This window comes from Aegilops tauschii, chromosome 1 (genome assembly GCF_002575655.3).
Source record: "Aegilops tauschii subsp. strangulata cultivar AL8/78 chromosome 1, Aet v6.0, whole genome shotgun sequence".
Lineage (NCBI taxonomy): Eukaryota > Viridiplantae > Streptophyta > Magnoliopsida > Poales > Poaceae > Aegilops > Aegilops tauschii.
This window is the reverse complement of record NC_053035.3, coordinates 487,294,943-487,365,119: the sequence shown is the minus strand read 5'-3', so window position 1 is coordinate 487,365,119 and position 70,177 is coordinate 487,294,943. Positions and strand designations below refer to the sequence as shown.

The 70,177-nt window shown below is 48.2% G+C and overlaps 4 protein-coding genes and 2 pseudogenes across 5 annotated transcripts; 5 read left to right on the top strand and 1 right to left on the bottom strand.

Moving 5' to 3' along the window:
- Positions 1 to 23,107: 23,107 nt before the first annotated feature.
- On the top strand, positions 23,108 to 26,462 carry LOC109772271 (protease Do-like 1, chloroplastic). Its single transcript, XM_020330959.4, has 8 exons — positions 23,108 to 23,608; positions 23,720 to 23,842; positions 24,410 to 24,581; positions 25,043 to 25,080; positions 25,190 to 25,388; positions 25,490 to 25,642; positions 26,027 to 26,161; positions 26,244 to 26,462. The coding sequence occupies exons 1-8, from the start codon at positions 23,217 to 23,219 to the stop codon at positions 26,319 to 26,321; spliced, it is 1,290 nt and encodes a 429-aa protein (XP_020186548.1). The 5' UTR covers positions 23,108 to 23,216; the 3' UTR covers positions 26,322 to 26,462.
- An 828-nt stretch (positions 26,463 to 27,290) lies between these two features.
- Positions 27,291 to 30,019, bottom strand: LOC109772280 (short-chain dehydrogenase/reductase 2b). 2 transcript variants are annotated; one of them, XM_040391780.3, is made up of 6 exons: positions 29,745 to 30,019; positions 28,907 to 28,958; positions 28,561 to 28,804; positions 28,382 to 28,447; positions 28,055 to 28,249; positions 27,291 to 27,983 (listed from the first exon to the last, which is right to left on the bottom strand). In XM_040391780.3, exons 2-6 carry the CDS (start codon positions 28,939 to 28,941, stop codon positions 27,651 to 27,653), a joined length of 873 nt encoding a protein of 290 aa, XP_040247714.1. In that variant the 5' UTR covers positions 28,942 to 28,958; positions 29,745 to 30,019; the 3' UTR covers positions 27,291 to 27,650. The 2 variants fall into 2 exon arrangements, with proteins under 2 accessions (XP_040247714.1, XP_020186556.1); XM_020330967.4 differs by having other exon boundaries at positions 27,291 to 27,921.
- A 2,316-nt stretch (positions 30,020 to 32,335) lies between these two features.
- LOC109772290 (uncharacterized) lies at positions 32,336 to 37,589 on the top strand. The gene is made up of 4 exons (XM_020330979.4): positions 32,336 to 32,555; positions 32,674 to 33,787; positions 36,059 to 36,183; positions 36,323 to 37,589. The coding sequence occupies exons 1-4, from the start codon at positions 32,436 to 32,438 to the stop codon at positions 37,475 to 37,477; spliced, it is 2,514 nt and encodes an 837-aa protein (XP_020186568.2). The 5' UTR covers positions 32,336 to 32,435; the 3' UTR covers positions 37,478 to 37,589.
- Positions 37,590 to 52,401: 14,812 nt separating this feature from the next.
- Positions 52,402 to 54,096, top strand: LOC109772300 (F-box protein At5g49610-like; annotated as a pseudogene).
- A 4,602-nt stretch (positions 54,097 to 58,698) lies between these two features.
- Positions 58,699 to 60,462, top strand: LOC109772261 (F-box protein At5g49610-like). Its single transcript, XM_020330950.4, has 2 exons — positions 58,699 to 58,897; positions 59,013 to 60,462. The coding sequence occupies exons 1-2, from the start codon at positions 58,766 to 58,768 to the stop codon at positions 60,120 to 60,122; spliced, it is 1,242 nt and encodes a 413-aa protein (XP_020186539.1). The 5' UTR covers positions 58,699 to 58,765; the 3' UTR covers positions 60,123 to 60,462.
- A 2,377-nt stretch (positions 60,463 to 62,839) lies between these two features.
- On the top strand, positions 62,840 to 64,170 carry LOC120972865 (F-box protein At5g49610-like; annotated as a pseudogene).
- The last annotated feature ends 6,007 nt before the right edge of the window (positions 64,171 to 70,177 follow it).

The following is a 70,177-nucleotide window of genomic DNA, read 5'->3' as shown; positions in this document are numbered from 1 at the left end:
ATTCTGGGTTTATGGAGGTGGTGGCCGCTTCCTGGTCCAAGGCATGCCATGCACCGAACGCTGCCGCCCGCATTTGTAAAAAACTGAAAACTCTGAGGTATGATCTCAAGAGATGGAGCAGGGATATCTCAAAGCTGAAAATCCTCATTCAAAACTGTAATGAAGCTTTAGCTATGATGGATAATCTCGAGGACAAAAGACCTCTATTTATCCAGGAATCAAACTTCCGGAAAATTTTGAAATCTCACTTGCAGACATTGTTACAGTTTCAGAATGAATACTGGAGGAAACGATGCACGATCAGATTCTTCAGATTTGCGGATGAAAATACCAAACTTTTTCAATCTCTGGCCACGGAGAGATACAGACATAACTCCATCGCCATGCTTCGTGATGGCGATGTGGAAATGCATGACCATGTTGGCAAGGAAGGGGTGTTGTTCAGAACCTATAAGGAACGGTTGGGTTCCTCTAAACCCACCCACATGCGCTTTGATCTTTCCAGAATCATCCGTCGGATTGAGGGACTGGAAAACTTGTCGGCACCTTTTTCCAATGAAGAGATTGACACTGTTATTAAGGAAATGCCAAGTGATCGGGCTCCAGGTCCTGATGGTTTTAATGGTTGCTTCCTTAAGAGCTGCTGGCCGATCATCAAATCGGACTTCTATGAGTTGTGTCATGCCTTTCATGCCGGAGGGCTAGATATAACCAGTATTAGTGAAGGGTATATCACATTGATCCCAAAGAACTCTTCTCCAGAAACTGCAAATGATTATAGACCAATTACTTTACTGAATTGTTGTCTGAAAATCATCACTAAGATCCTGGCAAATCGGCTACAGAAAGTCATCCTCAAGATCATACACAGAAATCAGTACGGTTTTCTCAAAGGGAGGACTATTCAGGATTGCCTAGCATGGTCATTTGAATACATCCATCAATGCCATACCTCAGCGAGGGAGAACATCCTCCTTAAGCTAGATTTTGCCAAGGCATTTGACACTATTGAGCATGCCCCCATGATGGAAATTATGAAACACATGGGTTTTGATGACAAGTGGCTTGGATGGATGAACACGATCTTTGGCTCGGGGGTTTCTTCTGTACTCCTTAATGGAGTCCCTGGTCGAAAATTCAACTGTAAATGTGGAGTGCGCCAGGGGGACCCTCTCTCACCGTTGATCTTTGTCCTTGCGGCTGATCTCCTCCAAGCAGCAGTTAACGATGCTTTTACTCGAGGGCTGCTTGATCTTCCTCTCCCTCGTGACAGGGCGGGTGATTTCCCAGTTGTCCAATACGCTGACGACACGATTTTAGTTATGCAGGCATGTCCCGTGCAGGCTGCCCGTATGAAAGCTATCCTAGAAGATTATGCTACTTCCATTGGACTGAAGATCAATTTTCAGAAATCAACTCTCATACCCATTAACATTGATCACCGACGTGCTTGTGAACTGGCTGGGGTTTTTGGTTGCTCTGTTGGTTCCATGCCCTTCACATACCTCGGCCTGCCAATGGGCACAACGAGGCCCAGTGTCCTTGATCTTATGCCACTGGTTCATGCAGTTGAACGGAAGACATCCACTGCCCTGTCACTGATGTCATCCGGAGCTAAACTAACCTTGGTCAATTCAGTTGTGACTTCGATGCTGATATATGCAATGTGCACGATCAAGATGCACCCAAAGGTGATTGAACATCTGGACAAGTTGCGTAGGCATTGCCTCTGGGCTAAAAACTCTGACGACGGGGTCAAAAATGACTCTCTTGCGGCCTGGGAGCTTGTCTGCCGCCCAAAACGCTGCGGAGGCCTTGGTGTTATTGATCTTAAAACTCAGAATGCAGCCCTCCTCCTAAAGTATCTTTTCAAATTCTATAATCATGAAGATGTTCCCTGGGTGGAGCTTGTTTGGGATGCCTACTACAGAAACAAGATACCGCATGCATCTGAGGCGGCGGGTTCCTTCTGGTGGAGAGATGTGATGCAACTCAGTGGGATATTCCGAGGGATCACTAAAGTCACCCCGGGGGATGGCTCTAGTGCTCTGTTCTGGAAAGATGCTTGGTTTGATAATGCTCAAGACTCCCCATTAATGGATATATACCCACGAGCCTTTTCATTTTGTCTGAATGAGGACGATTCCATTGCTAAGGTTCTTACTGCAACTGATCCGTCCACGGTTTTTATTCTACCTCTCTCGACCCAGGCGAGAGAAGAAATCAAAGAGATCCAGGAGGGGTTGCCGCAAAATCGACTGACCGCCGACAACAGTGATGTCTGGGAATGCTTGCTCGGGCGTTTTTCGTCCAAGAAGTTCTATAATCATTGCTACAAACAGGTTGTGGCGGATGAGGCGTTTGGATGGCTTTGGAAAGCTAAAAGCCCGATCAAATTCAAGATGTTTGGATGGCTACTCCTAGTTGATCGCCTGAATACCAGGAATATGCTCAAACGCAGACATTTTGATGTCGTGGGGGGCAACTATGCATGCATGCTCTGTCAAAACCCTCCAGAGGAAACGGTGGAACATCTGTTCTTCAATTGCCCCTTTAGTCAACACTGCTGGGATGTAGCTGGAGTGACATGGCCGACAGCTGACAACAGACTGGCTCTTCTGCATGGAGGTAGGGGTAATTGGAGACAACCTCTCTTCATGGATATCTTTCTCCTGGCTGCTTGGAGTCTTTGGATGGAGAGAAACAACCAACACTTTAGAGGGATCCAGCACTCCCATGGAGCATGGCTAGCTAGATTCAAGCATCTCTTGGAGCTGCTTACACATAACTGCCGGGAGGATCTTCATCCTTTCCTGTCTGATTACATTGTAAACTTGGGCCACTAAGACCGTGGATAGCTAGCATGGCCGGGGGGCCACAAAACCCTTTGTAACACATATGTAATTGTTCCTTTGTGAGTAATACAAAGTCAGTGGGAGCCTCTCCCACTGTCGTTCTCCCTCAAAAAAAAACTTTGGGGTCCCCTTGTAGTTCCTTGTGTGGATTGAGTTTTATGAATATGAATTTGCTTTGGTGACATTCTAGTACGAACTCTAGGATAGATCGAACGGAAAAAATAGCTTTGTGTTATTTTAGTACGAACTCTTGAATAGATCGAATGGAAAGAACAGCTTTGAGGTGGTTTCGTACCCTACAAAAAATTCCTATCTTTTGTTCTCCGCTAATAGGAACTCGGGAGAGATTCTTCATTACACTTTGAGGGATAATCATATGATCCAACTATGTTAGCATTGTAGGGAGGTTGCACTAGTGAAAGTACAGACCCTAGGTGTCGTGATATTCTCACGGGGGGGTGCAGGACGACATATGCCACAAGGTGGCTTCGTGTGAGGGCAAGACTACTGCTGATAGGCCCGGGAGTGAGTATGCGAATAGCACACGGTAGTTTACCCAGGTTCGGGGCTCTCCGGAGAGATAATACCCTTACTCCTGCATGTCTGAGTATATCTCGTATATCTGGTACAGAGTGCTCCTGGAGCTGTATCTGAAAGCAGTGCCACAGGCATCTGGTTTCATATATGCATGTATGTGGCATGCTCTAGTGGTCGGCCATGCTCATGGCTGTGAGCATGTGTATGCTCATGCGTGTGTGTGTTGTGTCCTGGATGGATAGATGGATGGATGGATGTGTGCCCTTATATAGGCATGGGGGTAGCTTAGAGAGTAAGCTAGGTAGTGGCATGGGCAAGGCATGGTGGGTGTCATCCTTGTCCCCTGGGTCACTTCATAAATAGTGCCCAGGGACAAGGGACAATGTACATGATGGCTGGGGTGACATGTGAACAGTGCCGGGTACGGCCGCCACGTCGGGGTCGCGTCAGGCTGCAGTTGACTTCGGGCAGCCGGCTGGTTGGAGCAGTCGGCAGCCAGCAGCCGGCCGGGGCGGCCCGGCAGTCAGCAGCCAGCAGCCGGCCTGGTGGAGCAGCCAGCAGCCCGCAGCCGGCAGCCAGCAGCCGGCCTGGTGGAGCAGTCAGCAGCCAGCAGCCGGCCGGGTGGAGCAGTCGGACTGAGGGGCTTTGCTAGGCCCGATGTCTTGAAATATCGTCTTGCCGTCTTCGGGATACCCGTCGCCAATAACTCCGACAGTAGCCCCCGAGCCTCCGAACAACTTGGCAAAGTTGGGCGGAGGTTCCTTGGCAGGTGTTAATGTCGTCTCCAAGCCTCCGAGCGAGGAGGGGGGTTCCCCACGGAAATGATCATGCAAAAGGATGAAGTTAGTCCACGCAGATATATCAACTGTTTGCTTTTAGCATTGCAAGTTTTATGCGGAGGGTGCCGACTCGATTTAGTCCGAGCCCCCTTAATCTTTTTCGTGTTCCCTCCGCTTTTTGGCTTGTGCTCTTGCTTGCCGGACAGCCACTCTGCGGTCTGTGGCTGAGAGTGGGCCGCAAAGTGGAGTGTACAGTACTCAGAGTCCGGGAGCAAATTCGGCCGAGCAGATACTTGTAAAGGAAGCGGCCGGGTCGCCCGAACCATTTTTCTTCCCGAACGTTTTTCGCATGGGTGGCCTCCAGCGTTCACTCTTGCTAGCCGGACAGCCGCTCTGCGGTCTGTGACTAAGAGTGGGCCTTTGGTACCGCGCACGCTACTAAGCCGTCTGCGGGAACTAACGTCTCAGGCCAAGCGGCCAGCCCCCGGGCCAACTCTGGCTGGCGCCGGGGCGAACAGTGATGCAACTGTAATAAAATGCGGAGATAGCCCCCGAGCATCGCTCGAGGTTATCCGTGCTTTCGCAGTGCAAAAATATGCGGGTGAGGAGCTCACATTGATTTTCGTGTAGTCGAGGCGGAGGTTGCCGAAGACAGCCGGCGCGGCGTGGCCCTCGCGGAGCGCGCCCGCACACCCGCTGGGTGAAGCCTTCGAGCCTCCGGGTGCTCGAAGGGGTCCCGGCCGGTCAGGCTCGACCGGCCAGGCGTCGAGGCGTCTGGCAGCGCCTTTTTTCTTCTTTCTTCTCTTCTGCCGGCTGCTGGCAGCCGGACAGAACTCTTCTCTTGTCTCTTGTTTTTGTTTTTTGCAATCTTCCGTGGGGGCGCGCCAGCGCACCCACTGGGTGTAGCCCCCGAGATTCGGGCCGACTGCTGAGCAGTCGGGTTGGATCTCCCGGCAACTACTTTGTCTTCTTTCTCGCGGAGGCGCGTCAGCGCACCCGCTGGGTGTAGCCCCTGAGATTCGGGCCGACTGCAGAGCAGTCGGGCCGGATCTCCCGGCAACTACTTGGTCTTCTTCTTCGCAGGGGCGCGTTAGCGCACCCGCTGGGTGTAGCCCCCGAGATTCGGGCCGACTGCTGAGTAGTCGGGCCGGATCTCCCGGCAACTACTTTGTTTTCTTTCTCGCGGGGGCGCGTCAGCGCACCCGCTGGGTGTAGCCCCCGAGATTCGGGCCGACTGCAGAGCAGTCGGGCCGGATCTCCCTGCAGCTACTTTGTCTTCTTCTTCGCAGGGGCGCGTCAGCGCACCCGCTGGGTGTAGCCCCCGAGATTTGGGCGGACTGCTGAGCAGTCGGGCCGGATCTCCTGGCGACTACTTTGTTTTCTTTCTCGCAGGGGCGCGTTAGCGCACCCGCTGGGTGTAGCCCCCGAGATTCGGGCCAACTGCAGAGCGTCGGGCCGGATCTCCCGGCAACTACTTTGTCTTCTTCTTCGCAGGGGCGCGTCAGCGCACGTGCTGGGTGTAGCCCCCAAGATTCTGGCCGACTGCTGAGCAGTCGGGCCAGATCTCCCGGCGACTACTTTGTTTTCTTCTTTTTCTTATTCAGCCGGCTGGGCAGGCGGACTCCGACACAGTAGTCGGGCTCTTTGCAGCCGACCAGGCAGCCAGCGGTCAGACGCACATCTGGCAGTCGGACGCACAGCTGGCAGTCGGACCCACATTTCTTTCTTTTTCTCTGCCGGTTGGTTGTGGGCACCCGGCCTTTTCTTCAGCCGGCTCTGGGGAACCGGACGCACACCTCTTTCTTTTTTTCTTTCTTTTTTTTCTACCAGTCGGCTGTGGGCAGTCGGCTTCCCACCTTCTTTTCTAGCCGGCCCGCACGTGAGCAGCCGGCCTCCACTTCTTTCTTTCTTTTCTTTTATTCCAGCCGACTCTCGGGCAGCCGGCCATCTCACCCGGTCACCCTCTTTTTTTCAGCCGTGGCAGTCGGCCCTTTGACTGTTCTACACGGCCCCGTTTCTTCTTTCGTTCTTTTCTGCCCGCAAAAGGCGGCAGCAGTGAGCAGTGGGGGCCGGCTGGCGCAAGCCGGGTGCTGGCGGAGGCGGGGCGGCGAGCCGGGCACCCGGAGCCGGCGGAGGCGGAGGGCGCGGCAGAGGCCGGCCGGGTGCCCGCGCGGGTGGAGGGGAGCAGACGGCGCGGGTGGATCAGCCGGAGCAGGCGGCCGGGGCGACAGCGGGAGCGACGCGAGGCGGCCGGAGGCGCGTGCGAGAAGCCGGACGAGCGCGGGGATGGCCGGGGCCGGGAACTGCGCAGACAGAGTCCGGGGCCGCAGGAGGCCCGCGCACAGCGGGGGCGGAGCGACCAGGAACCGGGCGCTGCGCGAGGCCGGCGCGTGCGGGAAGGAGGTCTGGCTTGGGTGGAGATGCCGGCGAGGCGGGCACTCGGGTCGGAGCCGGCGGCCTGAGGCGGTGGAGTCGGCGGAGGCCAGGCGAGGCCGGATGCGGCGCTCGGGGGCACCTGGAGTAGAGGACGGCGGAGGGACGCAGCGCCGGGCGTGGTTGTGCAGCGGCCATGGCCTCGGCTGCCAGGCGCGCGTGCTGGGGAGGCGAGGCAGGGGAGCAGGCGGGTTGCGGCGACCCCGCGCGCGCGGAGGAGCCGGCTACTGGGCGGGAGCCGGCCGCGGAGGCGCGAAGGCTGGCCGGAGCAGCCAGCCGGCCCGGGCGCGTGGGCGAACACGAGGTGCTCGGAGCAGGGCGCCGGGTTGGCGGAAGCGGCCCGGAGCGGGGGCGCGCGGCCACGGAGGTGTGGGCGCGAGGCGGAGATGACCCGCAGCACCGCTGCCCTGCTCCGCTGGAGTAGCTGGTCCAGCGGGTCAACGATGACGGCCGGCAGCCGGATGCATAGGTAGCTGGGAGCAGCGGCGACATGCGCGAGCAGGAGAGCGGCTAGAAGGAGCAGCGCGGCGTAGATGCAAGAAATACACTGCGTCATTGTCTGGGAAGCCTACGGGATACGTCCGACTTGTGTGTTTGGTTAATGGTTTGACCATGGTTGACTGATGCATGATTAGCTTAGGAGTGGTGTATGAGCATTGTACGACTTGCATCTAGGAAACGTATGAGTGGGGTGGTAGGCAGCAACGGAAACAACGCAGCGCAGCGACGGAGTCGCCGGCCGGAGCGACGACGAGGCTCACTCATCCGGCAGGTCACATGCGCGCACACGAACTGAGCTAGCTAGCGAAGCTAGTACGCATGCTGCTGTAGCCGAATCCATCGGGTTCGCTAGCTAGCCGTGCATGAACGCGTGTATGCACAGAAGCCGGAGGTGCTCGGGACAGCCGCCGAGCAAAGCGGAGCTGCAAGCCCGCAGATCGAGGGCAGACGACGACGACACGCCGTCCAGCACGGTCGCGTCGGGGGCATGCTGATGTCGAGCCCCAACCAGTGCCGGAGAGACGGCGGCGACGTCGCGGTGATGATGAAGATGGCGAGGCCGATGGCAAGGACACGCCGCCCTCGCGGCCACTCCGGGGGCATGTCGATGTCGAGCCCCCGACCGCTATCGGAGAGACGGCGCGGCGCCGCGGCGGTGAATACGAAGATGGTCCCGCCCGGACTGCGAAACCAGCAGCAGCGCGGTAGCATAGTACTGCCCCACGGTGGGCGCCAAACGTCGTGGTATTCTCACGGGGGGTGCAGGACGACATATGCCACAAGGTGGCTTTGTGTGAGGGCAAGACTGCTGCTGATAGGCCCGGGAGCGGGTATGCGAATAGCACGCGGTAGTTTACCCAAGTTCGGGGCTCTCCGGAGAGATAATACCCTTACTCCTGCATGTCTGGGTATATCTAGTACAGAGTGCTCCTGGAGCTTTATCTGAAAGCAGTGCCACAGGCATCTGGTTTCATATATGCATGTATGTGGCATGCTCTAGTGGCTGGCCATGCTCATGGCCGTGAGCATGTGTATGCTCATGCGTGTGTGTGTGTTGTGTCCTGGATGGATGGATGGATGCGTGCCCTTATATAGGCATGGGGTAGCTTAGAGAGTAAGCTAGGTAGTGACATGGGCAAGGCATGGTGGGTGTCATCCTTGTCCCCTGGGTCACTTCATAAATAGTGCCCAGGGACAAGGGACACTGTACATGATGGCTGGGGTGACACGTGAACAGTGCCGGGTACGGCCGCCACGTCGGGGTCGCGTCAGGCTGCAGTTGACTTCGGGCAGCCCGCTGGTTGGAGCAGTCGGCAGCCAGCAGCCGGCCTGGTGGAGCAGTCAGCAGCCAGCAGCCCGCGGCCGGCCTGGTGGAGCAGTCAGCAGCCAGCAGCCGGCCGGGTTGAGCAGTCGGACTGAGGGGCTTTGCTAGCCCCGATGTCTTGAAATATCGTCTTGCCGTCTTCGGAATACCCGTCGCCAATAACTCCGACACTAGGCCTTGTTTTCAAGCATTGCAACACCGTTTTTGTGCCCGTTTACTATTATTTACCTTGCTGTTTTTATAATTTCAGATTACAAAAACCAATATCTACTATCCATATTACACTTTTATCACCATCTCTTCGCCGAACTAGTGCACCTATACAATTTGCCATTGTATTGGGTGTGTTGGGGACACAAGAGATTTCTTGTATTTGGTGGGTCGTTTGAGAGAGACCATCTTCATCCTACACCTCTCACGGATTGATAAACCTTAGGTCATCCACTTAAGGGAAAATTGCTACTGTCCTACAAAAATCTGCGCTTGGAGGCCCAACACGTGTCTACAAGAATAAAGTTGCGTAGTAGACATCTGAGGGGTATAAATAGGCAGCACCAAAAATCCAACCATTACCAGTCTTTTTTCCCCACTCAGTGACATTGATAAGAAAATGTCGGTGAGACCGACTAGTGCAAAAGACTTTACCGTTAGGCTTTTCGGTGAGACCAATCATACCAGCTTAGTGGGACCGAAGTGCAATGGCTAGGGTAAGACCTCGTTTTAGAAATTCCGATTTGTTCATATTGGTGACTCCTGAATGAAGCAACTTCAGCACAGAAACTTGGCCAGGCCATCTCGGTGAGACCGAGATCCATTTCGGTTACACCAAAGTATTAGGGTTTGGCATATGGCAGTGCATATGGTAATCTCGATGGGTCCGGATGAGAGCTTTTTGGGGGGGGGGGACTGAGATCAACTTTAGGGTATTGGATAGGATGGAAGTGGATAAATATTTGAGGGTTTTGGAGCAATATCACTAAGCACTTGAGCAATTGAGTCATGATCAAAACCTCATCCCCTTTTAATAGTATTGGCTTTCCTATGGACTCAATGTGATCTTGGATCACTTAACCAAAAAATTAGAGTCTTGAAGTTGTGCCAATCTTTATCCTTTGTATTTTGAAGGGGTCCACATCCTCATGTCCTTGTCATGCCACTGTTGAACCTGTTTGAAACATACTAGATAAAAGTATTAGTCCAACAATATGTGTGTTGTCATTGATTACCAAAACTACCAAGGGAGCAAATGCGCTTTCAAATCGGAATCGGACATTCAGTTGTGCCATGCTTAGTACCCACCCTGCTTCATGAAATCATGGGCTGAGTAATTAAGATCGATTCCACGACATGTCACACTCTGATGGGAAACTCCCACGTTTTTAGGCCCTGTTGAAACAACTAACTAAACTCTGATCCTGGCATACAAATCATACCCATACAAATAATATAGCTGGAGCGGAGGCTTTTCAAATTGGTAAATAATGAGGAGGAATGTAACATATGCTGGTGGCTTGAAGAACATGATCGGAGGGCGCCTGCTCCTTTGGCCTTTGGGCGAATTTAAGCAAGAAAATGTAAGGGGATGTGACGATGTGGTAATTTGGTGAGATCGGGAGTGGAGTTCTACCGTGATGGGGAGGATGAGTTTGGGTATATTAGAAGGGGGAATGGAAACTGAAAGGAAGGTGGAAGTTGAAGACACGCTTTTGTCATTTCATATGCATTCATGATTTTTGGCCAAGAAAGCACACCGGTTGTGGAGGCAGAAGAGAGATAGAGAGAGGGAGAGAGAGAGAGTTGCGGCTAGCAGAAGACAAAGAGAGAGAGAGAGAGAGCAAGGGTCGGAGCGGAGAAGATAACCAAGCCATACAGGGCTGCGTTAGTCAGATGGGCTTCCACAAATGACCGACAATCTCTATGGACGACAATCTCTATGGACTAATGGTTGCCTTGAGTTATATTTGAAGGTTTTGTCCATAGGCTTTTCTTGGAGTACATGTGTTGGTTTCAAGGAGAGTTTGTGTTGACCAAGGTTCTATTAAGGAATTATCCAAAGATTGGTCATGTGAGAGTTGAGCTTATTGCAAGCATGTCTTGAAGAAGAAGAAGATTGTGTGATCATTCATGTTTACCTTCAAGACATCATCCGAGAGTTGGAAAGATTCTAGGTTGATCAAGACTAAGTCAAGAGTGAATCAAGTTGATCAACTCACAAAGCGTAGACGATGTACCGAGAGGGATCAAGTGATCCCATGGTATGTTAAGCATTGTCCATTGTGCTTTGTGTACTAACCCATGGTCTATGTGAGAGTTCTATGTGGGGTTAGGTACGTGTTCATGGGCTTGCGTCAAGGGGAAGATATCACTCAACCCATGGAGAGGATGACATCAAGTGGTGATCGTCATCAAGATTGCCGTGTGCAAGTTCAAGTGGAGCATCACGAAGAGATCAAGTGCTTGAAGCTTGCCGTCCATTGTGGTGACAATGGACTTGTGAAGATGTGCTGAAGAGTGGCTCACCCATAGTGGACTATGGGGGGGGTAATCATCTAGTCTTCATCGAGCCAACGCAATCAAGAAAGGTGGTCCAACTTGAGGGTGTCAAGATCGTCATCATCTAGCTCAAGTGGACCATGTGCAAGGCAAAGGTTTTCCCTTGATAGGTTTTCTATTTTACCGGTCTCATGGTGGTAGTTGGGAGACCGGGTTATAGGATCGATAGCCGTACTATCAAGGGGGGCTCTCAAGTGAGTAGCTTGATCGTATCGTTCGTCGAGAGCTCAAACCATTGCATCCTTGCATCATGTTTCTTGGTTCTTGTTTGGTTCTCTTTGTGAGTCTTAGATCTTATGGTCATCTTGATGACAAGCTTGAGTTCATCGAAAACGGAGTTTGCATGCGTCTTCTATGATGTTTTCGATGTTGGAGGTTTTACCGGTCTTATCCGAGGAAGGGTTCTCACCATTTTCTTTTGGGCCTTTTCTCATTTGCTTCGTATTGGTATTTCTATCAAGATTGTGTTAGCCCTTGTCGCTAGCTTTCCAACAAACTTGGTTTCGTCGAATTCGGAGGCCGTTTGCAGAAGTTGTGTCAGTTTTGGTGTCCTTTAAAGGGGCTGCTGCGGATGTAATTTTTTAGTACCGCTCTTGGGAGCGGTACTACCGCGGCTCCTGAGCGGCAGTACCGCTCCAGAGCTGTACTACCGCGGCTCCTGAGCGGTAGTACCGCTCCGAACCAAAATCTCGTGTTTTGCTCAGCGGAAGTAGGCACGGAAGTATTTTTTTTCTACCGCTCGCAAGCAGTATTACCGCTACCACTTGCGGTAGTACCACTATCCCTAGCGGTAGTACCGTGAGGTCGAGCGGTAGTACCGTGGGGATGAGCGGTAGTACCGCTCCGGCGGTTCTACTGGCCTTTTGCCTCCTCGCTGTTGTTTTTCAAAGGGGTACTACCGCCTTAGCGGTAGTACCGCTCCTTGGAGCGGTAGTACCGCTCTGTGCGGGCTGTGAGCATAACGGTTGGATTTTTCCCCACCTATAAAAGGGGGTCTTCTTCCCCATTGAACCTTATCCTTTGAGCTCGTGTTCTTCCCCCATTGTTGACCTTCTTCGAGCTTGCTAACTCTCAATCCCTCCATGGATTCTTGCTAGTTTTTGAGGGAAAAGAGAGAGGAGATCTAGATCCACATTTCCACCAATCACTTTCTCCTCTATGTGAGGGGAACCCCTTCGATCTAGATCTTGGAGTTCTTGGTGTTCTCCTTCTTGTTCTTCCTCTCATTTTCCTCCCTAGCATTAGTTGCTTCGGTGGGATTTGAGAGAGAAGGACTTGGGCACTCCGTGTGCCCTTACCATTGCATTTGGTGCATCGGTTTGAGTTCTCCACGGTGATACGTGGAAGTTACAAGTTGAGAAGCTTATTACTCTTGGGTGCTTGGTACCCTTGAGCTTGTTCCTCTTGGGTGCTTGGGCGCCCTAGACGGTTGGTGGTGTTCGGAGCTCAATCATTGTGGTGTAAAGCTCCGGGCAAGCGTCGGGGTCTCCAATTAGGTTGTGGAGATCGCCCCGAGCAATTTGACGGGTTCCGGTGACCGCCCCCAAGGGTTGCCAAAGTGTACGGGTTCGGTGACCACCCCCAAGGGTTGCCATTTGTACAGGTTCGGTGACCACCCTCAAGGGTCCCTTAGTGGAATCACGGCATCTTGCATTGTGCGAGGGCGTGAGGAGATTACGGTGGCCCTAGTGGCTTCTTGGGGAGCATTGTGCCTCCACACCGCTCCAAACGGAGATTAGCATCCGCAAGGGTGTGAACTTCGGGATACATCGTCGTCTCCGCGTGCCTCGGTTATCTCTTACCCGAGCCCTTTACTTATGCACTTTACTTTGTGATAGCCATATTGTTTCTTATCATATTTCTTGCTATCACCTAAGTAGGTTTTCTTGCTTAGCATAAGTTGTTGGTGCACATAGGTGAGCCTAGTTGTTGTAGGTTTTGTGCTTGACAAATTGACCGCTAGGTTTATTCCGCATTTGTTCAAGCCTCAACCGTAATTATTTTAAAGCGCCTATTCACCCCCCCCCCCTCTAGGCGACATCGACGATCTTTCAGCATCGTACAACACAGGACCCATGTGGAAGAAACTCAGCTCGGAAAACACATCGACTACACCCCGCGAGGCGGCAGCAGCATGCTGACATGGAAATTGGTGATGTGAATAGCTTGCATGTTAAGAAATCAGGTAGGGGGTGTCCTATTTAGATCTAGTAGATTAGTAACAATATCGAAGTGATTCTCTTGGAATATCCGATTTAAACAACAATGGAACTGGGTGTAAAAATACATTCATCAATGGTGTACCTCAATGTGCTTATTTTTAACGTATGGCCTGTTGGTATGCGAGGTCATCTCGAGACCAAGAGGTATGTCGCGGTTGGCTTCATGTCGGAAGGCCACCAGAGGTATCCATCTGCCAATGTCCATTGGGTGTGATCAGGGGTTGTCTATGATGGTACCCGAGGCTAGAGGGTGGGGTGTCGGCAAATGCCTTGCCAGAGCATGGTCTAGCCACCGCCATCGCCGACTGCAGACACCGTTCTCCTCCTTGGAGGCATCTTTTATCCTGCCCCTCCACTACTAGGGAAAACCCTAGTAGTAGCACGGGTTTTGAGGCTATCAGCAGCGCGAGCAGCCGCGCTACCAATAAGGCGCTACAGCTAACTGTTAGTAGTAGTGCAGTCTGTACCCACGCTACTACTATTGACTATATCAGCAGCGATTTTCCGGAACGCGCTACTATTAATTAGCTGTATCGATTTCCTAGCCCCGCGCTACTGCTATATCTTTCATCATTTCCCCCCGGCTTCCTACCCCGTTTCAGCTTCAATAAACTGCAATTTCTAGATACTAGGTACTACTAGATATCAATTTCATAAAGCATTATAGGTACTAGGTAGTACTCCCTCGGTTCCAAATTACTCGTCGTGGTTTTAGTTCAAATTTGAACTAAAACCACGACGAGTAATTTGGAACGGAGTGAGTACTAGATAACAATTTCATATATACTCAACATGCATCCTCAAGCAGTACTAGGTGATATCGACGACGATCATCATATGTAGTTCTAGATGATATCGACGACGATCATCATATGTAGTTCTACATGATATCGACGACAATCATCATATGTAGTTCTAGATGATATAGCCACACATACATATGTAGTTCTAGATGATATCGACGACGATCATCATCCTCAAGCCTGGGCGGTGGGTGTTCCTGATAGTAATTAGGATGGCCTGTCCAACACGAAGATTCTTGCCAACGAGGAATCTCTTCTACCGAACCGAGTTTAAGTGTGTGCGACCGACTGTGTCCATGCGGTAAGTACAGGTGGTGACGGAGCCCCTTGCGGTAAGGTGTAGTCCAGCTGAGCCTTCTTCATGAGGCTCGATACCAGAACTCACAGATAGGTTCTTTGGCAATTTCTGAATAAGAAAAACATATCAATTAATAAATAGCCTCGCACATACGCTTGCAAATATATTTCCGTTAAGTCTAGATTTCTACACTATCAAAAGACACAGTACTATGCATTTGTACTAATTAATCATGAATTCTACTAATAAGTATATATGGATTATCTACACTATTAATAGTTCCTTGGATTCTACACTAATAAGCATGTGATCAGACTCTACACTAAAGCATATCATCGACTAGATTCCCCAAAGCATATCATTGGACTCTACACTAAGCATATCATCGGATTCACTAAGCATATCATCAGATAATTTGCATTTGTAAGTATAACAATAAAGCATATATATATCATCAAATTACTACAGTCGGTATAACATACCATTTCATGCCGATCGACCATGGTACTTGTTAGGCGGGTCACGAATGGCACCCCGACAAAGTCATCACGTGGCAGAATTATGTCCCATAGGTTGCACACCTCCTCCTCGCTCAGCCTCATTCTTTGATCTACGATGGCTTCATGAAGTGGGTTCTCATCATCTTCATCGAGTGGGTCCTCATTATCTTCATCTTCTTCATCTTCATCATCTTCGTCATCTTCATCATCTTCCACCAGGTTGAGCTAAATGATAGCTAGCTTGGGTCTTTCTGCTCTGAAGAAGCTGATCAACTCACCACCAGTAAGACGCATGCGGGCGAGGAAACGGGCCCATCCATCTCCTCCAATCTGTGACATATTGCGTCCTTTCTCGACCATCATAGTGTACGGCCCCCCAGGAGCCTCAAATGTCACAGTGTCTCCTGTCAGCTCGTTGAATTTCAATCTCACATTGCATGGGACGATCTGTGTAAAAAAAGCAAAATGAGACAATGCAGTAATGCCAACACTAAAAATAAAATAGTTGTTACATTTCATCTAATTTCTTACCGCCGCATGACGAAAACTCGGCTGGAAGTAGATGCCGAACAGCTTGCCAGTTGCAAGGCTGCTAGCGCACCTTGACTTGCACAGTCGACATAGTGGTGGTGGTGGTGGCGCCATTTTCCTAAAGCAATATGAGCAAAGGATTAACGATCCACTTCACAGGAAAGAAAAATAGTAGCATGTGATATTTTTGGTTCTTCCGCGAGAAGCAATTTGATGGACAATTATAATCCTAAGATCTAGTAACATATTAGATGACAAGGTACCACCTACATTTTGCCAAAAAATAACTTATTACAAAAAAACAAAAGCATCTACTTATCCATGTACAGAAAAAATAACAATAAAATGGTGCATACTAAATCAACTAAATCAACTAGCCTACTAAATCAACTAAATCAAAATGTTGCATATGAACTAGCCTACTAAATCAAAATGTAGCAGGGAGGAGGGAGAAGGAGGGGCGACTCGAAGAGGAGGAAGGCGGAGCGAGGAGGGGCCGGCCGGCGGCGAGTGGAGGGAGGACGGAGGAGGAAGGCGGAGCGAGGAGGGGCCGGCCAGCGGCGAGTGGAGGGAGGACGGAGGAGGAGGCCGATACCGAGTCCAGCGAGGAGGAGGAGGTGACAGCGGCGAGTGGAGGGAGGACGGAGGAGGAGGCCGATACCGAGTCCAGCGAGGAGGAGGAGGTGACGGCGGCGCAGAGGGAGGAGGGGCGGGACGGGGGAGGACCGGCGCGGGGGGTTGAGGGGGAGATCCAGTGAGTGTGTGAGTGTGAGTGGATCGGATAGAGGAGAGTGGGGGTGGGAGATGGAATGGCTTAGCAGTAGCGCGCTATAGAGAAAGGCGCTACTGCTAAACTACCTAGCAGTAGCGCCTTTCACAAAGAACGCGCTACTGCTATGTGTCAGCATGTAAAAATAGACATCAAAAATACATTGATCATCAACGATCTTTTTGTGTACAATCTGATTTGTCAATATGAGTCCTCACATTGCGGCCACAAATTCTACACATAAAGTTCAATGAAGACCAAGTGCTTGTCAAAGTTTGAGAAGTAACATATTTAAGGTGGTAGAAACTCTCTTCACGGAGTGAGGTGGGACTAAATTTTTGTAAAACTTAGCAGTAACGCTTATTGGTGAAATGTGCTGCTGCTATGATCCGTAGCAGTAGCGCTCTTCGTGACAATGCGTTGCTGCTAGAACTAGCCTCGCGGCGGCGTCGTGGGAATTATAGTAGTAGCGCGTCTTAGAGCGGGCGCGCTACTGCTATATTTATTTCAGCAGCGAGTTTTGTTTGCGCACGCTACTGCTACGTAGCAGCAGCATCTTATTTTAAAGCGCGCTGCTGGTAAGATTCTGTGTATAGGCTTTTCCCTGGTAGTGCTCTCCTCCTTCAAACTATTGCTATCTAGTTCCGCATGGCCTGTCGCTAGGTGTGTACCTTGTGAGCGGTGGCCTGCTTGGGGAGATGCCTCGAGGCACTCCGGGAAGACTTGTGCTGATTGCCAGGACTAAGCGAACTCCTTTAGTTCCCGTGCTTGCTTAGCTTTGCTTAGTCCCTGTGTTTTTGGGTCCCCCGCTTAGCTGTTTCAAGCTTCTCTTCTATAACTGGTATCCTAGTAGGGCCGGTGTGTACATTATATTTGTATATATTGCTTGATTGTTGCTTTATATAAACAATGGGGCGAAAACCTTTTCGATACGAAGGTCCAACGCTAGTCTGGCGGCGTCTCGCGGATTGCATACACTTCCATTGCTAGTGTGCTCGCAAAGTAGTCATGCCAGAGAGATTGTGAGGGATGAAGGGGATCGTGCTCTCTGAAGTAGTAGCTAATGCAATTCGATTACAGTGGGAGCGGTGCTCTCGAATGGGGAAGAACAGAGTAGTGCTAGGGTTCGTAAGGAAAGTGGTAGCCGCCGTCGTCCTTGATCCACTGGATACCAGTCCTCTCCTAGCCAGTTGGTACTTGTAGCGAGGAGTTGGGCTTCGGTGTGTCCATTCCGGCCCGCTGGTATGCGAGTTGGGCTTCTTGGTTCTAACGGGCCGCTGGGTAGCACATTGGCTGGAGTGGACGCTGCCCTGCGGGTCCTGCTTGTCAGGAGCGTTGACATCCCCCTCTCCTTGAGATGAGGCTTGCCCCCAAGCCTCTGCATGAGGAAACCTGGCCTTCAAGCTCTCCTTGTCTTCCCAGGTGGTGCCCAACGTTGTAGAGTTGGACCACTGAATTTTTACTTGTTCGCGCACACCGTCTTTCTGTTTGCGCCACCAGGTCTGAAGGATTGCCACTGGTACAGCAAGATCATCAGATGAGTGTGGCAACTGTGGTTCGACGGACATACCAGGGGCAAGTGCTCGGCGTAGGAGGGATACGTGGAACACCGGGTGGACCGTGGCGTGTGGTGGAAGTTGCAACTTATATGCCACGTCGTTGATCTTGGCGATGATCGGGAACGGGCCATAGAACTTGTATGATAGCTTGTGATTTGCCCGCGGAGCCACCGATGATTGGATATATGGTTGAAGCTTCAGGAACACCTGATCACCGACTTCAAAGACCCTGAAGGAACGCTTTTTGTCTGCCTGTTCCTTCATCAGTTGCCGCGCCCTGTTAAGATGTTGTTGCAGCAAGTCTTGGACAGTGGCTCGTTCATCTAGCCAAGACTGGAGCGCGGGCACCGAGCAGGTGTTGTCAGCAGTGATGCCCCAGTGGCGCGGTTCGTACCCGAACATGGCTTTGAACGGTGTCATACCAATAGCCGAGTGGTGAGCATTGTTGTACCAGAATTGGGCGAGTGGAATCCAGTAACTCCATTAGCGCGGGCAAGCTTGAGTAAAGCAGCGAAGAAAGGTCTCGACACACTGATTAACGCGCTCCGTCTGGCCATCAGTTTGCGGGTGATTTGCTATGCTTAGTCTGAGTTCTGTCCCTGCTCCCCGGAACAGCTCCTGCCAGAAGTGGCTTGTGAAGACTGGATCTCTATCTGAAACAATTGAGCCGGGCAGACCGTGAATCTTGTAAACTTGATGGAGATACAGTTGGGCTACTGACGCAGCAGTGTAGGGGTGTGCCAGCGGTAGGAAATACGCAAACTTGGGGCGCTTGTCGACGATGACCAGCAGACAATTAAATTTGCTTGACTGAGGGAGACCATCTACAAAGTCCATGGAAATCATGTCCCACGGCTGTTTAGGAATTGGCAGCGGCATGAGTAATCCTGGAGATGCAGCACGGTCGGGCTTGGCTTGTTGACACACTGTGCAGCATCTAACATATTGCAAAATATGTGCTTTCATCTTGGGCTAGGCGAATAGGCGTCGAATGCGCCTGTAGGTCACTGGAAATCCCGAGTGGCCACCCAAGGCACTGTCATGAAAGGCTATGATAATTTTTTGCTGAATGTTTGTGCTCCCTCTCAGCCAGATTCTCCCATGAAACCGAATGATACCTTGCTGTAGAGAGAATCGCTTCTTCGGGTCCTCTTTGATAGCCAAGTGTTCCAACAGCCGTACGGCTTGTGGGTTGTTGTTATAGCTACTGATCACATCCTCCAACCAAGCGGGCAGGCAAGAGGTAACTGTAGCTAAGGTGTCAGTAGGACTGGCTCGCGATAGTGCATCTGCACCCACGTTCTCGATGCCTTTCTTGTAACGGATGCGGTAGCACAGGCCGAGAAGTTTTGTGAATGCCTTTTGCTGCCAAGGTGTTGTGAGCCGTTGCTCTTCCAGGTGCACCAAGCTCTTCTGATCGGTCAGGATCTCAAATTCTGCATGCTGAAGGTACGGACGCCACTGGTCAACAACCACGATAATAGCCAAGTACTCTTTCTCGTAAGTGGACAAACCCTGGTAGCGCGTGCTGAGGGCCTTGCTCATGAACGCGATCGGATGCCCTTGCTGCTGTAAGATGGCCCCAATGCCGCGGTCGCTTGCGTCAGTCTCGATTGTGAACGGCTGCTGAAAGTTGGGCAGCGCGAGAACTGGTGCGCAGACTAACTGTTGCTTGAGCACTTGGAAAGCAGTCTCTGTGGTAGAAGTCCACATGAATGGGACCCCCTTTTTGAGCAGATTGAACAGTGGGCGGGCTATGACCCCGAAGTTCCTGACGAATCGACGGTAATAACCTACAAGTCCCAAGAAACTGCGCACCCCTTTGACGTCAGTGGGTGTCGCCCAATTCGTTACCGCTGTAATCTTGGACGGATCCGTGGAGACACCGTGCACACTGATGGTGTGGCCAAGGTACGATATCTGTTGCTGTCCAAAGGCGCACTTGCTGAACTTAACTTTCCAGTTGTCTCTGCGAAGGAGCGTGAGTACTTGGCGCAAGTGCTCGACATGTTCTTGGAGTGATTTGCTGAAGATGAGGATGTCATCGAAGAATGACAGCACACAGACACGGTTGAGCGGCTTGAGCGTTGTCGTGATAGCTCCAATGAAAGTGGCCGGGGCTCCTGCAAGCCCGAATGAGACAACTTTGAATTCGAAGTGGCCTTGGTGGGTTTGAAAGGCAGTCTTGTACTCTTCGCCAGGAGCCAACCGAATTTGGTGATAGCCTGCACGGAGATCCAACTTAGAAAACCAGGCTGCGCCGTGGAGTTCGTCGAGAAGCTCTTCGATGATGGGGACAGGGTACTTGGCGATCATGGTGAGGGCATTGATATGCCTGTAATCGACGCACAAGCGCCATGTCCCGTCCTTCTTCTTAACAAGGATGACTGGCGACGAGAACGGGCTGGTGCTTCTCTGAATGATCCCAGAACGGAGCAGTTCTTCCACTTGTGTTTCAATTTCGAACTTGAGCTCCGGTTTGTGAACTTGTATGTTCACGGGCTGTGCGCCGGGTATGAGGGGAATCCTGTGATCACAGTCGCGCCGAGGTGGCAGACCCGTGGGCTCGGCGAAGACGTCAGTGAAGTCGTCGAGAACTTGCTGAATACATGCCGGGGTTGGTGCAGACGGCTCTGTTGCTGGCGCGACAACACAGAGATGGACGATGTGCGATATTGCCCCTTTGCTGCATAGGCCTTGCAGTTGGATATTGTTGATAGTCGCGCACGCTGTTGATGCGGCATCATGCCTGACAAGGCGGAGAGGCCCGGCCGGTGTGGGAATTTCGATGAACCGTGCACGCCAGTCCACTGTCATGGGACTGTGCTCTTCGAGCCAGTCCATCCCCAGGATGGCGTCATAAGTACCCAGCGTGAGCAGCTTCATATCGGTGAAGAATTCTTGGCCTTGAGAGTACCAGGCGCAACTGGGTACAAATGATGTACACACCAGTTCGCTGCCGTCGGCGACTCGGACGCGCCCAGGTTGCGACAAGGGTTGGACCCCATGGAGGGACTCGGTGAATTTGGAGTCGAGGAAGGAGTTGGAACTGCCTGAGTCCACCAACATGAGCACCTCGCGGCCTTGACTCCACACGCGTAATTGGAATGCTTTTGCTGAAACTCCTCCTGTCACGGCCGATATGGAGATCGCCATAACGGTGTCGTCGGTGTTGCTCGTCGCTGGAATTTGAGTGTCGATGAAGTTGTCGATGCCAAATAGATCAAGCAATTCTTCGACGACGTGTAGTTGTACAGAGGTAGGGCACACATGATCGTGCCCCCACTTTTCGCCACACTTGAAACAGAGGCCGCGGGCTTGTCTGTAGTCGCGGAGTGTCTTGAGCTTGGACGCCTCGGCTCGTGCGGCGTCCGTGCCGCGGCGGTCGGTGGCGACCGCGGGCGCGGTGTGACGCGCCGGTGGTGGTGGTTGAGGCAGCGGTAGCGGTACCCCTGGCCGCAGTGCTGCTTCTGGCGGTCGTGGAAGCGTACCAAATGCGCCGTCAGCCACCTCCTCCTGAAGCAGAGCCAGGGCGCAGGCCGTGTCCAGGTCGGGTGGTCGCTACACCATAACCACCGCTCGGATGTCGTGCCTCAGTCCCTCAACAAAACGAGTGAGAAAATAGTAAGGATGCATCGAATCAGAATAAGAATTCAGATGATTGGTGATCAACTCGAATTTCTCTATATAATCAGCTACAGATGTGGTTTGGCGAATGGTGTAGAACTGGCGTATGAGCATCTGATGACGGTCACGGCCAAAACGAGTGCTCAAGAGGGTAGTGAAGGAATCCCAATTGAATTCGCCTAGACGCTTTTGGATCGATTGCAACCACACGGCCGCTGATCCAGTGAAATTGAGTGCTGCCATAGGCACCCAGAAGGTTGGTGTGATTCCGAACATGGTAAAGTACTGCTCGCATAAGGTTTACCACAAGTTCGGGTTCTCGCCCGAAAATTGGGGAAAAACTATGGATGGATGTGCCTGACCGAGACCGGTGAGCATCTGGCTGGCGTGGCCGAACGGTGACAGCAGAACTGGAGTGACGGGATCGGTGGGCGTACCGTTAGCCGGGAGCGGCGGCGGCGTCGCTGGGAGCGCCGCCGATGGCCCCCGTTTGATCTGGAAATCGCCGTGGCCATCGGGCCCTCGTGGATTGATCACCGCATCAGCGCCTTCAGGCATCGGATCCGCCTCGGGTCGGGTTGGTGGAGGCGCTTTTGCTCGTTGCAGAGCGGTGACGGCATCGCCCAGATCCGCCACTCGGCGCTCAAGATCGGGGCGCCACGCGAGTAGGTCGTCGATCTTCGTCGACGTAGATTGCTGGGTCTTGGTCAGGCCATCGATGGCGGCTTCGATCTTGGTCTCGAAACGGGTGAGGAAGGCCGAAACGCTCGGATCCATGGCCTCGCGTGCTTGTCGCAGGCCTCTCGTCTCGATGAGGTGAGCCAGAGTGGATGGAGTAGTGGTAGGATTTGGTCTCTGATACCAGATGTGAGGGACGAAGGGGATCGATCTATATTGCTCTCTGAAGTAGTAGCTAATACAATTCGATTACAGTGGGAGCGGTGCTCTCGAATGGGGAAGAACAGAGTAGTGCTAGGGTTCGTAAGGAAAGTGGTAGCCGCCGTCGTCCTTGATCCACTGGATACCGGTCCTCTCCTAGCCGGCTGGTACTTGTAGCGAGGAGTTGGGCTTCAGTGCGTCCATTCCGGCCTGTTGGTACGCAAGTTGGGCTTCTTGGTTCTAACGGGCCGCTGGGCAGCGCGTTGGCTAGAGTGGCCGCTGCCCTGCGGGTCCTGCTTGTCAGGAGCGTTGACAGAGATTGTGCACAAATCAGTTCCCGATCGTGACCGGGTTGAATCTAGCAAAGTACTCCCTCCGTCCCACAATATAATTCTTTTTCTCATGCTATTTTTAGCTTGTAAAAATGTCTTATATTGTGGGATGGAGGAATATTTTTTTTCTTTAGAAAAATCTAGCAAAAGTATTACTCCCTCCGTTCCTAAATACTTGTCTTTTTAGGCATTTCAACAAGTGACTACATACGGAGTAAAATGAGTGAATCTACACTCTAAAATATGTCTATATACATCCGTATGTGATAGTCATTTGAAATGCCTAGAAAGACAAGTACTCCCTCCGTAAACTAATATAAGAGCGTTTAGAATACTAAAGTAGTGATCTAAACGCTTTTATATTAGTTTACAGAGGGAGTATTTAGGAACGGAAGGAGTAGAATGAGAGAACCTTGCATGGTTCTATGCAGATACATGAACCGTCGAGAGCCATCCCCTGTGGGCCTGGGCCACAATCGAAGCGAAACAAAACAAAACACGGAGGAGGGGGAGAGAACGGATCGGAAGCAACCCGAACCAAAACGAAGACGCCAGTGGCAGTACACACACTCGCTAGTCAACAAAAAAAAAAAAAGGTTTGACAATAAGCGCAGCACACGACCAACGAGAGCGCAGCGCGTCCACCCATCCCGATTCCACGGGAGCTCCAGCCCGCGGCTGCTGCTGCTCTCCCCGCTCTCCCCCCACTCCCAAATGGCCGCCGCGGCCACCGCCTGCTTCCTCTCCGGCCCCTCCCCGCTCGCCCGCCCGCTGTCGCGCCCGCGCCATTCCCTCAGGCGCCTCGCGCGCGCCGCGGCCGCCAGGCCCCCGGCCGGCCCCCTCGCGCTCCCGGCCTCGCCACGGAGGCTGCTGCGCGACCTGGTGCCGGGCCCCGTCGCCGAGGCCGCGCGGCGGGCGCTGGCGGCCGCCGCGGGGCCCCTGGTCGTGGCGCTCGCCTCCGCCGCGCTGGTCCTCGGGGACGCCGGGGCCGCGTCCGCGTTCGTCGTCGCCACGCCGCGGAAGCTGCAGGCCGACGAGCTCGCCACCGTGCGCCTCTTCAAGGACAACACCCCCTCCGTCGTCTACATCACCAACCTCGCCGTCAGGTACGCTTGGGCCGATCTCTCCCGATCCCTTCCCTTCCGTGGCTGTTTCCATTGCTCTGGCCTTGGCGCCTGACGCGAAGCTTGGGGCCTCTGTTTCGGTTCGGTGTGTAGGCAGGACGCCTTCACGCTGGACGTGCTCGAGGTGCCGCAGGGCTCCGGCTCCGGCTTCGTCTGGGACAAGCTCGGCCACATTGTCACCAACTTCCATGTCATCCGTGGCGCCTCGGACCTCAGGTTGGTTAACACTTGACAGAGCCGCTCGCTGCCGACATATTCTTCGGCAAAATTCAAATCACAGCATGCCCATTCTGCTAGAATCAATGGTTATCCACAGGTTCATTGAATGTTGTAATTGATGTGTTGCTGTAAGAACTCGTACGAGAGAACGAACGAATGAACACTAAACTGGGGAAATGAGAGTTGCAGAACTGCAAGTGGATATTGATAAGCATGGGCAATGTGGACGTGGTTGCCTAGTTTTAATAGCACAGTGAGCCGTTGACGCTCGCTGCTAACGACTCGTTATCATTTGGATTCATTGTGCGTAGCAAATTTGTCCAGATGTTTAGCCTGACACACAGACACAGTGACACATCTTTGAAGCTTTAGAGTGACCATATTTTGCATTCCCTCTTTCATAATTTCATCCAGTACTTGATGCTAGATCCGAGACTTCGATGCAGATGATGTCAATTTACTCAGATCTGCAGATAGTATGCTACCATCTTGTTGAATATTTATGATAGTGTTGCCTTGAATTGTATCATGGCGAAGTGAAATTACCGTTTTAGTTTTACGTAGGGTCACGCTTGCTGATCAGTCGGTGTATGAAGCGCAAGTTGTCGGATTTGACCAGGACAAGGATGTTGCAGTTTTGAGTATCGAAGCACCAAAGGATAAACTAAGACCTTTACCAGTTGGTGTGTCAGCAGACCTACTGGTTGGTCAGAAAGTGTATGCCATTGGAAACCCGGTGAGTGCTTCCTGCACCAATTTTTGTATGATTTATCTATACATGTCGGCTGATGTACAAGCTTGACACCAATCGTTGTTACTTGCATTTTGCATTCCTTGGTAATTTGTTTTCATTCCAATTCCCAAACCTGAGTTCAAATTTCAATAGGGCCAATTTGTTTCGGATCCTGATTATGTTGAGATGGCAATAGCATTGGAAATGATAATACACTACACAGCATCACAAACAAATAATAGCACAATTAACCATGACCAAGTGTCCAACCACGGGTATGCCAAACAGATTCTATGCTAAGCAATTATCTATGGCATATATATTTTGTAAATTTTCAGTATAGTTGATGGATGTAAGAGTTGATTTAAACACTTTAGTTAGTTGGCGCCCTCTTTCGATTATGTGCATATTTCTTTAAGCAACTATTGATTACTGTCTAACATTTGTAATTTATATATTTGCAGTTTGGCCTTGACCACACTCTTACGACAGGTGTTATCAGGTGTAGTATTAATGATTGGTTAAATTGACTCCATGTTGGGTGATTCTTTTTGCTCGATTGTTTGGTAAACTGAGACACTTTTCTGTTGCTCTCTGCTGACTTCTCCCAGTGGACTGCGAAGAGAAATTAGTTCAGCTGCAACTGGACGTCCTATACAGGATGTAATACAGACTGATGCTGCTATCAACCCTGGTAACAGCGGAGGCCCACTTCTTGATAGTTCTGGAAACCTGATAGGTGTAAATACTGCTATATACTCACCTTCAGGAGCATCATCTGGGGTCGGCTTCTCCATTCCAGTTGATACAGTATGTCACTCAGCTTAATTCATAATTTTGGATTTGTTCTGGGTCTTCTTTTCTTATAAATTTCTTGCTTATAACAAAGCATGTATTTCGACCATATTCAGGTTGGTGGTATTGTGGATCAGCTTATACAATTTGGGAAAGTGACGAGACCTATTTTGGGGATAAAATTTGCCCCTGACCAATCTGTGGAGCAGCTTGGATTGAGTGGAGTGCTTGTCTTGGATGCTCCCCCAAACGGGCCAGCTGGCAAAGCGGTACTGTCCGTCTATATTATACACATGTTTGATGCAAATTTAATGGAACTTTATTGGAAATGACGAAATATTTTTACAGTAGTCAAATTCTTATTTTGTTTCAGTTTCAGTTAACAATCTTTTTACACCTAGCATGAGAAAACCTTGTACTGTCACTCCAGTACATTATAGCATCTGCATGTTCTCATGTGCCTTCTCTGATTGTCGAAGCTAAGAATAGCTTAAGAAACAGAGCAGTAATTCATTTGATAAGAACCAACTTATGTGTAGAATAAACTTGTCTTTCCTGCTCCTTCCATATAATTGTAAAATGCATTTGTTAGACACGTTTCTGCGTACAGGACTTGTGCAGCTAAATATTTCTGCTTGCTATGTCGTATGCAGGGTCTGCAATCAACGAAACGGGATGCCTACGGACGACTTATCCTTGGGGACATAATTACTTCTGTTAATGGTACTAAGGTTGCGAATGGAAGCGACCTGTACCGTATCTTGGATCAGTGTAAAGTCGGAGAGACGGTAAGCTTTCACCCGTGTTCAACAGCAACTTTTTTTTTTGCCCTAGATGGCTGCTAAGGTGCTCGCTTCTGTTCTTTTAAAGGTGACCGTGGAAGTATTGCGCGGAGATAAGAAGGAGAAGATCGCTGTGGTCCTTGAACCAAAGCTCGACGAAACATAGTGAGTGGTGTCCTTCTCGGGTGTATTCTCACGTAGGTACAAGGTATTAGCATGTTCGCCTACCACGGAGCTCCTTGTACATAATTGATGTTTGTAAATTTTCTGGTGTAAAAAGAAAGGAAAGAAAAATATCATTTTGGTACATGATGTATCTGCTTACAGCTTACATATGCTACTCTTCTATACCACTATATAGTGTGACAATAACTTCACATGTCAGCCGTTAGATATGCTCCATCTATACCTGGCCATGGGAAACCCAGCCCGGCCCGGTCTTGCCCATGGGCTGGGCCTGGGCCTAGGTTTTGAGCCCAAATGACATGGCAGACCGGGCCTAGGCTTGACATATGTGCATTTTAGGGAAGAGGCCCAGCAGGCTTTTCCACTTAAGGCCCGGGCTTGGGTCTGAAATCTAGGGTAGACCGAGCAGGCCCGGGCCTAGGTTTTCTGCTACGGGCTTTTTTAGGCCCGGCCCGGCCTGAGTTATGGCCTCCATCCAATGGTTGAGAGTTGACAAGTCCAAACAGTATCGTCCATTGGAGAAAGTTTTCATGTCAGAGGATTCTGACACGTGATCTTTTAATTGAACCCACATTCCATCGTCCATAGTATTCTAGAAGCATCCTTTTCCTATCTCAAGAATTTGATTCTAAAGTTAGAAGAATCTGGATTTTAGAGAGTTGGGCCTTATATTCTTTGCATGGAAGGAAATAAAATGTCGAGAATGCATTTCCCCTCTGCTGTTAAAGGAAGGAAATAAAATGTTCAGAATGCATTTCCCCTCGGCTGTTAAAGGAAGAAAATAAAATGTTCAGAATCCATTTCCCCCCTGCTGTTATATACTCCCTCCGTCCCAAAATTCTTGTCTTAGATTTATCTAGATACGGATGTGAATTTTGGGACGGAGGGAGTATTTGATGATGTGCTTTGCACGTACAATTTGCGTGCTAGTAGTTTCAAGAGATTTAACTTGACAATGGAAATATTCTACTCGTTCCATTCACTATTATAAAATGTTCTGAATATTTTGATATAAACTACATACAGACTGAAATACTAAAACGTGTCTACACACATCCAATATAGAAAAAGTTAAACATCTTATAATAGCGAACAGAGCCAGTAGTTCTGAGAGAGAGAAAAATGAACAACACATAATTCTAGATATCTGGACCAACTATGACAACTGCTCCACGGAGAAGTCACACAAAGGACGCTCCCAGTTCAGTGCGGTCGAAGTAGGCGCCGGTGACGCCCCCCTTCTCCGCCAGTGCAACTGCAACCGCGGCGGCGGCGCCCTCCGCGGCCGTGAGGACGCCGGTGTAGTCGTTCATCCCGGTGAGGACGTAGCCGGGGTGCACGCAGTTGACCCGCAGCGCGGCGCCCTCCTCCCTGGCGAGGACCCTGGTGTAGGCGCACACCAGCGCCTTGGACGCCATGTAGGCGGCGTACACCTGGTCGGCCGGCCACCCGCGGCGCTCCAGCGCGCCATTGCCCTTGCCCAGGTCCTCGAGGAACAGCCTCGACATCTCGTCGAGCCGCTGCCTCGTGAGGTTGTCGACGTCGTCCAGCTCCCGCCGGAGCTCGTCGCCGCTGAAATACTGCATTTTTGCAAAATGCACAGCAGATGAGCCTCTGTTTTGTGTGATGGGACTGTCCTACTCTGCAATTGATTTTTGTGCAGCAAATTTAACCGGTTGTGAAATATATGGATTAAAATGAGATGGGACGTACCCTGAGCAGCCCCCAAGCTGAGGTTACGTTGACGATCCTGCCGTCGGAGGAGGACCGGAGGAGCGGGAGGAGGGCTTCCGTGACGATCTTGCTGCCGTGGTAGTTGATCCTCAGGCAGTCCTCTGCATCCTGGGTGGTCTGCGTCGTCCGCTGCCTCAGCCATTCGGCTCTCTCCATCCCATCCTTGCCTGCAAGCTGTTATTAAGTGATGGACATGGATGGAACCAAACAGCTTCAGTAACTAATGTAGTATCTAAATGTGATCTTAATGTACTCCACAAGTGAATTTTAAGGGAATGCGACACATATATCAGGAGACAAATTTACCGTCTCCTGGAGGGTTGCCGGGTCGCCGACGTCCGTGGTCACCCCGAGCACTCCGGCATTGTTGACCTGCGGTGCGGTGCGCCGTGAGTGCGATGATCATCAGTTTTGTTGAAATTGCCTTCCGTATCACAAATCCATTGCAAATTCAAAACTTCATTTGAAAATTTAAGCAGCTGTACCAGTATGTCAAGCTTGCCAAACTTGTCCTTTATGAAAGCAGCCAGATGAGCGGCACTGGCGGGCTCGCTGATCTCCAACTGATGAAACACGACATCCGATAGCCCCTCCTCCCGGAGCTTTTCGGCTGCCTCTGCGCCCCTCTTCTCGTCCCTCGCCGTCAAGACGACGGTGAGCCCGTGCGCAGCAAGCTGCCGGCATATCTCCAGGCCCATCCCCCGGTTCCCTCCGGTCACCACGGCAACCCTAAGAGAAAAATGTAACGATGAGAGCGCAACTAATCATAGACAGGTGGCTGTCTCTGAATGAGGCATCACTCTGCTATTACTCAGACAGAAAACTGCTTGCCTTTTCTTTGATGGGCCGTTGATGCTTCCTTCCATTGTGGCTTCTTCTAGTCCTGTAGGTTCTGCTTATGAGTACTACAATAGAAGGAACTTGCATAATGGCTTTTGAGCCGTTTGAAAGAAAAAGACTTTCAGTCTTATGCTCTGTTATACACTTATGATGCAAATGATTATATGGCAGAAATTATTTACTACTCCCTCCGTTGTTTTTCATAAGACGTTTTAGACAGCTGACCCTGAACTGTTTTAGGCACTGTCTGAACTGTATAAAACTTCTTATAAAAGTGAACAGAGAGAGTGGTTCCATATATAATCTGCAATAGCAACTACAGTTTAGAGTTTATCAGATCCATATCTCTTGGAAGCCCCAAGTCCGAACCTCGTGACACTAGATGTTTTCAGTCCATGATCTTCACAATTTTCATTTTCTATCAAGTTTTTTTCTGTCAAATCACTTGAGGGACTGCTCTACCAAAATATTTCTAATGGCTATACCATACAATGATACACCACAATAATTTCAGTACAGATTGCAACACTAGGATAGGATAAGAAGCAGAGCAGCAACCAGAACAAGAAGCAGAGCAACAAACAGCGGCAGCAACCAGAACAAGAAGCAGAGCAGAGCAGCAAGCAGCGTCCCAGCTCTCTCGCTCGACCGGCGCCTCCCCCCATCGGCCGGCCCTACCTCACCGGCGTCGGCGAGGGTGCGCCATCTCAGAGAGGACACGCCGTCGAGCTCCTCCTCGCTCCTCACCCACCACCTCCTCCCACTCCCCTACTAACCAACCCGCCGTCGAGCTAGGGCCTAGGACTGGAGGGAGGAAGAAGGGATCAACCTGGCACGGACGGAGGACTCCGGGACGGCGTGGGGAGAGAAGATGCGCCGGCGCCGCTGCGCTGCAGTTGGTCGAGTCGATGCCGCACGCCCTCGTCGTGAACAACTTTGCCTCTGCGCTTGGAAAAGATGCCCGATCTTGCTTACTTTCTCCACTATTTTTATTATCACTGGGCCATGCTGAGACAAGAACTCAACTTATACTCGGTCAATGTCGGAGGCTGCAAGGAACGCGATGTGCCCTGAGGCTTACTTAAGTGCTGACGTGGACAAGAAATGGTCGCGCGGTGGCATCAATCTTGCGACAGCTGAACTCAGAATAAAAATCCGGATGTCCGCGGACGTGTCGACGGCGCCGACCCGCTCCTCTTTGTTCGCCCGAACAACCACACCCTTCATATTCAAACTCTCATTTTCATGCAAACTCATGCACGTAGATTATATAGCATATACATAACCAAATGTCCAAATGTCCAAATCATCACCAATTCAATTACCAGCACAACCAAAATTAAAAGCACGGTTTAACAATTCAACACAACCCAAAATAAAATTCAACAATTCATTTATAAGCCTCTTTCACATCCTCGCGGCCGAGCTGCCGAGCAATTAGTTAGGGTTGCCTGCAACATCTGGAACTTCCCTTTGTTCATACGATCATCCAGGGTTGGTAAACCGAGACAATTCCGTTTCAAATTCAGAATTTTGAACTTGCAGCTCCCGCTTAACCACAATCTATGTCTCCATAAGGCAGTTGTACCAAAACTGTATATAACATTTTTGTGGGTTTATTAGCTGGTCTATTGCTCTTCTATATCAATGAATGACACCCTTAACATACTATGCCTAGGCTAAATTAGCTCTGGAAAAAAAAGATATTGTCATCAACAAATAGTAGTTGTGATACTCCTGACGCCTCACTACATATTTTTACATGTTGAACATCATGTATCCACTCCTTGTTGAAGCAGCGCAGAGAGCTCCTCGGCAACAAAACAAAAACAAATCAGGGATATGGGTTCACCTTGTCGAAGCCCACACGACGGTGCAAATGAATTCAAGATTGCCATTGAATTTAACATAATTTCTTACCGAGATAACACATGTCATTATCCATCGTACTCACTAGTGAGCGAAGCCTAAATTTGTCATCGTCTACTTCAAGAAACCCCAGTCCACCTTGTCATAAGCCTTTGAAAAGTCAAGCTTATAGGCGCAAAAGCTATTCTCCAAATTCTTCTCATGTTGAATAAAAGTGATCAAAGTCATTCAATTGTGAGCAAAGCAAAAGAAGAACCAAGTCATACTACCTTTTTTTCTGCCTCTATCCTACCCTTCAAGCATCATGACTAGAACTATCTATCTAGCTATTCGACTCCCACAAGCACAAAAAAGCATGAATAGTCTTGAGGAGCTTCCGCTGAAGAAGGAGGCACATTCAGAGCTGGTTGAGGGCCATCCACAACTTCCAGAGCACAATTTCTTAAGCACTTGCTCTAACCTTTATCAGTGATTAAGTGCCATGGGACAAAGACACTTTGATATGGTGCCATTGCCATGATCTCATCAAGCAGTGCTCAAAGTATGTTCACCAAACATTTTGCAACTACCTTGTAAATAACATTGCACATACTTATAGTCCTAAAGTCAGTGAGCCGCATCGGGTCAAGTATTTTTACAATAAGGACAATTACTGTTTCATTAACACCGCCAGGGAGGTGTCCCGTTCTAAAAAATTCCTGAACCGCCTTGATAATTTCTTCTTTTATGACAGGCCAATTCTTAAATATGGTGGGAAACTATCCTTCGCCGGTGCTTTCCAAGGCCCCTCTGAAACAGGCTATTAGAAATCTCTTTCTCGCTGAAATATGCACATAACCGTATAGAAGGATTGTTCCTTAACTTGTACAGTTGTACTCCCTCCGTCCGGAAATACTTGTCAGAAATACATAGTACTAGATGATACCCCGCACGTCGTTGCAGGAATATTTTGCAATACATTTCCAAGATATTTGATTGTACTATGTGACATGAATATTTGAAATAATAATATGAGAACTAAACTGAAAATATGTATGGTTTATTGTGTTTGACAATTGTATAGTTGTAAACAAATTAGTAAATATAAATACTATAATAGAATGAAAAATGGCATTCATACTTGCATATTGAGGTGGGGCTTTTTCTATGCATGGTTTCATGTTGAAGTGAGCATTTGTTTCATGATGAGGTGGCATGCTTTCATGTTGAGATAAATAGGCTAGTGGGGCTTTTTCTACAAGTGTTGTTGATTACTCCAGCATGGATCATTGTTACCATATTGCTTTCAAAGACGGACATAACAGGCGCCAACAAGTAGGAGTAATTCAGAATATACAAAACCGCTATGCACATTCTGCTGATGCGAAGACAAGCTAATTCTGTCACCGGCTCGTAAATAAATTAACAAACCAACCAAGGAGATTATTCGATTGTTATTCAGTGGAGTGGGCCAACGAATTATCAGGGTCCATTGGGCCGCCTTTAGAACCACAGTGGAGTGGGCCGTCTATTGTGAGCAGAGTGACACACACTGGGCGCACGGGATCCCAGCCTCCACTCCACTCGCAGTCACGCACGCTCCCCATTCCCCCTCACAAACCCTAGCGCCGGAGAGCAGCAGCACCCGGCGCCGCCAGCCGGGGAGGAGCCGATGCCGCCAGGAGGAGGAGGAGGTGGAGGCGAGCATGGCTCTACCGTCCGCCGCGGCGACGACGACGCTCCGTCTGATTCTACGCCGCCGCTCCCCGCCATTGTCCCGGTGGCTTCCGAGGTTTGCTCCAAGCTTCTTTCTTTTCTTTTAGAACAAGATCTTCGATTGGCCCCGTCGTCGATCCAAGAAAGAAAGGGGATCGGGAACCTGAACCAGCCTTCGTTTCTGTCATTTGCAGGATGCGAAGAAGAAGCAGCGGGTGGAGGAGCAGCGGACCGCGCCGAGCCTCCCCGAGGGCGCCATCGTTGAGATCCTTTCACGAGTGCCCTACAGGTCCCTCTGCCGCTTCAAGTGCGTGTCCAAGCCATGGCTCGCCCTCTGCTCCGCCCCGGACATCCGCAAGAGGTCGCCACAGACCCTCTCCGGCTTCTTCTACCATGATGAAGGCGATGCTCTCAGATTCTGCAACTTGAATGGGAGAGGTCCGCCTCTGGTCGACCCATCTCTCCCTTTCTTGCGCAAAACGTACCGCCACATTTCTGTCCGACAGGTCTGCGCCGGCCTTCTCCTCTGCAGCTGCTCCAATTCTTCGCGAGACCAAAGCTTCTGGAACTGGAATTCTTCGCTAGACGAAAGCTGTTATGTTGTCTGCAATCCTGCCACAGAGGAGTGGACTGTGCTGCCTCCTGTTGGATATCCAGAAGGCGATCCAATCCCTTTCCTAGGTTTCGATGCTGCTGTTCCATCCCGCTTTGTGGTGTTTGCGCCCCGGCCCAATACGTTTAGTGTCGACGGTTCTGCACAAGTGGCAATCTACTCGTCAGAAACTGGACGGTGGACTCATCTGCAAAGTGGGTGGTCAACGGATCCTCTCATTAGTCATGGTAGGTACACACAGGTCTTCCTGAATGGCACAATCCATTTGCGTAGCATTGGTCATAGAATAGCCACAGTCGACGCTGAGGGGAAAGTTTGGAGGGTCATTACAATGCCAGGCGACTCGTCAAAAATCTGTGATGTTGGGCAGTCTCAAGGACGCTTGTATGCATGGAAGATAGATAATTCTCATGACTGCCAACTCTATATTTGGGTCCTTGAGGATTATGGTACTGGAAAGTGGACCCTACAACACACTATTAATGTTTTGGAGCTGTTCGGAAGGAATCACCGCGAAGATGGAGATTCTTATGCGATGTTTGCAGTTCATCCGGATCGCAACATGATCTTTCTTACTGACGAGAAGAACATGACATTGTCGTATGACATAGATAATCTGAAAGTGACTGTTATCTGCACTGAAGGAATGAAGGGTCTGCCTTATACTCCCTGTTTTGCGGAATTGCCCTCAGCTGGTCATTGAGATTCACTGCAGCATCACGTGTTCAGCATATGAGACAACACCTTTTGCGAAAATTAGTGGTTGCTATGGATCTACTCTCCTAATTTCGTGGCATTGCGTAGAGATGTCCGAACTCCTATATCTACAGTGTGGTGTTCCTATCCTATCTGTTGGTGTTCAGGTTCATGCCTTTGTTGCTTTGAACAATCTTTGTTAGCCAAGATTTTGTAAGAGTAATAAGTAGTTGTATGAATGAACCTAGTCCTTTAATCTATTTGCTGTCATGTAGTACTAAATTATTGTGGCCACTCGTTAACTGTTGATGTGGGATGATAATATAAGACACTCAGTGAGAGTACATTATCTATGTTTGACATTGTTCGCATTTTCACCTCCTTATTTTCACTTGTTTATGCAAGTGAATATCTGCAATCTATAGCTTGTTATCCATCGGTGCTGGCTCTGTTTCTATGCATTTTGTAAGATTTGAGAAGATTACCTGTGGATTGTCTCTTCTATATTGCACCATATACTTGTAGGGTAAAGAAATATTAGTTTGTTTTATGTAACCCACATGGACTTCCATGTTCCATTGGTGGTGTCCAAAAAATTGTGCAGCTAAACTGGCCTGGAAGACGGTTCTTTCATATTTTTTTTTGCTCAGGGGAATATGACCTTTTGTGGGGAAGCACTCGCTGATAGTCTGAGACTACCATCTTTGTTGCAAGACTGGGGTAACATGGGTACAAGTTCACCATCCATTTTCTTTTACTTATGCTTCCCAGTGTGCTTTGAATTCTTGCTTTCTAATATAGTTCATCATTCTCCTCCTGAAACCTGACTAGAGCGTTGAAGTTTTTGGTTGCTTAAGATTGGTTTAGAGGCCTGCTCTTTATGGGAAGCTGAGCAAGACAATGTTTTTTATAATAATCACCACAATGGATATGTTACATATAGCAGATATTTATTTCTCCTTTCAAGTGTTGTACACTAAACATGGTGCACTGACTGTCCGAAATGAGGACCACGAACAATATTCTCCAGAGTCTTTGTAAGTAGAAATATTTGTCAGGCCTCTGCCCTAACTTTTGTGTAGCTGCTATAGGATGGCATGACAGCATTCCAGGCACCTGTTCTGCATGCTATTTCCCATGCCAAGTGCTGCAAGTGTACACCGGAACATGGCGCATTGACTGTTGGAAACGAGGACCGCACAAAATCGGATCCTGTAAACTCTGTAGTAAGTAGAAATATTTGTTGCGTGAATCTGAGGATAAGGTTGGTTTTCCTATCATGGCTTTGTTGGTTGAAGGTTTAGTTCTCGCTGAATCCGTGAAATTACAGCGTGACAGGCGCCTGTTCTGGCATTAGGATGGGATTCAGTTACTACCTTTAGCTTACTAGCTTTCCACAAGCAATCTTCACTTGGTGTGGCGTTGAAATTTTAGTCCAGTGTCCCCGCAAAAAGAAAAAAAGAAATTTTAGTCCAGTGTGCAGTGTGTGATACATCCTGCAGTCCTTGGATAGCGCTCCTTGTTTACACATCACTTCACTTCAGGTTGATCTCACACATCAAATCATGATTTTCATTGGAATTGGCTTATGTACGATAAGTTAATTGCATATTCAAAATTTCATTTGAAAATTTGAGCCACCCGGTACCAGTATGTCAAGCTGGCCGAACCTGTCCTTGATGAAAGCAGCCAGAGAAGAATGTAACGATCAGAGCGTAACTAATTACTAACAAACATGTGGTTGTCTCTAAATGAGGCATCACTCTGCTATTACTCGGAGAGAAAACTGCTTACTTCTAGTCGTGTAGGTTGTATGTCTGAGCAGTACAACATGATATAAGTACAATATATAATCTTATGTTTTTTCTACCCTTCCAATGCAAATCATGATATAAGTACAATATATAATCTGCCATAGCAACCACTACTACATTGTTAAGTTGCTTTCAATACTAACAGGTGTCAACAAGTAATTGGGAATGTATCTAGTAGCAGCACATACAAAAGCGTTATGTACATTCTGCTAATGCAAAGCTCTTTCTGTCACCGGCTCCTAAATTAACAAATCAACCAAGGAAATTATTCTTCTTTTTTTAGAGGCACCAAGGAAATTATTCGATTATTATTCAGCGGAGTGGGCCAACAAATTATCAGGGTCCATTGGGCCGTCTATTGTCAGCAGAGTAACAAATCAACCACTCCCACTCGCAGTCACGCGAGCTCCCAAACCAGCTGCCGCCCCATTCCCCCTCACGATTCACGAACCCTAGCCCCGGCGAGCAGCGGCAGCCAGCGCCGCCACGGTCGATTCGACAGCCTCAAGGCACTGATCCGCGAGCCGAAGAGGAGGCGATGCCGCCAGGAGGAGGAGGAGGTGGAGGAGGCGAGCATGGCTGTACGCTGCAGGGTCAGCCGACGGCGACCGTCCGCCGCGACGACGACGCTCCGTCTCTTCTACGCCGCTGCTCCCCGACATTGCCCCAGTAGCTTCCAAGGTCCGCTCACGCTGCTCCAGTCTTCCTTTTGTTTAACAGGGCCTTCCAATCTTGGATCCAACAAAAGGAATCCGGAACCTGAGCCAGCCATTATCATTTACACAGGAGAAGAAGCAGAAGCTGGAGCGGGAGCAGGAGCAGCAGCCTGCGCCAAGCCTCCCCGAGGGCGCCCTCGTCGAGATCCTTTCGCGAGTGCCCTACAGGTCCCTCTGCCGCTTCAAGTGCGTGTCCAAGCCGTGGCTCGCCCTCTGCTCCGCCCCGGACATCCGCAAGAGGTCGCCACAGACTCTTTCGGGCTTCTTTTACTATCACGACGATGGCCTCAATTTCCGAAATTTGAATGGGAGAGGTCCGCCTCTTGTCGACCCGTCTCTCTCTTTCTTGCGCGAAAGGTACTGCCACATTTTTGTCAAACACGCCTGCGGCGGCCTTCTCCTCTGCTGCTGCTCGAATAATCTGCTAGGCGAAGCCTATTATGTTGTCTGCAATCCTGCGACCGAGGAGTGGACTGTGCTGCCTCCTGTCGGATTTCCAGGTCCTGATCCAATCGCTTTCTTAGGTTTTGACCCTGCTGTTCCATCCCGCTTTGTGGTGTTTGCGCCCCAGCCCAATATGTTTGGTGTGGACCGTTCCGGACAAGTGGCAATCTACTCGTCAGAAACTGGACGGTGGACTCATGTGCAAAGTAAGTGGACAAGAGAGCCTCTCGTGGATCATGGTAGAGACACACATGTCTTCCTTAATGGCACTATCCATCTGCCTTCCATTGATAACATAATGGCCACAATCGACGTGGAGGGGGAAGTTTGGAGGGAGATTCAAATGCCAAATGACTTGCCAAACATCTGTGATGTTGGGCAGTCTCAAGGACGCTTGTATGCGTGGAAGACAGATAATTTTTATGATTGCCAACTCTATATTTGGGTCCTTGAGGATTATGATACTGGAAAGTGGACCCTAAAGCACACCTTTAAGGTTTTAGAGTTGTTTGGAAGGAATTGCCGTAAACATGGAGATTCTTATGCGATGTTTGCAATTCATCCGGATTGCAACATGATTTTTCTTACCGACAAGAAGAACATGACATTGTCGTATGACATGGATAATCAAAAAGTGCATGTTATCTGCACCGAAGGCATGAATGGTTTGCCTTATACTCCCTGTTTTGCGGAATTGCCCTCAGCTGGTCACTGAGATCCAGTGCTACATCACGTGCTCAGCATGGAACAACACCTTTTGCGGAAATTAGCGGTTGACATGGGCCTACTCTCCTAATTTCCTGGCATTGCGTGGAGAAGTCCCAACTCCTATGTCTACAGTCTTGAGTTCGGTGCATGCCGTTGTTGCTTTGAACAATGTTGTTAGCCAAACTTTGTAAGGGTGAGTGTACTAGTTAGTTGTAAGAATCCACCTAGCCATTTCATCCATTTGCTGTCATGTAGCACTAGTTATTGTGGCCAGTCGTTTGGGCCTGATGTGGCTAATATAAGTCATTGAGAGTACATTATCTGCGTTATTTTCACCTCTTCATTTCCATTTGTTTTATGCAAGTAAATATCTCCGGTCTATAGTTTGTTACCGATCGATGCTCCGTTTTAATGCATTTTGAAGATTTGATATGATTATGTGTGGATCATCTGTTTTTTAGCATAAAAAGGTCTTCTAAAAATATCTCTAGTCTATATAAGGACTTGACAATAAATTGTTTATCCGGAGTCAGCATCCACACCACCTGATCTTTACCTCTTCCCATATTAAACTCCTCACATCTTCCCAGACTTTTCCGCAATTCCATGGTTTCCTCATATAGTGTTCTTCTTCTAAATTTAAATCATTTCCACTCTTTCTCCAAGGCTTCAGACACATTGATATTGTGTTCAAAACTAAGCATATATAACCTTGGATATGCCTCTTTCAGAGGTTTATCATCTACCCATATGTCTTTCCCAGAACCTTGTGTTTTTGCCATCCCCCAAATTTTTCCTACAAAATCTGTCAAATATCTCTTTGAACTTAATAATATTAGTCCAAAATTGTGAATCTCCATTTTTATGTTGTGTCCTGGATAAGCATCCATCAGTTACATATTTGTCCCAGAGGACTGGCTGCCAAAGTCCTTCCTCCATTTCCAAATTCCAAAACCATTTGGCAAGTAAATCTTTATTCATAATGTTTAAATTTAAAATACGCAAACCTCCCAAGTCTTTGGGTTTGCAACAGGTCTTCCAGTTTACCAAATGGTATTTCTTCTTATCTTCGTCTTCTTGCAAAACCAATCTAGCTCTATACGAGTCTACTTTCTTAAGTACCCCAGCAGGAATGGGGTAAAACGACATCATAATAAAGAGGTATATTGGACAAGCAGGCCTGCACCAAGGTTATTCTCCCAGCAATAGATCCTAGGAGTCTACCTTGCCATCACTCACATCTTTTCTCAATTTGTTCAACTATCCAGACCAGTGTCTGTTTCTAATTCTAGTGTGTGACACTGGCATCCCTAGATACTTCATAGGGAGAGATCCCATGCCACAAGTGAAAATTTCCTGATATTTCTGTCTTTTATTATTTTCCTCTCCAAAAAGGAACCGTTCATTTTTATGAAAATTAATAGTAAGCCCAGACATTTGCTCAAAAGCACAAATAATGAACTTCAATTTTTTTTGCATCATCAAGATCATCCTGAAGTAAGAAAATAGTGTCATCAGCATATTGTAGCATGTTTATCCCCATGTTACGCTGAGTACCAAGCACCCCCTTAACAATCCATTCTTTGCTTTATCCACGATCAGAGCTAAAGCATAATCAGCAAGGTCAAACAGCAATGTCTAAGGCCTTTAAAGGTTTTGAAATAAGGCCCTATTTGATCATCAACCCTAACTCCTACATGTCCCCATCTCATAGTTAGCATAATCCAGTCACACCACTTATCAGAAAATCCTTTCATTTTCAACATTTCGATAACAAAAGTCCACTTTGATGATCAGAGCATTTTGTTTTTTGTAATGTATTGTATTTAGAGCTCCATGAAGTACCACAACCCCTTTCATAATGAATCTCCCTTTGACAAAAGCAGTTTGAGTAGGAGAAATAACATGAGAGACCACTTTACTCAATCTTAGAACTGACATTCAAGAGGCATATGGGTCTAAATTTCTGAAGTTGTTTAGCATCTGAGGTTTTTGGGACTAGGGTACTGATCCCATAATTAAGCCTAGTGATGTCAAGTTCACCAGAAGCGAAATCGTCAACCATGTCCTTGAGATCCCATTTTATCAAATCCCAAAATTCCAGATATAAATCAGCAGGAAATCCATTAGGACCAAGGCTCTTGTTTTTCTCCATACCAAAAACCACCTCATGAATCTCTTTCATAGAGAAAGGTGAAGTCAACTCCACAGCTTCTATAGCAGAATTTTTTGGCTTATCTAGGTCTACCAGCATAATGTTCCACCCATCTAGTTGTCCAAATAGTTTCTTATATAAGTTAGTAAGATATTCCATTAATTCAATCTCTCCCTCTATCACCCCATCTTCTTGTTCTAAAGATATTATTTTATTTTATTCGTCTTCTCCCATTCACTTTGGTATGGTAGTATCTAGTGTTTCCATATCCATCTTTAATCTCTTTATCTTTATATTTTTGAAGCCATTTAAGTTCTTCTTACTACATAAGCCTAGATACTTGAGCACTTAGCTCTTTTTGTTCATCTCTATTTGCAGCTGTTAATCCCATATTTTCAACATTTTATTCCAAATCATCAAGTCTATCAATAATTTCTTCTTCATCTTTCTATACCAAGCATCCACATTTTCATTCCAACCTTTAGTTTTTTTCCTCAAGTTTCTAAATCTTTGTTGCCATCTATCCAGATTATCTACTTTATACTCCTCATTCCAAACTTTAACCACAAAATCCTTAAATCCCTCTCTAAGCACTCAAGAATTTTAGATATGAAAATTGGTTCAATATTTGAGTGGGCTCTTGTGTCAAAATATAAAGTGGAGTATGATCAAAGGCCTCCCTAGAAAATGCCTGGAGTATGGATAAGGGTTATTTTTCCTCCTAATCTGGACAACATAGAACCCTATCCAATTTCTCATAAGTTGGATGAGGAAGATTATTAGCCCAAGTGTATTGTCTCCCATTTAGAGACATCTCCCTAAGCCCAACATGTTCTATAATAACATTAAACACAAAACTCCAATGATCTGGATTATTAGGTTTGTTTTTCTCATCACTCTTTCTAATGATATTAAAATCACCCCCACCAAACAAGGCAATATCATGATAGACTCTAGCCAGCTCAGCTAAAAAACTAGCTTTTCTTTCAATTTGAGCATCACCATTGATAGTGATTAAATTCCATTCAAACTTGCATGTCTATCAAAAACATGTACCCTGACAAAATATTCACCATGTTCAAGATGAATAGTGTCAAAAATATCTTTATTCCAACCCGCCAGAATACCTCCATATTTCCCACTAGGTGGATTTCAAGTGCATTCAAAATCCCCCCCCCCCCCCCCATGTGACGCCCGGATAATTAAGCTACAGTGAACCTCCGCTAATGATTCCACGTCACATCAGTTACAGTTGATAAACTCGCGTCAGTTCGAAACCCAGTTCAAATTTAAAATAAAGGCAAACAATAAAAGTTTTCAAATATAAAAACTAAAAGTTCGGGTGGAGCCAAATAATGATTAGGTAATTATGGTGAAGAACCGACACTTTTATAAAATGTTTAAAGGCTCTAAGATAATTAAAACAGTAGTTAAAACAATCAAATAAATGTCTTTTGTATTTTATAAAATATTAAGCTATCCATTTAGTTGCCCAAAAATAATGGGGCAGTAGCATAATTAGTATCGCTAACTTAGGATTTTACATTATAATTTATAAAACTAAAATGAAAGAGGAACTAAAAGAAAACAGAAAAAAATAAGAAAAAGTAAAAGAAAACAAAACAAACAAAAAAAGGGAAAGGGAACCCCCTTCACTGGGCTCCGGCCCAGCTGGCCAGCCCAACTGGCCCACCTAACCTCCCCTGGCCTATATGGCCTCATAACCCAAACCCTAACCCCCGAGTCACCCCACTCTCCCCTCACGGCTGCTCCTCTCTCGCCACGATCCAGATCGGGCGCCCCTGCGCCGATCGACGCCGAACCCCGTCGCCTCTCGGACCCCCCTCGCCGGACTATCTCCGCGCCAATCGCCGCCCCTCCCGGCCTCCTCGCGGCTCCTCCCTCGTCGACCCGGCGCCTACTAACGCCGACGCCTCGCCACCTCCTGCACGTCGACGCCGCCGCCGCCAGTCGCCGGAGCTCCATCACCGGCCTGCTTCCTCCACCTCGCCGGCCTTCTTCCCCTCCGCCGCGACGTCCTCGACCTCCTCCCCGAGCCCCACTGCCTTGACCCTACACCCCCGGTGAGGCCACGGCCTCCACTCCCTCCTCTCTTTCTCCCCCGTGCTACCCCGTGTGCGCCCCCGCGAGCACCTGGCCGCGCGCCTCGCGTCGAGGCAACGCCTCGCCGGCGGCTTTGCCGTTGGTCGCTCGCGGCCCCGCACCTGTCGTCCAGCTCTGCCGCCTCCCGCTGCAGTTCCGGCCACCCCGAGCCGCTCTCTGGCCTCGTACCAGCGACCCTGGCCTCCCCTACCCCGCTCCGGCTTCCGCCCACGCACCACCGCAGCCTCACCCCGCTCCGGCCATGGCCCCGCCGTGACCATCGGCCTCCCCTGTTCCGGTGCCCTCCCGGGTCCGCCTACACCTGGGCGTGCGCCCGTTCGGGTTGCGTATTGCGCCGGTTGCCCACAACCGCTAAGGCCCCTGGGGCCTATGACAGATGGGCCCCACGCCCAGAGAACGTTAAAAAAAATTAAAAAATATATAAATAAAACAGATAATAAAAATAAATTTAATTAATCTAATTAATTAATTAAATTAATTAATTAATCATGTTTAAATTAATCTAATTAATTAGTTAATTTAATTAAACAGTAGTTAATTAGCTAACAGCCCCTAACAGATGGGACCCACCTGTCAGGTTGACCAGGTCAACGGTCAACGTTGACTGCTGACGTCATGCTGACGTCATGCTGATGCATTAATTAAATTTTGAATTAAATTAATTTATTAAATTCTAAAAATGATTTAAATCTTTAAAATTTTGATATAAAATAAACCGTAGCTCGGATGGAAAAACTTTGTACATGAAAGTTGCTCAGAACGACGAGACGAATCCGAATACGCAGTCCGTTTGTCAGCCACACGTTCCTAGCATAGCGAACATGAAACTTTCCCCCTCCGGTCCGTCTGTCCAAAAACGCGAAACATCAGGAATACTTTCCCGGATATTTCCCCCCTTCGCCGGTACCACCTACTGCCGCGTTAGGGCACACCTAGCACTGCTCATTTTCATGTTACGCATCGTCATGCTTATGTTTGCATTGTATTTACTGTTTCTTCCCCCCCCCTCTTCTCTCCGGTAGACTACGAGACCGACGCTGCTGCTGACCAGTTCGACTACGGAGTTGACGACCCCTCCTACTTGCCAGAGCAACCAGGCAAGCCCCCCCTGATCACCAGATATCGCCTATTCTTCTCTATACTGCTTGCATTAGAGTAGTATAGCCTGTTACTGCTTTCCGTTAATCCTATCCTGATGCATAGCCTATCCTTGCTACTACTGTTGTTACCTTTACCTGCAATCCTACATGCTTAGTATAGGATGCTAGTTATCCATCAGTGGCCCCACATTCCTGTCCGTCTGCTGTGCTATACTATCGGGTCGTGATCACTTGGGCGGTGATCACGGGTATATACTTATATACTCTATACATGACACATGTGGTAAATAAAGTCGGGTCGGCTCGTAGGAGTACCCGCAAGTGGATCTTTGTGGCGGAGCAACAGGGCAGGTTGAGACCGCCTAGGTGAGAGGTGGGCCTGGCCCTGGACGGCGTCCGCGGTTACTTCGACATAACACGCTTAACGAGTTCTTGGTATTTGATCTGAGTCTGGCCATTTGGTCTATACGCACTAACCATCTACGCGGGAGTAGTTATGGGTATCCCGGCATCGTGGTATCAGCTGAAGCCTTCGTGACGTCAGCGACTGAGTGGTGCGCGCCGGATTGGACTGGAACGCCACTAGGCTAGGTCTGCTTCCGGCCGCGTACGCAACGTGCAGGTGTGCAATGGGCGATGGGCCCAGATCCCTGCGTGCATAGGATTTAGACCGGCGTGCTGACCTCTCTGTTGTGCTTAGGTGGGGCTGCGACGTGTTGATCTTCCGAGGCCGGGCATGACCCAGAAAAGTGTGTCCGGCCAGATGGGATCGAGCGTGTTGGGTTATGTGGTGCATCCCTGCAGGGAAGTTTATCTATTTGAATAGTCGTGTCCCTCGGTAAAAGGACGACCCGGAGTTGTACCTTAACCTTATGACAACTAGAACTGGACACTTAATAAAACACACCCTTCCAAGTGCCAGATACAACCCGGTGATCGCTCTCTAACAGGGCGACGAGGAGGGGATCGCCGGGTAGGATTATGCTATACGATGCTACTTGGAGGACTTCAATCTACTCTCTTCTACATGCTGCAAGATGGAGGCTGCCAAAAGCATAGTCTTCGACAGGATTAGCTCTCCCCCTCTTATTCTGGCATTCTGCAGTTCAGTCCACCGATATGACCCTTTACACATATACCCATGTATATGTAGTGTAGCTCCTTGCTTGCGAGTACTTTGGATGAGTACTCACGGTTGCTTTCTCCCTCTTTCCCCCTTTCTATACCTGATTGTCGCAACCAGATGCTGGAGTCCAGGAGCTAGAGATCCCGAGGATGATTCTACATGGGGTTCGGCTTCGAGGAGTAGTTAGGAGGTCCCAGGCAGGAGGCCTTGCCTTTTTGATCGTTGCTACTTTTGTGCTAGCCTTTTTAAGGCAAACTTGTTTAACTTATGTCTGTACTCAGATATTGTTGCTTCCGCTGACTCGTCTATGATCGAGCAATTGTATTCGAGCCCTTGAGGCCCCTGGCTTGTATTATGATGCTTGTATGACTTATTTATGTTTTAGAGTTGTGTTGTGATATCTTCCCGTGAGTCCCTGATCTTGATTGTACACATTTGCGTGCATGATTAGTGTACGGTCAAATCGGGGGCGTCACACCCCCCCTCCCCCCACACACACACACAAAAAGTGAGTTCAGTTTTGGAATACCTAGTCTTTATAGTTTCCATCAACCCCACAAAGTCAAGTTTATGTTCTGCAATCATATCCTTAACATATCCTTTTTTATGATCCTGCCCCAATCCTCTAACATTCCAAAAAAAAACCTTCCATTTTTTCCAATATAAATGGTTTATTATTATCCAAATCTATATATCCACAGACACACAGTTTCACAAAAAATAAGAGGCAAATTATATTTAACCTCTCTAATTTTATGTCTTCTTCCTCCTTGTTTCAAGGAAGTTGATAGCAACAGAGTGTTTCACACAGCTAATTGCTGGTGATCCCTCTTGAAAAAACTTCCCTAGCAATTTTTTTTCCAATTGATCATGATAATTCTCTTCTACCTCGGCGTCTGAATGTTCTTTATCAGAACATAGTTCAGCCATATTAGCATCTCCAATATCAATCTGAATTGGAGTGCTGGCCTCACCTTTTCCTTTTTCTCTCTGGTTAGTAATATTTTGCCAATAAAACTCTTTTCTAGCAGCCTCCATTTTTGGATAATCCCAATGTTTTTGTCTACCATATCAATAGTGCATCCTAAACCATTTCGTACGAAAGATGTCATATGCATTAAAGAAGATATAGAAGGAGGGGAGTCAGGTTCATTACCATAATTATCCCTTGCTTCAGCTCTGTTCTTGGCCGAGTCCTCCACCTTCATACTGAAGCTTGTTCTCAATTCCTCTTCTTTGCCAATCTCCAAATCGCTAGTTTCAGGTCCATGTTTGTCGGCCATCTTCTGTCCAAAGTTTTCCACAGATTCTTGGCAAGCATTATAATCAGTGTTCTCCCCATATTTATCAAATTCAGTTGCTTTTTTCTTATCTTGCCCATACCCCTCAATTTCCTCATCATCCATATTAGCATGCTCCAATTCCATTTGCTCTATTTTCACAGCCTCTCGTATCAGTTGTTGTGTCATTTCTTGTTGTTAAGCAAAGTCAGCTTCCAGCATCTTCTTATATTTTTCTAAATCAATCATTTTCTTCTCCTCAATTGTTCACAAAGCAGCTCGCCTTGTCTTTTCCTCTTCCAAAGATTGAACTCTTCTCAGTACTACATCTATATCCTTTTTGAGCCGATTTGTATTGTTTTGCTAGGTTATGAAGAATGGAGCCAAAAGAATTTTCAATGGAGGTTTTCATTGCATCATTTTCTTGTTAACCTCTTCAAGCTGGGCCAGAGACAAGCTCCCCAATGTCAAATGCACTCTAGTGTTTTCCCCTACCTTTCTTTTTTTCTAGTATCTTCTTTTTCATACATGTCCATCAAATCATCTTCAGGAGATTCACTTCTTTTAAACTCTTTATACCAACCCATTTCCACCACATTGTCCAATTCAGAAGTCAGTCTGAAAATCAACAGGTCATTTGAAGTGATTTCAAAGGAAGGTGGGATTTTCTCCACATCTCTTGCTCCAATTTTTTGCTTTAATTTTTTCCTGTGTGATGGTATCCATATCAATTTTCAACACTGGCCCAATAGCCCCTGCTACTTCACACATCCCAAAAAAGTGCCTAAAACAATCAGCCACACTATCAAATTTTACCCAAGCAGTGTGCAATTTGCCAATGGCCTAATGATCCAGTGTCCACCCTTGAACTATGCTCATTACCCCAGTTCCTAACAGGTTGAAAGTTTTGAATTTAACCAACTCCACCAGCCTTGCTTTGTTTGGAAACCTCATTAGATAACAAATTTGGTCGTAGCTTTTAGCTCTCAATTGCCAGCTCCAGTTAAACATCTCCCCAAATTCTTGTACAAAATCAGTCTCATTCAAGTACATTGATTCCAAAGATACAATAGCCAGTGGATGAATATGACCAGCAACCAAAATATCGTTAGCACTTTGGACCAACAACACTCGTAAACCCTTGGCAGCATATCCAATGTATTTTGGCAAGGGCTTCATCTGTTGCAACCAGTTACACTCCTCTGTGATGTGATTATCCTTGCCACAAATCAAACAATGCCCCACTTTGCATTCCTTGGTAGAGTGCCTGGGATCTTTACATTTCCCACAAACCTGCTTTCGAAATCTGCCCCCTTGCTTCTTATCCATCTCATTCCCTTATAGAGAGTTACCAAGCCCGTGATCATGTCTGAAGTCTCTAGATTCTCCCACGTTTCCACTGCCAGATGATGATCCTTTGTTGCTTTGATTTTCCCCACCACCATTTCCAACACCTACATGATCCTTCCCCTTGTTGCCTACACCATTTCTGTCACTTATATCCAGTTCTCCAATAGCCATGGTCTTGGGTATTTGTGAAAGCAGCGCGCCCAAGAGTTGCTGCTATTGGGATGCGTCCAAATTAAGAACCATGCTACTACTGGACCCAGATCTAATCCCCCTTCTTCTCAGTTTCTTGCTTGTTATCACCAGAAGAACCAACTATCTCAATTTCACCCACCATACCTCTCCAGGACTGATTTCCACCTTTTGAAACCTTGGCATCAGATTTCCATCACCACCCACAGTTGCGTCGATCTGTCCTCTACCCCTATCTGAATTATTATTCTGTGGGTGGGGGATTGGATTTCTTATGAAACCCTCATCATCTTTGTTAACAAAATTCTTAGGTTGGTACTGGAAATTTCCTCTTCCACCACCCCTACTGAATCTTCCTCCACCTCGAAAGTTGCCATAGTTCCCCGACCTGGCAGAGTCAGGCGGCGGTTGTCAGGGTAAACCTAGAGAAGTTGTCTGTTTCTGAAAGCTCGCCCTCTCTAGCATATATATAGCAGGAGTGGATAAATTCTGGGTCGCTACTAGGCCAGCTTCCAAAGTTGGAGGCCCATAGCATCTAAATCCCAGTTCCACTTCCTCCTCAATATGATCTAAAAACCTACCCACTGATCCCCCAAATCCATTTTCGTCAGCCTCTTTAATGCCCCCCCCCCCCCCCCCCCCCCAAATTTCATTCCCCTTCACCTTTGTTCAAGGCAACAACACTGATGGAGATTAAGGTAATTTTCCCAAAATCAACATCATTATCATCAAAATAGTTCAAAATGGGGGGGGGGGGGGGGGGGGTAGTATCCATTCTGCATATGAATTTTAATATCTACCCCCCTTTTGATATCCTCCTTACCAATCAACAATCTCAGCTTCTGTTTATTAATCAGATAACTCAAGAAGTTTGGATTTTCCCCGTCACATCTAGCCTCAAAATCATGCGACCATGTGTTAATTTGTCTACATCTCTTCATTTTCTCTCTTAATTTTCCCCTTATAATAGTAGAATCTCTCTTACTAGAATCAGACAGCACCGAATCACTTAAGTATTAGTAAGGCATCGGGTTTGTACCTGAGTTAGCCGATGAGTCATCCCTCTCCGACCCGTCGAAGTCCTCTCCGGCCAGCAGTCAAAAGTGGCTACCAGCCGGAGAGCACCCTACTGAGTGTAAGAGAGGGCCCGGAGGTGGGCCGAATGGCATGGGAAGCGTCTTCACCTTGTGCGCCCTCGGAAGGTCGTCGTTGATGATCTCTATCGGAATCGCCTACGTCCCAGGTGTCGGCAACCCCATCACAACCTTCACCTCTGGCGGTGGCAGTAGGTTGAAGATGTGGGAACAAAACGCCGCCCACTTGAATTGCGCCATCGGGTCCTCCGATTCTGCCTCGAGCATGGCCTAGAGGACGACCTTCATCGCTGGCTGCGACCTTGACTTGGGGAAGCAGCGCTCCATCTCCTCGACGGTCTGGATGGCTCGGATGGCCTCTGTCTCGTCGTTCAGCGCCTGGGCCAACGGCGGCCAAGAGTCGATCTCGCGCAACCTCGCCAGCATATCCTCATCGCCGCCCACCATCTTCGCCTCCCACCTTGACATCGCCCTCATCGTGGAAGGTGGCTTCGTCGCTCTGTTGTCTCTCTCGCTCAGATCTAGTTTCACCCGATGTGTAGTGGGGAGCACAGGAGGCAGGGGCGTCACACTTGGACGGATAAGGGGAGTCGACTCGTGTCGCCCGCCATTACTCACCTCGGCCTGCGCCCCGCGCTCGTCGTGTGCCGCCCGTACACCGCCGCTCGGTGTACCAAATCATGCCAAATGGCACGGAAACTGGATCAACGCGCCCGCCCCAAACGCGCCGCTCTCCTTGTCCTCGTGGAAGTGCATCTTCTAGCAAAATGCAACCAAAAGACCGATCTAATGAAAAGACTAGATAATACATTTATACGTCAACACTCCCCTCACGTGTGGCTCCCTCAGGACTAAACGTGGATCGAAAGTGGCCTGTAATTTAATTGTGTCGGCCGTCAAGACTTAAAACCTCTTGGCTTCGATGCCATGTAGAAGTGCATGCTCTAGCCAATGCAACCAAAATATCGATCTACTAAAAGAAACTAGTCAATACATTTATACGTCAACACTCCCGCGTCCGACGCGAGTCCACCTTGTAGCCCTCCCCGTCGAGGAGAACGATCCTCTCTCCTCGCCGGATAAGCTTGCCGGGGCGGAATTCCAGCAAACTCGCGTGCCAGAGGTCAGAGACGAAATCACACCGGAGACGTCGCACTCCATCTCTGCCGCTTTGGCCTTTTCGGATCATCTCCTCTCAATGTATAGCAGCTTGTTATCCATCGATGCCACCTCTGTTTTTATGCATTTGTAAGATTTGGTATGATTATTTGTGGATCGTCTCTTTTATATCACAACATATACAGGAAGAGGTAGGATAAAGAAATATTAGTTTCTTTCATATTACCCGCATGGCCTTCCATTGATGGTGTCAAGAAATGTGCAGCTAAACAAACCTGGAAGACATAGTCCATTCATCTTCTTTTTTGCTCAGGGGACAGATGAACTTTTGAGGGGAAGCGAACAGCGTGATTCATTCATTGATATATGTTTGTAGTAAGACTGGGGGTGATAATATACATTCAAGTTCACCATTCATCACTAAAGTACTTGTGCTCCTCCAGGCTCCAGTGTGTTCTTAATTCTGATTTCGATATAGCTCGCCATTCCCTTGCATGAATCCTATCTAGGCTGTTAAATTTCTGTTCTAGGTTGCCCAACTTTATTTTCGGTCCTGCTCTTTACTAGAAATTGAGGACGACAACTTTTATTATATACTCCCTCCGTTCGGAATTACTTGTCACAAAAATGGATGTTCTAGACGTATTTTAGTTCTGAATACATCCATTTCTGAGACAAGTAATTCCGAACGGAGGGAGTATAACCAAAAGGATAATGGTGGTTTTCCTGTCACTGCTTTGTTGGTTGAAGGTTTAGTTTTTGCTGAATGTAGGAAATACTGAAAGTACAACTTGCCAGGCGTAACTATTCTGGCATTAGAGATGGGATTCCTTCACTTCAAATCTTAGGCCTAGTGTTTATGTGATACATCCAACAGTTGTTGGATAGCCTTATTTCTCAGCGGGTCATGCTGAGATCTGCAGGTTGGTCTCACACACAAGTTCAAATCTTATTTTGGGCAAAATCTTTGTCGCCGCAATGCTTCATATTGATCCTGAACGCGATAGTTTAACACGACGGTGCCAGCGCTGCCGTCTGCCGTGTAATGATGCGCCATGTGAGCTTGTTGTGGAATTTGAAACTCCATGAGATGTTGCGTTCGACGTGACACTGTACTCACCGGCTGTCTCTGAATTCTGAAAAGCCTCGGTACACAAATTGGTCATCATATTTCGCTGGCGAGGATGCACTCCAAATATCCAGAGAAATTCAGATAACTACTGCGCAGCACGACGCCATGTACGTCTGCAAGATGTGTGATATGTTTTCTGCGGCGACTAAACGAACAGTAAAGCTTGTAAAGGGAGTGGATGAAGTGTGAACTCAAGCAGACTTAGAACGCACTCTGAACTTGATCGAGTTTTTTTATGTCGCAGCTGATAGATGGTTTCGGGCTGCATCAGCTTTTATTTTTTGAGGGTTTCGGGCTGCATCAGCTGCGTCAATTGAATTCGATCTGATTTCCAAGTGGGAAAAAGACAGCGGAGAACATTTATTAATAGTGGGCTTTCGAGGCTTATATCTGCAAGTGAACCAAAGAACCTCCCCTCACAAAAAGAAAACCCAAAGAACCTCTCTTTTCCTATTTCTATTCATAAGATGTCATCTCATTTTCTTTGACTTATCCATTTCTATATTTCTTTCATCCTAGAAACAAAAAAGGCTAAGAGCGTCTACAGCCAAACACCTCAAACTCTACTTGGTGCGGAATTTTTGGCTAGCAAAGATGGGGGCAAGCACAACATGTTGAAGGATCTATGATAATATAACTTCTATGTGAATATGCACAAACATAAATCATTATGTTGTCTTCCTTGTCCAACGTCAACTATTTTAGCATATAATATTTTAATGGGGGCTCACAATCACAAAAGATTTCCAAGATAGGGTTTAGGGTTTTAGGGTGAACAGCCTGGTCACTGATCGGTCAAAAAAACCGACCCAGCCGGACGCCTCAAACCCCCCTCAAACGCCTGGGCTGACCGACCCCTCTCATATCCAGCCCAAATATGCGGCGGATATGGGGAGGCCTGGGCCTGACCGGGCGCGTCCGCCACGTCGGACTCGGACCCCGCTGGTCCACCCAACCCCGCATATATTTGTCCCCATCCACTCCCAGACCAAACCCTAGCCACATCACTCCACTCTCCTCCACTCTCCTCCGTCACTCAAGCTCCCATCCGGCGATCTCCCGCCTTCTCCGGCATGGCGGGCAGTGGACTCGAGTGCTACAACTCCAGATTTGTCGACCCCGAGCTCATTCCACGCAGCCCCAAGGACGAGATGATCATCCGGTTTGCGCTCCGCCGCTCTCGGGAGGTGGTCGTCCGATGGCAACGCTTGGACTCCTTGCGTCGGGAATCCATTGCGTCCATCCAAATGGCGCATGGATTCGCCGCAAGGTGTGTCGTCGCTGCCTCGCCGGAGGCGGTGTGGTCCGTCTGGCGTCCGAATGTTGTGGCGGATGCGCAACCCATCTATTGGTGCATCGAGAAGGAGGTGAACGGATGGTCATCGTCTGACGAGAACATGACGCGACGTTCCCGCAGTGCGAGGCAGCGGGCAAGGTAGACGACAGCAGGCCACGCGGTGGTGGGCGTTGGAGAGGCGGAGTCACATTCTTCGGTCCCCCGTATGGTGCACTAGCCCGGGCGCCGCAACCACGTTGTGGTGGATGTTGCCGGTTCCTCCCAGAACGGATCCATCATCTTCACGTGCACCGGCACCGTCAGGGTTCTGGGCTCCGACAAGGAAGAGTAGGGCATGGGAGACGGTGGTGCCTTGAGTCCCGTGAACCGGGCCGTGTTTCATGTCCTACTCTACCTCGCCGGTGACCGAGCCAACACTATGAGGAGCGTAGCTAGCCGCCGTACATGGGCACGACAGAGCCGGATGAGCTTCGCTTAAGTAAGATTAGGGTTACGTTGCATGTAATAGTATGGATTTGAGATTCCTAACTTTTTACAGGGAAATAAGTGCTGCCGATTATTCGAGCATGAATCATTGTTAGCCTTCAGAATTACTTGACGCTGAAATGGATATATCTAGAATTTCAGCCTCCAGTAACTCCGGGCGAAGATAGTAGTAATATATTGTAAAATTACTTTCAAGACTAACAGGTGCCAACAAGTAGTAATTCAAAAAATATCTCGTACCAGCACATACAAAACCGCTATGCACATTCTGCTGATGCAAAGCTCTTTTTTTTATCATCGGCTCGTAAATTAACAAACCAACCAAGAAAATTGTTCGACTATTCAGTGGAGAGGGCCAACAAATCATCAGGATCAATTGGGCCGCCTTTAGAACAGCAGCTAATAAAAAAATTCGGAAAGCCCATTATCAGCGGGGGCCACTCCACTCCCCATCTAGTACTCGCAGCCGCAGTCACGCGAGCTCCCAAACCAGCTGCCGCCCCATCACGATTTCACGAACCCTAGCGCCGGAGAGCAGCAGCAGCCGGCGCCGCCACGGTCGAGTAGACTGCTCGAGGCACAGATCCGCGAGCCGGAGAGGAGGCCATGCCGCCAGGAGGAGAAGGAGGGGGCGAGCATGGCTGCACGGTGCAGAGCCACCCGCCGGCGACCGTACGCGGCGACGACGACGCTCTGCCCCATTCTAGGCTGCCGCTGCCCGCCATTGTCCCGGCGGCTTCCGAGGTTTGCTCCACGCTTCTGCAATGTTCTTTCACTTTCAGAACAAGATCGTCGACTGGCCCCGTCAATCGTCATCGATCCAAGAAAGGGGATCGGGAGCCTAAACGAGCCGTCGTCTCCATCATTTACAGGATGTGAAGAAGAAGCAGGTGCAGAAGCTGGAGCAAGAGCAGCAGACCGCGCCGAGCCTCCCCGAGGGCGCCATCGTTGAGATCCTTTCACGAGTGCCCTACAGGTCCCTCTGCCGCTTCAAGTGCGTGTCCAAGCCATGGCTCGCCCTCTGCTCCGCCCCGGACATCCGCAAGAGGTCGCCACAGACCCTCTCCGGCTTCTTCTACAAGAACGCCCGTGTCCTTCATTTCCGCAATTTGAATGGGAGAGGTCCTCCTCTTGTCGACCCCTCTCTCCCTTTCTTGCGCCAAAAGTACCGCCACATTTCTGTCCAACACGTCTGCGGCGGCCTTCTCCTCTGCAGCTGCTCGAATAATCTGCGAGACGAATCCTATTATGCTGTCTGCAATCCTGCTACCGAAGAGTGGACTGTGCTGCCTCCTGTCGGATTTCCAGGTCCCGATCCCATCCCTTTCCTAGGTTTCGACCCTGCTATTCCATCCCGCTTTGTGGTGTTTGCCCCCAAGAACCAGATGGCTGGTATGAACGATTCCGGAAAAGTGTCAATCTACTCGACAGAAACTGGACGGTGGACTCATGTGCAAAGTAAGTGGACAAAAGATCCTCTCGTGAATCATGGTGTATACACACAGGTCTTCCTGAGTATCCATCTGCCTACCCTTGATAAGAGAATAGCCACAGTCGACGTGGAGGGGAAAGTTTGGAGGGAGATTCAAATGCCAAACACCTGTGATGTTGGGCACTCAACGACGCATCTGTGATGTTGGGCAGTCTCAAGGACGCTTGTATGCCTGGTGGATAGAAAATTCCCGTGATTGCCAACTCTATATTTGGGTCCTTGAGGATTATGATACTGGAAAGTGGACCCTAAAGCACACTGTTAACGTTTTGGAGCTGTTTGGAAGGAATTGCCGTAAAGATGGAGATTCTTATGTGATGTTTGCAATTCATCCGGATTGCAACATGATTTTTCTTACTGACAAGAAAAACTTGACATTGTCGTATGACATGGATAATCAAAAAGTGCATGTTATCTGCACTGAAGGCATGAATGGTCTGCCTTATATTCCCTGTTTTGCAGAATTGCCCTCAGCTGGTCACTGAGATTCAGTGCTACATTACGTGCCTAGCATGGGACCACACCTTTTGCGAAAATTAGTGGTTGACATGGACCTACTCTCCTAATTTCCCTGGCATTGCGTGGAGAAGTCCCAACTCCTATGTCTACAGTGGTATTCCTATATGTTGGTGTTCAGGCTCATGCCTTTGTTGCTTTGAACAATGTTTGTTGGCCAAGACTTTGTAAGGGTAATGGTACTGCTTAGTTGTAGGAATCCACCTAGCTATTTAATCTATTTGCTGTCATGTAGCACTAATTATTCTGGCCACTCGTTAGCGCCTGATGTGGGTAATATAAGATATTGAGACTATATTATCTGTGTTATTGTCACCTCTTTATTTCCATTTGTTTTATGCCAGTAAATATCTCCAGTCTACAGTTTGCTATCCATCGATGCTCCTTTTTAATGCATTTTAAAGATTTGATGTGATTATCTGCGGATCATCTCTTCTCTACATATAGCAGTTTGTTATCCATCGACGCTATCTCTGTTTTTATGCATTTGTAAGATTTGGTATGTTTATTTGTGGATCGTCTCTTTATATCGCAGCATATAGGGGTAGAGGCATGGTAAAGAAATATTTAGTTTCTTGTATGTTACCCGCATGGCCTTCCATTGATGGTGTAGAGAAATGTGCAGCTAAACAAACCTGGAAGATACAGTCAATTCATCTTGTTTTTTGCTCGGGGAAAGAGGATCTTTTGAGGGGCAGCCAAAAACGTGATTCACTCATTGATACTTGTATACATACAGGTTCACCATTCATCACTAAAGTACTTGTGCACTCTTAATTCTGGTTTTGATATAGCTCACCATTCCCTTGGATGAATCCTAAATAGACTGTTAAATTTCTGTTCTAACTTGTTCATTTGATTTGGGTCCTGCTCTTTAGTTGAGGTTGAACACGGCAACTTTTTTTGTTTGTAACAGTAATAAGGATAAAGGTGGTTTTCCTGTCACTGCTTTGTTGATTGAACGTGCAGTTTTAGCTGAATTTAGTACACTAAATAATACTGGTTCTCAATACATGTGTCATTAATTTTGGTTCAGATAGAGCTCGCCATTCCCTTACATGAATCCTAACTAGATTGTCAAATTTGTGTTCTAGGTTGCCCAACTTTGATTTTCGGTCCTGCTCTTTACTAGAAGTTGAGGACAACCCTTTTATTATATACTCAAAAGGATAATGGTGGTTTTCTTGTCATTGCTTTGTTTGTTGAAGGTTTAGTTTTTGCTGAATGTACTCCCTCCGTCCCAAAATGTACAATCATTTTTGACACTAAATATAAGATCATTTAGAGATGGGATTCCATTACAACCTTCACCTCAAATCTTAGGAAAAGTTGTTGGGTAGCCTTATTTATCAGCGGGCCATGCTGAGAACTGCATGAGATGTTGTGTTCTGTTGGACGCGACACTGTATTGCTGTCTCTGAAAATTGGCCATCACATTTCGATCTCATGATTTTTTTTTTCCAAAAAAGTGTTAAGATGATAACCACGCTGTAGCAGTGTGGTTGTATGGTGGCCGGAGATCGACGTATCTGTCGTCGCGGGTGCAGCCTTCTGTAGGCGTTTTTGCTGATCCATCTGATTGCTCAGGCGTCGCGACTAATTTAACTGACCTCAGATCCACAAGTTGTGTCGTTTTTTTAGCACAGTACAGACACAAGCGCTCATATACACGCGCATACACTCACCCCTATGAACGTACACACGCACACCCTACCTCTATGAGCACTTCCAAAAGACTGAGCCGGCGAGCCTTCTTGTGTCGTTCCAAACACATCGATTCAGCAAACTTACTCGTGCTGAACTTTGACTTAGACATGGAATGCCACCTACACATACTATTTGATACAGTTGCACTCCAAGTGCAAGAAATATGCAGAGAAATTCAGACAACTATTGCGTAGTATGACGCGTTGTCGACGTCAGCCGCTTAATTGAAAATTGACATGTGTTTGTGATATGTTTGCAGATTAGGTTAATTTCACGACAACTAAAGAAAAGAGCAAAGCCAGCTCAATTGAAAATTGACATGTGTTTGTGATATGTTTGCAGATTAGGTTGATTTCGCGACAACTAAAGAAAAGAGTAAAGCCATCTGAATTTTGATCCAACGACGCACCACGGCTTGATCCAACGGGTGGTGCGCGACCAATTTAGTGCTAGATCGGTCAGCCAAATTGGAGTAGCCACCTATTTTTAGCCCCTTAAACACCCCCTCAACCCTTAACTCCTCAATTTGAGGAGTTAGATAAAAACGGTTCCTAGCCGAACTTCTAAAACCTACATCCCTAAAAAAGAGATCTTCACCAATTTTCTAAATTTTGATTTACATACTCCATTTCAATAACATATTTGTAAACATATTACATCCAAACTTAATAATTAAGGTTCACACAATTCATGAAGATTACGGATTCAAAGTTTACAAGTTTAATTATTCAAATCTTAAACACCCCCTCAACCCTTGACTCCTCAATTTTGAGGAGTTAGATAAAAACGGTTCCTAGCCGAACTTCTAAAACCTACATCCCTAAAAAAAGATCTTCACCAATTTTCTAAATTTTGATTTACATACTCCATTTCAACAATATATTTGTAAACATATTAAATCCAAACTTAATAATTAAGGTTCACACAATTCATAAAGATTACGGATTCAAATCTTAAACACCCCCTCAACCCTTAACTCCTCAATTTTGAGGAGTTAGATAAAAACGGTTCCTAGCCAAACTTCTAAAACCTACATCCCTAAAAAAAAGATCTTCACCAATTTTCTAAATTTTGATTTACATACTCCATTTCATCAACATATTTGTAAACATATTAAATCCAAACTTAATAATTAAGGTTCACACAATTCATAAAGATTACGGATTCAAAGTTCACAAGTTTAATTATTCAAATTCAAACTTACGATAGGGTCCAAATGAAGTAGATAAAGAGCATGATAGAATCACAACAATCAATTGCTATGAAGTGCTCAACAAGATCATCTTAGAGCTGGGTATCAACTTCACGCTTGACGCAACATGCCATTATTTGCAATAGGACATGTGGGTTCCAATACTCGGCATGGGCATGAACAATGTCAAAGAGCTTTTGAAGCAAACCAAAAGCTGTCTCAACATTCTTTCTTCTCGACTCTTGTTGCATTTGCAAAGTGGGATCTCTGGTTTCCTTGAGGACGTGGGATTGTCTTCACAAAATATGGGCCATCGAGGATAGATGCCATCTACAAGGTAGTGACAACATGGATCATGCTACTCACCCAAGTTTTGCAATGGTCGGGGAGATACTTCGGTGCATCCGAAAATGTTGCGGAAAATACTTCTCCGGATAGGCTGCATTGGGCGCAAAATAATCCTTCATAATCTTCTCATGGGCCTCTTCTCTGCCCCGATTGATGTACAAGCGGCAAACTGCGATCCTAGTCTTGGTCGCTTAATGTCCTAGTTGACGATCACGATACTGTCCATTTCAAAACCATCATCATCTTCTACCTCGTCCTCGGACGAAGAGTCGTCGAAGAACATCTCTCTTAACCTCTTCATCTACACTACCCAATATTTTATATTGAATTTCACTGCAAAAAACACAAATGGAAAAGCCAAAAATCTTACCTATGCAATTCGTCGAACACTTTGCGGCTGGAGGAGGTGAGAGCCTCGATCCACCGGCGGCGTTGAGTTGACGCTGAGGCTACAGGTCGACGGTAGGGCTGGGACACGGCCCGCGGCCTCCCGAAGAGGAAGATTCTCCTAAGGTCGTGTTTGTCGGTCGCCGACCAAGCTCGCCACAACCGAACTGTGGTCTTCGTAGTTTCACCGGCGTGGCCGCGATTCCGTGGCCGGCTAGCGCCTCCGCGGGTGCTCTATGACATCTTTGATTGTCCGTCGACTTTGTTTTGGACGAAACTAAGCTTGATGTTTTTTCATCCACGAGAGCCAGGTGATGACAACAGGATGTCGATCCAAGCGACAGACGAGTGAATTGAAGTGGGATGGAGGCCTACAGAATGTCGGTGGGATGTCTATAGAGGGTAAGGGTGGGCGGCAAAGGCAACGCCGATGTGGATAGGGGCGAGCAAGAGAGAGAGAGAGAGAGAGAGAGAGAGAGAGAGAGGTCGTCACGAGGGGGGAGGGCAGATCCCGAGAATTTGTCACGGCCTATCAAATTTGAGAGCCGAATGACGTATCTCCTACAGTTTTTAAGCAGCTAAAACAAAGAAGGGTTTGGCTAGGTCCAACTTAACTCCTTTTGAGGAGTTACGCCATTTTGAGGGATCGGCTAGAGTTGCCCTTAATTCTTGATCGAGCCGGTGTATATTGTATAGCTTTAGGTGCCACACCAGTCCTTTCTTTCTTGCTACCGGATACACCCTGCTGCTTTTTAGTCAAAAACAAGTGTTGTTAATTCATCTGCAAGGATTAGTGTCAGTATGGAGTATCTTGCAAATTGCTTCGAAGACTAACAGGTGCAAGAAGGTAATAATTCAGAATATACTAGTACCAACACATACAAAAACCGCTATGTACATTCCCCTGATGCAAATATCTTCTACACTACTGTGCATGTATGTATAAAAAAAACCAGGGGAGTTTCTTTTTTCCTCGGAAACAAGGGGAGAGGGCTGAGAAACTATCATGATCCATTGGGCCGTTTTTACAAGGCCACCTGGTAGTGCTAATCCACGAGCCCGTTATGACGGAGTACACACTCTCACCGGGTCCACCCCCGTACTCAGTTACTCACGTTCCCAAATCAGCCGCCGCCCCATTCCCCATTCCGAGCCCTAGCCCCGGCGAGCAGCGGCGGCCGGCCTCGCAATCGTCGAGTCGATGCCGCCAGGAGGAGGAGGAGAAGAAGGAGACGAGCATGGCAGCAGCACGGTGCAGAGCCACCCACCGGCGACCGTCCACCGCGAGGAGGACACGCCGCAGCTCCCCACCATTTCTGCAGTAGCTTCCAAGGTTTGCTCCAAGTCCCTCTTCATTTTTTACAAGGCCTTCCAATCTTCTATTGTGCCCCCATCTTCGATCCAAGAAAGAATCGGGGACCTGAACGAACCGTTTGTATCATTGACAGGAGAAGAAGCAGAAGCTGGAGCAGCAGCCCGTGCCAAGCCTCCCCGAGGGCGCCCTCGTCGAGATCCTTTCGCGAGTGCCCTACAGGTCCCTCTGCCGCTTCAAGTGCGTGTCCAAGCCGTGGCTCGCCCTCTGCTCCGCCCGGGACATCCTCAAGAGGTCGCCACAGACCCTCTCCGGCTTCTTCTACAAGAACGCCGGTGTCCTCAAATTCCGCAATTTGTCTGGGAGAGGTCTGCCTCTGGTCGACCCTTCTCTCCCTTTCTTGCGGCAGAGGTACGAAAACGTTCATGTCGAACAATTGTGCGAAGGTCTTCTCCTTTGCAGCTGCTGGAATTCGTGTTCCGCGTGTGAAAATGATTATGTTGTGTGCAATCCCGCGACTCAAGAGTGGACTGTGCTGCCTCCTGTAGTATTTCCGGCTCAAGAGTGCAGCCACCCGTGGAAGAAGGGCATACCAATGACTTACTTAGGTTTCGAATTCGCTGTTCCATCCCGCTTTGTGGTGTTTGCAACCCCTTACAATGCTGACCGCCTTCCTGGACAAATGGCGATCTACTCATCAGAAACTGGACAGTGGAGTTACGTGCAGAGTAAGTGGTCCTCCGCAACTCATGTGGATTGTAGTAGACGCACACATGTCTTCTTGAATGGCACCATGCATTTGGCCACCCTTTGTAATTCAATAATACCCACAGTCGACGTGGAGGGGAAAGTTTGGAAGGAGATTCAAATGCCAGTTGACTGGGCGAGCTCTAATATTGTTTTGACTGGGCAATCTCAAGGACGTTTGTATGCGTGGCAATTGGATTATTGTGATGACAGTGAACTCGATATTTGGGTTCTTGAGGACTATGGTACTGGAAAGTGGACCCTAAAGCATACGGTTAATGTTTCAGAGCTGTTCGGAAGGCATTGTCGCAAAGATGGTGATTTTTATCAGATGTTTGCAATTCATCCAGATTGTAATGTCATTTTCCTTACCAACCAGAAGAAGATGACAGTCTCGTATGATATGGATAATCAGAAAGTACATGTTATCTGCAATGAGTTCATGATTGGGCTACCTTATATTCCCTGTTTTGCGGAATTGCCGTCAGCTGGTCACTGAGAGTCAGTGCAGCATCCAGAACTCAACAGGGCACAATACCTTTGTAAAAATTAGTGGTTGGTACGGGTCTACTTTCTAATTTCGTGGCACTGCTTAGATATGCTCCAACTCCCCTGTCTGCCAGTTTCATATTCTTCTCTGCTGGTGTTCTGGTGCATGCCTTTTGCGGCTTGAACAATGTTTGTTAGCCAAGACTTTGTAAGGGTAAGGGCCTTGCCTAGTTGTATGAATGCACCTAACCATTTAATCTATTTGCTGTCATTTAGTACTAATTATTGTGGCCCCTTTTTAGCTTTCGATGTGTGGTAATATAAGATATTGGACTGCATTATTTTTGGAATCGTTTGTATTTTCATCTTCTTATTCTCATTTATTTATGCAAATAAATATGTTTAGTGTGCAGCTTGTTATCCATCGATGGTAGCTCTGTTATTATGAGTTTCTAAGAATTGAATCCGTTTCAAAAAAAGAAAGAAAGAATTGAAACGATTATCTGTGGATTATCTTCTCTATATTGTATCATACAACAACAATAACAAAGCCTTTAGTCCCAAACAAGTTCGGGCAGACTAGAGGTGAAACCCATAAGATCTCGCAACCAACTCATGGTTCTGGGACATGGATAGCAAGCTTCCTATATTGTATCATATAAGGTAAAGAAATATTAGTTTCTTTTATGAGCCCGCATGGCCTTCTATTGATGGTGTCAAGAATTATGCAGTTACACAAATTTAGAAAACATGTAGTTCCTTTATCTGTTTTTTTTTTACTCGGGGGAAGGGGCATTTTAGGGGAAGAGAACAACATGATTCGCTCATTAATAAGTATGTTTGTAGTAAAAATAGGGCAAATATACTTACAAGTTCGCCATTCATCACTCAAGTGCATATGCTTCCCAGTGTGTTTTCAATTCTGGTTTTGGTATAGTTCAACATTCACCTACCTGAATCCTGACTAGAGTGTTAACTCCTTTTTCTAGGTTGCTTAACTTCAATTTTGTGTCCTGCTCATTACTAGCAACCGAGCACGGTAACTCTTTTTTATAACAATAATCACCACAGCAGATAAGTTCCCTAGAAATATTTGTCGCGCGAATCCTGTGAATGTTTTGTAGGTAGAAAAGTGTGGACCGAATCTAAAGATAAGGGTGGTTTTCCACGTCACCGCTTTGTTGGTTGAAGGTTAAACTTTAGCTGAATTTGTGAAGTCACAAGCATGTTAGGCACATAAAAACAAGCCTAGAAAACATAGTTCTTTCATCTTCTTCTTTTGCTCAAGTGGAGAGGACTTCTTCAGGAGAAGAGAGCAACATGATTATTAACTCATGGATATGTTTGTAGTAAGACCGGGGTAATAATGTATGTACAAGTTCCTCCATTCACCACCATTCCGTCACATGAATCCTGACTAGACTGTTAAATCTATATTCTAGGATCTTTACTAGAAGCTGAGCATGGCACCTTCCTTTTTTGTAAGAATCGCCACAGCAGATAAGTCACATAGCAGATATTCTCATACCAGGCGTTGGCACAAAACCAGATTCTTTTTAACTCTTGGTAGGTAGAAATATTTGTAGCTAAAGATAAGGGTGGTTTCCCTCCCTCGCTGCTTTGAATCTATGAAACACTGAAATTACATCTCGCCAGGCACCTGTTGTGGCATTAGAGATGGGATTCACTAGGTGTGTGGCGTTGAACATTTGGCCTGCTGTATATGTGATGCGTCCAAACAGTTGTGTTTGTTATATGGTGTGATATCAATTAAAACCGTGATAGTGTTGCTCCCTACCATTCGAAAAAAAGAGAGAAGGAAATCCATAAGTACACGCTCTCACCGGCAGCACTGCCACTCCACCCGTACTCAGTTCCCAAATCAGCCGCCGCCCCGTTCCCCGTCCCGATCCCTAGCCTCGGCGAGCAGCGGCAGCCGGAGTCGGGCAGGAGCGGCACGACACACGTGGGGCTCAACGCAGGGGTGGGACCGCGCCCGGCTCTCCCGAAGTGGCGGGCGAGACACGTGGCTGGCTTTTTGGTGTGCTCGACGAGCACATCTTGCCCCACCTCAAGAGGTGTCACGCCGCCTCTGAGCGCGCGGTGGTGAACGATGAAGAAGGTGCGCAGGGCCGCCAAGAAGGAACACAAGCTCGCGGGGCGATGTGCAAGTCTGTTGTCAAGCACTACCTCAACTATGACGAGTGAGCACGGCGACGAACATGCCGGCAAACTAGTGTTAGATATTTAGGGTTTGTATATGATCTATCGTCTCTGTTTGTATAAACTAGGGTTAATGATGATGAACTTTGTTTGTGATGATTGCCAATGAACAATTTCTAGCGCGGACTTGTTTTTCAAATTTCCCAATACCAATTTGTTGTATTTGTTCCGCTTGACGAGTTTGCAACCCAAAAAACAAGTTTCAGGGTACCTGAAACTGGTTTTCCGGTTTGGGAATATCTGCTAGAGATGGTCTAATCATGCAAAGCTCTTCCTACACTTTGTCAATCAAAAAATAATCAGGGGAGATTTCTTTTTCTTTGACAACAAGGGACCAACCAAAGAGGGCTGAGAAGCTATCAGGACCCATTGGGCCGTTTGTAAAAGTCCACCTGATAGTACCGATCATTGCCATCGCCCTTGCCCCGGGGAGCCGCCGCGGCCTGCATCGCGACGTTCGAGTCGACTCCCTCCAGCATCCATCCGCCAGCCCGTGAGGAGGCGATGCCGCCAGGAGGAGGAGGAGGCAAGCATGGCTGCACGGTGCATGGCCATCCGCCGGAGACCGTCAGCCGCGACGAGCACACGCCGCCGCTCCCCGCCCCTTCCCAGGTTCACGCCTCTTCAATCTTCCTTTCATTTAACGTACCTTTCTTCCAATCTTCGATTGCGCCCCCTATCTTCGATCCAAGAAAGGAATCTGAACGAGCCGTTTCTATAATTTACACAGGAGAAGGAAAAGAAGCAGAAGCTGGAGCAAGAGCAGCAGATCGTGCCAAGCCTTCCCGAGGGCGCCCTTGTCGAGATCCTTTCCCGAGTGCCCTACAGGTCCCTCTGCCGCTTCAAGTGCGTGTCCAAGCCGTGGCTCGCCCTCTGCTCCGCCCGGGACATCCGCAAGAGGTCGCCACAGACCCTCTCTGGGTTCTTCTACTACGAAGGTGGACGCCTCTGTTTCCGCAATTTGTCTGGGAGAGGTTTGCCTCTCGTCGACCCAACCCTCCGTTTCTTGCGCCAGAGCTACGACCATGTTGTTCTCCTACAAGTCTGCGGCGGCTTTCTCCTCTGCACCAGCGGGAATTCTGTGGGAAGCCAAGAGAGTTATGTTGTGTGCAATCCTGCAACGGAGGAGTGGACGGTGCTGCCTGATTTAGGCTATCCATGTCACTGTCCAATACCTTTCATGGGTTTCGACACGGCTGTTCCATCCCGCTTTGTGGTGTTTGCGCCCCAGCCCAATATCTTTGGTCCGGACGGTTCCAGAGATGTGGCAATCTACTCGTCAGAAACTGGACGGTGGACCATTGTGGCAAATAAGTGGGCAACAACACCTCTCATGGTTCATGGTATGTACAAACAGGTCTTCCTCGATGGCACTATCTATGTGCGTATCATTAATAACTCAGTAGCCACAGTCGACACTGAGGTGAGAGTTTGGCGGGAGATTCAAATGCCTGATGACTTACCAAACGACTTACCAACCATCTGTGATATTGGGCGGTCTCAAGGACGCTTGTATGCGTGGCAGATTGATAATTCTCAAGTTTGCCAACTCTATATTTGGGTTCTTGAGGATTATGTTACCGGAAGGTAGACACTAAAGCACACTGTCAACGTTTTGGAGCTGTTTGGAAGACATTCTCGTGAAGATGGCGAATCTTATCGGATGTTTGCATTTCATCCAGACTGCAACGTGATTTTCCTTACCGACCAGAAGAAGATGACAGTGTCGTATGACATAGATAATCAGAAACTGAATGTTATCTGCACTGAAGGCATGAATGGTGTGCCTTATATTCCCTGTTTTGCGGAATTGCCGTCAGCTGGTCACTGAGATTCAGTGCTGCATCACGGTCACGTGCTCAACATGGGACAACTCCTTTTTGCGAAGAATAGTGGTTGCTGTGGCCCTACTCCTAATTTCGTGGCATTGCGTAGTATATCTACAGTCTTGGTGCTCAGATGCATGCCTTTGTTGCTTTGAACAATGTTTGTTAGCCAAGAGCCCAAGACTTTGTAAGGGTAAGGGTACTGTTTAGTTCTAAGAATCCACCTAGCCATTTAATCTATTTGCTGTCATGTAGTTCTAATTACTAAATGTATTATGTAGCTCTTGATGTCTGGTAATATAAGAGAATGAAGTGCATTATCTATGCTTGAAATCGTTTGTATTTTCACCAATTTACTCCCATTTTTTTTGGCAAATAAATATCTTCAGTGTACAGCTTGTTAGCTCTGTTTTTATGCGTTTCTAAGATTTGAGATGATTATTTGTGGATTATCTCTTATATTCTGTAGCATATACAAGTAGGGTACAGAAATATTAGTTTCTTTTTTGAGCCCGCATGGCCTGCTATTGATGGTGTCAAGAATTATGCAGTTACACAAAACTTAGAAAACACAGTTCTTTTATCTTGTGTTTTTTTTGGCTTGAGGGAAGGGGCTTTTTAGGGGAAGAGAACAACATGATTCACTCATTGATATGTACGTTTGTAGTAAGACTAGGGTTAATATACGTACAAGTTCACCATTCATCACTCAAGTGCCTATGCTTCTCAGTGTGTTTTTAATTCTGGTTTTGATATAGTTCAACATTCACCTACCTGAATCCTGACTAGTGTTAATTTTCTTTCTACATTGGTTAACTTCAATATTTAGTCCTGCTCATTACTAGAAACCGAGCACGGTAACTTTTTCCTATAGCAATAATCAGCATAGCAGATAAGTTACCTAGAAATATTTGTGGCGCGAGTTCTGTGAACGTTCTGTAGGTAGAAAAGTGTCGCCTGAATCTAAAGATAAGGATGGTTTTCCACCTCACTGTTTTATCGGTCCAAGGTTAAATTTTAGCTGAATCTGTGAAGTCACAGCATGTCAGGCACATAAAAACAAACCTAGAAAATATAGTTCTTTCATCTTCTTCTTTTGCTCAAGGGGAGATGACTTTTTCAGGGGGAAGAGAGCAACAAGATTATTAACTCATGGATATGTTTTTAATTCTGGTTTTGATATAGTTCACCATTTTGTCGCATGAATCCTGACTAGGCTGTTAAATTTGTATTCTAGGTTACTCAACTTTCATTTTCAGTACTGCTCTTTACTAGAAGCTGAGCATGAAAATAGTTGGAGAGTAAACTTGCTCTCTTGTATTGATTATCACACATACATCAGTGGTACATATATATGCCCCATGGAGTTGGTTCAGATCCTACAATCTAGGAGGCGACGTGCGCACTACATACAATGTACAGGTACATGTTAACACCCCCCCTCAGCGGGAACGCCGTATGGGAGGACGTTCAAGCTGGATCGAAACTCAGTGAAGACCTGTGAGGGAAGCCCCTTGGTGAACAAGTCTGCAAACTGAGAACTGGACGGTACATGGAGAACACGCACTTCGCCAAGTGCCACACGATCTCGAACGAAGTGAAGATCAATCTCTATATGTTTAGTGCGCTGGTGCTGAACCGGATTCGAAGAGAGATATGATGCACTGATGTTGTCGCAATAGACAATGGTGGCGCGAGAGGGAGGCTGCTGGAGTTCGTGAAGAAGCTGGCGGACCCAACAGGACTCGGCGACGCAGTTGGCAACGCCACGATATTCAGCCTCGGCACTGGAGCGGGAGACTGTCGGCTGGTGTTTGGACGACCAGGAGATCAAACTGTTGCCAAGAAAGACATAGAACCCCGACATGGATTTGCGTGTATCAGGGCAACCAGCCCAATCGGCGTCGGTGTAAGCCACGAGATCAAGAGAGGGAGACTTGAAAAGTTGAAGGCTGAAGTGTGTCGTGCCCCGGAGATAGCGAAGAACACGCTTGATGAGCTGCATGTGAGTGTCCAGTGGTTGATGCATGAAGAGACAAATTTGTTGCACCGCGTATGATATGTCCGGACGGGTGAGTGTTAGGTATTGCAAGGCGCCAGCAAGATTGCGATAGGTGGTTGGGTTGGAAAGGAGATGACCGCGATAGGTGGTTGGGTTGGAAAGGAGATGACCATCTGTGGCCGAAAGTTTGGCAGTGGTGTCGATTGGTGTGGAAACGGATTTGCAGTTGAGCATGTTGGCGCGGTCTAAAACCTCTAAGGTGTACTGTTGTTGGCTCATGAACAAACCGGAGGTGTTGGGAGTGACATTAATGCCGAGGAAGTGATGTAACTCGCCGAGGTCGGACATGGAAAATTCTGCTTTGAGAGAGTGGATGATGGAGTGCAGAACATGAGGTGTACTTGCCGTAAGAATGATGTCAGGTATGCAATGGAGGATCCGTGCGACATAATGAAGAGTGGTGAGTCACTTTTGGATGCATGAAAACCAAGAGAGAGAAGAAAGGACTTGAAGCGATGAAACCACGTGCGGGGGGCTTGTTTCAAGCCATAGAGAGACTTACGAAGGAGACAAACATGATCCGGGTGAGAGGGGTCGATGAAGCCGGATGGTTGGGCACAATATACGGTCTCCTTGAGCTCTCCATGAAGAAATGCGTTCTTGACACCGAGTTGATGGATGGGCCAAGAGCATGAGGTTACTCAACTTTCATTTTCAGTACTGCTCTTTACTAGAAGCTGAGCATGACAATAGTTGGAGAGTAAACTTGCTCTCTTGTATTGATTATCACACATACATCAGTGGTACATATATATGCCCCATGGAGTTGGTTCAGATCCTACAATCTAGGAGGCGACGTGCGCACTACATACAATGTACAGGTACATGTTAACACCCCCCCTCAGCGGGAACGCCGTATGGGAGGACGTTCAAGCTGGATCGAAACTCAGTGAAGACCTGTGAGGGAAGCCCCTTGGTGAACAAGTCTGCAAACTGAGAACTGGACGGTACATGGAGAACACGCACTTCGCCAAGTGCCACACGATCTCGAACGAAGTGAAGATCAATCTCTATATGTTTAGTGCGCTGGTGCTGAACCGGATTCGAAGAGAGATATGATGCACTGATGTTGTCGCAATAGACAATGGTGGCGCGAGAGGGAGGCTGCTGGAGTTCGTGAAGAAGCTGGCGGACCCAACAGGACTCGGCGACGCAGTTGGCAACGCCACGATATTCAGCCTCGGCACTGGAGCGGGAGACTGTAGGCTGGTGTTTGGACGACCAGGAGATCAAACTGTTGCCAAGAAAGACATAGAACCCCGACATGGATTTGCGTGTATCAGGGCAACCAGCCCAATCGGCGTCAGTGTAAGCCACGAGATCAAGAGAGGGAGACTTGAAAAGTTGAAGGCTGAAGTGTGTCGTGCCCCGGAGATAGCGAAGAACACGCTTGATGAGCTGCATGTGAGTGTCCAGTGGTTGATGCATGAAGAGACAAATTTGTTGCACCGCGTATGATATGTCCGGACGGGTGAGTGTTAGGTATTGCAAGGCGCCAGCAAGATTGCGATAGGTGGTTGGGTTGGAAAGGAGATGACCGCGATAGGTGGTTGGGTTGGAAAGGAGATGACCATCTGTGGCCGAAAGTTTGGCAGTGGTGTCGATTGGTGTGGAAACGGATTTGCAGTTGAGCATGTTGGCGCGGTCTAAAACCTCTAAGGTGTACTGTTGTTGGCTCATGAACAAACCGGAGGTGTTGGGAGTGACATTAATGCCGAGGAAGTGATGTAACTCGCCGAGGTCGGACATGGAAAATTCTGCTTTGAGAGAGTGGATGATGGAGTGCAGAACATGAGGTGTACTTGCCGTAAGAATGATGTCAGGTATGCAATGGAGGATCCGTGCGACATAATGAAGAGTGGTGAGTCACTTTTGGATGCATGAAAACCAAGAGAGAGAAGAAAGGACTTGAAGCGATGAAACCACGTGCGGGGGGCTTGTTTCAAGCCATAGAGAGACTTACGAAGGAGACAAACATGATCCGGGTGAGAGGGGTCGATGAAGCCGGATGGTTGGGCACAATATACGGTCTCCTTGAGCTCTCCATGAAGAAATGCGTTCTTGACACCGAGTTGATGGATGGGCCAAGAGCATGAGGTGGCAATGCTAATTACCACATGGATCGTGGCCGGTTTCACCACCGAACTAAATGTCTCATCATAGTCCACGCCTTCCTTTTGAGTGAACCCGCGAACAACCCACCGAGCTTTGTACCGCGCCAAGGAGCCATCAGGGTGGAACTTGTGGCGATATATCCACTTGCCAGTGACCACATTGACACCTGCAGGTTTGGGAACCAAAGACCAAGTCAAATTCTTGATTAAAGCGTTAAATTCATCTTGCATTGCATGTAGCCAATGTGGGTCTTTGAGGGCTGAGAGATATGTGGCTGCGATGGGTGAGATGGTGGACTCCGTGTGGGTAGTGAGAAAGAGGCGCTTGGGCTGGCAAAAACCAGATTTGGCGCGTGTGCGCATTTTATGCGCGTTAACAGGAGGTTGGATCGAGATGGCACGGGGAGGATGACGTGGCGGAGTCTGGTAGGTGGAAGTGGATTCGCTGGGGCCGGAAGACGGCGCGGGATCCGGAGGAGATTCGTTCAGAGGGGCAGCGTACGAGGTGGAGGCGCGATAAGAGGCAGATCGGCTGGCAGCGCTGCCGGGCCCGCGGGAGAACTGGTCGAAGGTAGTGCACTGCGGGTCCGCAGGTGGGGACGGCCCGGGAGACGAGGAGGATTCGGGTGGGCTGGCGGAGCGCATGGGGGTGGAACGCGTGGAGCGGGGGGAGTGGCGGACCGGTGTGCGGGGCGACGCGATTGGTGGATCGCTGGTGGGTGCGGGTGCGCACGAGGGGGTGGCCCAGCTGGTGCGTTGGGATCGGGAAGGGTCAGCTACAGCGGGATACGGTGGGTGGGATCTGTTGTGGTGAGGTGCGGGCTGGGCAACGGTGTGGGAGACACGTATGGAAAAACGGACTCATCAAAAACAATGTGGCGAGAGACGATGACACGACGTGAATCTAAGTTGTGCTGGGGAACACCGTAATTTCAAAACAATTCCTACACACACGCAAGATCCATCTAGGTGATGCTTAGCAACGAGAGGGGAGAGTGTTGTGTACGTACCCTCGTAGACCGAAAGCGGAAGCGTTATGACAACGCGGTTGATGTAGTCGTACGTCTTCACGATCCGACCGATCCTAGTACCGAAAGTACGGCACCTCCGCGATCTGCACACGTTCAGCTCGGTGACGTCCCACGAATTCTCGGTCCAGCTGAGTGTCGAGGAAGAGCTTCGTCAGCACGACGGCATGATGACGGTGATGATGAAGTTACCGGCGCAGGGCTTCGCTTAAGCACTGCAACGGTATGACCGAGGTGGATTATGGTGGAGGGGGCACCGCACACGGCTAAGACAATGTTAACTTGTGTGTATATGGGGTGCCCCCTTCCCCCGTATATAAAGGAGTGGAGGAGGGGGAGGGTCGGCCCTCTATGGCGCGCCCTGGAGGAGTCCTACTCCCCCCCTTCCCTAGTTGGACTAGGAGAGGAAGGAAAGGGGAGGAAGGAGGAAGGAAAGGGGGGGCCGGCCCCCCACCCAATTCGGATTGGGCTTGGGGGGGGGGCGCCCCTTCCTAGGCTCCCTTCTCCTCTCTCCCACTATGGCCCAATATGGCCCATATACTTCCTGGGGGGTTCCGGTAACCTCCCGGTACTCCGGTAAATGCCCGAACTCACCCAGAACCTTTCCGATGTCCAAACATAGTCATCCAGTATATCGATCTTTATGTCTCGGCCATTTCAAGACTCCTCGTCATGTCCGTGATCATATCCGGGACTCCGAACTACCTTCGGTACATCAAAACACATAAACTCATAATACCGATCGTCACCGAATGTTAAGCGTGCGGACCCTACGAGTTCGAGAACTATGTAGCCATGACCGAGACACCTCT

Bases quoted from the DNA above. Each gene is read 5' to 3' on its own strand.
- LOC109772271 (XM_020330959.4), top strand. From the start codon at position 23,217: ATGGCCGCCGCGGCCACCGCCTGCTTCCTCTCCGGCCCCTCCCCGCTC. The intron at 23,843-24,409 runs GTTGGTTAACAC...AGTTTTACGTAG, and splicing joins CGTGGCGCCTCGGACCTCAG to GGTCACGCTTGCTGATCAGT. The intron at 25,643-26,026 runs GTACTGTCCGTC...TGTCGTATGCAG, and splicing joins ACGGGCCAGCTGGCAAAGCG to GGTCTGCAATCAACGAAACG.
- LOC109772280 (XM_020330967.4), bottom strand. From the start codon at position 28,941: ATGGAAGGAAGCATCAACGGCCCATCAAAGAAAAG. The intron at 28,448-28,560 runs GTACAGCTGCTT...ACCGCACCGCAG, and splicing joins TTGGCAAGCTTGACATACTG to GTCAACAATGCCGGAGTGCT. The intron at 28,250-28,381 runs GTAAATTTGTCT...ACTTAATAACAG, and splicing joins CGGCAACCCTCCAGGAGACG to CTTGCAGGCAAGGATGGGAT.
- LOC109772290 (XM_020330979.4), top strand. From the start codon at position 32,436: ATGCCGCCAGGAGGAGGAGGAGGTGGAGGCGAGCATGGCTCTACCGTC. The intron at 32,556-32,673 runs GTTTGCTCCAAG...TGTCATTTGCAG, and splicing joins TTGTCCCGGTGGCTTCCGAG to GATGCGAAGAAGAAGCAGCG. The intron at 33,788-36,058 runs GTCATTGAGATT...CACGAACCCTAG, and splicing joins TGCGGAATTGCCCTCAGCTG to CCCCGGCGAGCAGCGGCAGC.
- LOC109772261 (XM_020330950.4), top strand. From the start codon at position 58,766: ATGCCGCCAGGAGGAGGAGGAGAAGAAGGAGACGAGCATGGCAGCAGC. The intron at 58,898-59,012 runs GTTTGCTCCAAG...TATCATTGACAG, and splicing joins TTTCTGCAGTAGCTTCCAAG to GAGAAGAAGCAGAAGCTGGA.